At 44.2% G+C, this 71,366-nt stretch overlaps 19 non-coding genes across 19 annotated transcripts; 12 read left to right on the top strand and 7 right to left on the bottom strand.

Moving 5' to 3' along the window:
- Positions 1–38,325: 38,325 nt before the first annotated feature.
- On the top strand, positions 38,326–38,399 carry trnat-agu (transfer RNA threonine (anticodon AGU)). The gene has a single exon. It is a non-coding gene; the product is annotated as a tRNA-Thr (tRNA).
- Positions 38,400–38,793: 394 nt separating this feature from the next.
- Positions 38,794–38,866, top strand: trnat-cgu (transfer RNA threonine (anticodon CGU)). Its single transcript has one exon. It is a non-coding gene; the product is annotated as a tRNA-Thr (tRNA).
- A 426-nt stretch (positions 38,867–39,292) lies between these two features.
- Positions 39,293–39,366, top strand: trnat-ugu (transfer RNA threonine (anticodon UGU)). Its single transcript has one exon. It is a non-coding gene; the product is annotated as a tRNA-Thr (tRNA).
- A 113-nt stretch (positions 39,367–39,479) lies between these two features.
- Positions 39,480–39,569, top strand: trnar-ucu (transfer RNA arginine (anticodon UCU)). Its single transcript is given in 2 exon segments — positions 39,480–39,516; positions 39,534–39,569. It is a non-coding gene; the product is annotated as a tRNA-Arg (tRNA).
- Positions 39,570–40,107: 538 nt separating this feature from the next.
- trnat-ugu (transfer RNA threonine (anticodon UGU)) lies at positions 40,108–40,181 on the top strand. The gene has a single exon. It is a non-coding gene; the product is annotated as a tRNA-Thr (tRNA).
- Positions 40,182–40,543: 362 nt separating this feature from the next.
- On the top strand, positions 40,544–40,617 carry trnat-agu (transfer RNA threonine (anticodon AGU)). Its single transcript has one exon. It is a non-coding gene; the product is annotated as a tRNA-Thr (tRNA).
- Positions 40,618–40,737: 120 nt separating this feature from the next.
- Positions 40,738–40,827, top strand: trnar-ucu (transfer RNA arginine (anticodon UCU)). Its single transcript is given in 2 exon segments — positions 40,738–40,774; positions 40,792–40,827. It is a non-coding gene; the product is annotated as a tRNA-Arg (tRNA).
- A 1,301-nt stretch (positions 40,828–42,128) lies between these two features.
- Positions 42,129–42,202, top strand: trnat-agu (transfer RNA threonine (anticodon AGU)). The gene has a single exon. It is a non-coding gene; the product is annotated as a tRNA-Thr (tRNA).
- A 120-nt stretch (positions 42,203–42,322) lies between these two features.
- trnar-ucu (transfer RNA arginine (anticodon UCU)) lies at positions 42,323–42,412 on the top strand. Its single transcript is given in 2 exon segments — positions 42,323–42,359; positions 42,377–42,412. It is a non-coding gene; the product is annotated as a tRNA-Arg (tRNA).
- A 184-nt stretch (positions 42,413–42,596) lies between these two features.
- On the top strand, positions 42,597–42,670 carry trnat-agu (transfer RNA threonine (anticodon AGU)). The gene has a single exon. It is a non-coding gene; the product is annotated as a tRNA-Thr (tRNA).
- A 2,806-nt stretch (positions 42,671–45,476) lies between these two features.
- Positions 45,477–45,558, top strand: trnal-uaa (transfer RNA leucine (anticodon UAA)). The gene has a single exon. It is a non-coding gene; the product is annotated as a tRNA-Leu (tRNA).
- Positions 45,559–46,407: 849 nt separating this feature from the next.
- Positions 46,408–46,489, top strand: trnal-uag (transfer RNA leucine (anticodon UAG)). The gene has a single exon. It is a non-coding gene; the product is annotated as a tRNA-Leu (tRNA).
- A 4,645-nt stretch (positions 46,490–51,134) lies between these two features.
- On the bottom strand, positions 51,135–51,206 carry trnaq-cug (transfer RNA glutamine (anticodon CUG)). The gene has a single exon. It is a non-coding gene; the product is annotated as a tRNA-Gln (tRNA).
- Positions 51,207–51,314: 108 nt separating this feature from the next.
- trnaf-gaa (transfer RNA phenylalanine (anticodon GAA)) lies at positions 51,315–51,390 on the bottom strand. Its single transcript has one exon. It is a non-coding gene; the product is annotated as a tRNA-Phe (tRNA).
- A 4,625-nt stretch (positions 51,391–56,015) lies between these two features.
- Positions 56,016–56,088, bottom strand: trnar-acg (transfer RNA arginine (anticodon ACG)). Its single transcript has one exon. It is a non-coding gene; the product is annotated as a tRNA-Arg (tRNA).
- Positions 56,089–57,426: 1,338 nt separating this feature from the next.
- On the bottom strand, positions 57,427–57,499 carry trnaf-gaa (transfer RNA phenylalanine (anticodon GAA)). Its single transcript has one exon. It is a non-coding gene; the product is annotated as a tRNA-Phe (tRNA).
- A 1,336-nt stretch (positions 57,500–58,835) lies between these two features.
- On the bottom strand, positions 58,836–58,907 carry trnaq-cug (transfer RNA glutamine (anticodon CUG)). Its single transcript has one exon. It is a non-coding gene; the product is annotated as a tRNA-Gln (tRNA).
- Positions 58,908–59,016: 109 nt separating this feature from the next.
- On the bottom strand, positions 59,017–59,089 carry trnaf-gaa (transfer RNA phenylalanine (anticodon GAA)). Its single transcript has one exon. It is a non-coding gene; the product is annotated as a tRNA-Phe (tRNA).
- A 96-nt stretch (positions 59,090–59,185) lies between these two features.
- On the bottom strand, positions 59,186–59,259 carry trnai-aau (transfer RNA isoleucine (anticodon AAU)). Its single transcript has one exon. It is a non-coding gene; the product is annotated as a tRNA-Ile (tRNA).
- Between the last annotated feature and the right edge of the window lie 12,107 nt (positions 59,260–71,366).

Here is a 71,366-nt window from a genome sequence, read left to right as displayed (position 1 = left end):
AAGAAGTCAGGGAGTCAGGCAAACACCTCTGAACAAACAGCATATTACCCACCCCCAAAACTATATCAAGACTTGCAACTATAGACAAAACCACAACCGTATGACGCAAAACTGCAGCAAGTTATGGTAAAATTAAACCAAGGAAACGTAGTAAAGATTTGCCTGACACAATGTTTGATATAAATGAAATAAGACAGCAATTACACCAACTAACAAGATTAGTCAGTGGAACAGCACAACAGTTAGCCACCGAGGGAGAAGAACAGGGAGAACAAATTCCACAAGGGGAGGGGGAAGAGGAGTGGGGAGAGCTTAAAAATCACCACACACCCCCTGTTTCATTGCATGGCCGACAAAGTTTAGATAGTGCTGAAGGAACAATTGCAAAGTGGAGAGAATGAATCTCACTCTGAAACTAATTGGCTAAAATCTGTGCACAGACCAAATTGTCATGGTTATCAGCTCTTCCGTTGGCATTAATATCTGTACGTTCTTCTGTTAACAGGATTTCAGGCTTTACACCATTTAAATTGCTTACAGGTCGATCATTTCCAGGACCAAGCACACCGCTGAGACCAGACACCATCAAACCGTTGTCACATTGTGCATATTTTGACAGACTAACTGCTCTGATCTAACACTTTTCACAGCAGGTCACACCAGGACCTGAACCAGAACCTATACCACGACCCACTGAGTGGCTGCGACTGAAGACCTTCCGCAGGAGGTGGAGCGAATCACGGTGGTCCACACCATTGCGTGCTACCTCACGAACACCCCATAGTGTCCGCCTTCAAGGCAAAGGTGACACGTGTTGCCATTTGTCTTCTTGTGTTGCTTGTGATCCCCCAGGCAGGTCTCTGGAATAGACGGCTGTGGACCTGAGATCTCAGGTCCAAGAGAGGGAAGGTGTTGAAGGTGAAGTACAAGGGAGCGCAGAAAAAGGAACATTGGTCATATAAAAGAAAAGTGACATTTGAACCTCTAGCGCACTGTGTAAGTGAAGATTGTGCATATGCGGCAGGCATTGCAGTAATATTTAAGAATAAATATGGTGAAAAGTGAAGCATCACATGCATTTCTAACTTTTATGGGTCAAACCTATTTCATTGGTCCACTACCCAGTGCAAAAAAGGGGGGGTATACTTTTTATACTTTTTCATTAACACTATAGATACCATGGCACAAGTGATAGTGACCATCTGTTAAATATCACACAGAAATTCCCTAGTCCTTACAGGCCTCAAAGATCTCAAATGGACAGGTGTGGGTAGTGCCATGAAAAATTAATTGCTAAGCAGACAGCACCACAACATATGGACTGATATTTAACCCACAGATTTGACTGAATTGAGAGAAAAAATGTATCTCTGTCTGTTATCCTAAAGTCTTTATTTTCAGGTTGATCACTATGACTCCTTTAGAGTCCAGATACCAGAGAGGTGTCTTAGAACCTGAAATGGAGGAGATGGGTGAGATAATACTTCAAGGGATCATTCACACTTCACAGTTACATCAAAGAAGTAGTTACACGGCCTCCCGGTGTAGCACCGGATCCAAATTGTGCAACACAGATTGTTGTAGATACCCATCTCCCAGACATGAACATATAGCATTGTGGACAAACTTTCGCCACTACAACCTCATAAAATGATTATCTGGCATAATCTTAAAAGTTATCCAGACTCAAAACACTACACATCGCCTAGGATGATTAGTCTAGATTTCAAATATGATACATAAGAAGGATCTATAGCCTGTCATGCATACACACAACTATATAGCATCTCACACATAGGACAAACTCATGATGCTAATTTAATTATAAGATAAAACCTGTTGTTACAATTCTGTTGATTTGCAATTTACATAGTAAATCTGCATGTTTATAGTTTTATGTATGGTAAATGGTTTGATTTCTGATGAAGAGAGGTGAAATTGAAAATTTGTGCAATTTTCAATTGAAATCATTGGCATTGTTCCAAACCAGATAGCACACTGGTTTTTAACATATGTCTAATGATATGTTTAAAGAGTGGTAAGATCTGAAGTGCTGGCGCTTCTGCAATCGGCCTCGCATGCCTTAGGCCATCAGATGTATTGGGTAACTTAAATGACGCGAAATGGACGGCACCAAATGGACGCTGCGCGCCAGCGCCCCCAGATTTTTCCCAGGTCGCGCGGCGGTCCCGAAACTAAGGGGAAGTTGCCCGAACGCGATCCGCAGTGTCTCGGCGCGCCCACGCCGCCCGGGGACCATGTGAAAAATGCCCGAAAAGCGCCCCGCGGAAACAAGGTTAGGGGCAATACGAGGCGAAGCAACCAGAGGGCGACTGCACGTACGCCTGTAACCTATTTCGCGCGCGTCGATTAGGTGGCGAGTGGGCAGTCAGAATGAAGCCTAAACGTCCCCTTGACGCCTAGGGCCCGGCTCCGCACCCGGCGTACACGAATCACCTACCCATCCCCCTTGCCACCTATTTTGGGCGGGCATCCCAATGGACACGCCTCCGTCCACAAAACGCCTATGCATCCCCCTTGCAGGCTAAACGCATCGGAGGACCCATCCGACGCCCCGGACGCCCCCCGAAGCCCCAAAGAACCCGAGACGTGGCGTTCTCGTTGCCGGCCGCCGACTCCCGCTCCGTATCGGTGCCGACTGGCCATATTCGAGCCGATAGGCCCCGAGCGGCGGTGCGACGCACGCCCAAACACCCAAGAGCCCTTCGCTTTGAATTTCGAGTCATTAAAGGGAAATGTGTATCCAAATCTAGTTTTCTCACACCTGCGATTTATTCGAAAGCGACCCCGACTGGTGCACAGGGCGAGAACCCAGTCCAGTGGTCTTGTCTACTTCGGCAATGAGCTATACAGCCTAAACCAGCTGCAGAGTGCCATAGAGACATGGTCCTTCGTGATGATGTACTTTAAAGCTCATCTTTGTGCTCCAGAAGCATAAAAACGTTGTGTCCATTATTTACCTATGGAGACCCTGTCAAATAAGTTATGTGTGGCATGTACATTCCTAACTTATTTAATGGGGACCTCGTAGGTAAATAATGGACAATGCCTATACGTGTTATTATTCAATGAGTTATTCAGCTCAAAACAACTGTAAAGCACACAGGAGACACTGGGCTTCGTGGTGATGTGCTTTACAGCTCACAGTTGTGCCCCATAAGCCTATACAAGGTGTGTACATTTAAAACCTACGGGTAATGTGTCAAAAGTGTTATGAGTGGGATGCATTTGTCTTATTTGGCCATTACCTGTTAATTAAAGCATTGTAGAACCTTTATTAAGCTTAATATCGGTTTGTCCATTATTTACCTATGGAGACCCTGTCAAATAAGTTATCTGTGGCATGTACATTTGTAACTTATTTAATGGGGACCTCGTAGGTAAACCATGGACAATGCCTATATCTGTTTTACCTGTTAATTACAGTGTTATAAGACGTTTATTAAGCTTAATATCGGTTTGTCCATTATTTACCTATGGAGACCCTGTCAAATAAGTTGTCTGTGGCATGTACATTTGTAACTTATTTAATGGGGACCTCGTAGGTAAATAATGGACAATGCCTAGTTGTGTTAATATTCAATGACTTATTAAACTCAAACCAACTGTAAAGCACACAGGAGACACTGGGCTTCGTGGTGATGTGTTTTACAGCTCACAGTTGTGCCCCATAAGCCTAAACAAGGTGTGTACATTTCAAACTTACGGGTAATGTGTCAAAAGTGTTATGGGTGGGATGCATTTGACTTATTTGGCCACACCTGTTAATTACAGCGTTATAACACCTTTATTAAGCTTAATATCGGTTTGTCCATTATTTACCTATGGAGACCCTGTCAAATAAGTTATCTGTGGCATGTACATTTGTAACTTATTTAATGGGGACCTCGTAGGTAAACCATGGACAATGCCTATATCTGTTTTACCTGTTAATTACAGTGTTATAAGACGTTTATTAAGCTTAATATCGGTTTGTCCATTATTTACCTATGGAGACCCTATCAAATAAGTTGTCTGTGGCATGTACATTTGTAACTTATTTAATGGGGACCTCGTAGGTAAATAATGGACAATGCCTAGTTGTGTTAATATTTAATGACTTATTAAACTCAAACCAACTGTAAGGCACACAGGAGACACTGGGCTTCGTGGTGATGTGCTTTACAGCTCACAGTTGTGCCCCATAAGCCTAAACAAGGTGTGTACATTTCAAACTTACGGGTAATGTGTCAAAAGTGTTATGAGTGGGATGCATTTGACTTATTTGGCCACACCTGTTAATTACAGCGTTATAACACCTTTATTAAGCTTAATATCGGTTTGTCCATTATTTACCTATGGAGACCCTGTCAAATAAGTTATCTGTGGCATGTACATTTGTAACTTATTTAATGGGGACCTCGTAGGTAAACCATGGACAATGCCTATACCTGTTTTACCTGTTAATTACAGTGTTATAAGATGTTTATTAAGCTTAATATCGGTTTGTCCATTATTTACCTATGGAGACCGAGTCAAATAAGTTATCTGTGGCATGTACATTTGTAACTTATTTAATGGGGACCTCGTAGGTACACCATGGACAATGCCTATATCTGTTTTACCTGTTAATTACAGTGTTATAAGACGTTTATGAAGCTTAATATCGGTTTGTCCATTATTTACCTATGGAGACCCTGTCAAATAAGTTATCTGTGGCATGTACATTTGTAACTTATTTAATGGGGACCTCGTAGGTAAACCATGGACAATGCCTATACCTGTTTTACCTGTTAATTACAGTGTTATAAGATGTTTATTAAGCTTAATATCGGTTTGTCCATTATTTACCTATGGAGACCGAGTCAAATAAGTTATCTGTGGCATGTACATTTGTAACTTATTTAATGGGGACCTCGTAGGTACACCATGGACAATGCCTATATCTGTTTTACCTGTTAATTACAGTGTTATAAGACGTTTATGAAGCTTAATATCGGTTTGTCCATTATTTACCTATGGAGACCCTGTCAAATAAGTTGTCTGTGGCATGTACATTTGTAACTTATTTAATGGGGACCTCGTAGGTAAATAATGGACAATGCCTAGTTGTGTTAATATTCAATGACTTATGAAACTCAAACCAACTGTAAAGCACAAAAGAGACACTGGGCTTCGTGGTGATGTGTTTTACAGCTCACAGTTGTGCCCCATAAGCCTAAACAAGGTGTGTACATTTCAAACTTACGGGTAATGTGTCAAAAGTGTTATGAGTGGGATGCATTTGACTTATTTGGCCACACCTGTTAATTACAGCGTTATAACACCTTTATTAAGCTTAATATCGGTTTGTCCATTATTTACCTATGGAGACCCTGTCAAATAAGTTATCTGTGGCATGTACATTTGTAACTTATTTAATGGGGACCTTGTAGGTAAATAATGGACAATGCCTAGTTGTGTTAATATTCAATGACTTATTAAACTCAAACCAACTGTAAAGCACAAAAGAGACACTGGGCTTCGTGGTGATGTGCTTTACAGCTCACAGTTGTGCCCCATAAGCCTAAACAAGGTGTGTACATTTCAAACCTACGGGTAATGTGTCAAAAGTTTTATGAGTGGGATGCATTTGACTTATTTGGCCACACCTGTTAATTACAGCGTTATAACACCTTTATTAAGCTTAATATCGGTTTGTCTATTATTTACCTATGGAGACCCTGTCAAATAAGTTGTCTGTGGCATGTACATTTGTAACTTATTTAATGGGGACCTCGTAGGTAAATAATGGACAATGCCTAGTTGTGTTAATATTCAATGACTTATTAAACTCAAACCAACTGTAGAGCACAAAAGAGACACTGGGCTTCGTGGTGATGTGTTTTACAGCTCACAGTTGTGCCCCATAAGCCTAAACAAGGTGTGTACATTTCAAACTTACGGGTAATGTGTCAAAAGTGTTATGGGTGGGATGCATTTGTCTTATTTGGCCATTACCTGTTAATTACAGCATTGTAGAGCCTTTATTAAGCTTAATATCGGTTTGTCCATTATTTACCTATGGACACCCTGTCAAATAAGTTATCTGTGGCATGTACATTTGTAACTTATTTAATGGGGACCTCGTAGGTACACCATGGGCAATGCCTATATCTGTTTTACCTGTTAATTACAGTATTATAAGACGTTTATTAAGCTTAATATCGGTTTGTCCATTATTTACCTATGGAGACCCTGTCAAATAAGTTATCTGTGTCATGTACATTACTAACTTATTTAATGGGGACCACGTAGGTAAACCATGGACAATGCCTATGTGTTTTTACCTGTTAATTACAGCGTTATAACAACTTTATTAAGCTTAATATCGGTTTGTCCATTATTTACCTATGGAGACCCTGTCAAATAAGTTGTCTGTGGCATGTACATTTGTAACTTATTTAATGGGGACCTCGTAGGTAAATAATGGACAATGCCTAGTTGTGTTAATATTCAATGACTTATTAAACTCAAACCAACTGTAAAGCACAAAAGAGACACTGGGCTTCGTGGTGATGTGTTTTACAGCTCACAGTTGTGCCCCATAAGCCTAAACAAGGTGTGTACATTTCAAACTTACGGGTAATGTGTCAAAAGTGTTATGAGTGGGATGCATTTGACTTATTTGGCCACACCTGTTAATTACAGCGTTATAACACCTTTATTAAGCTTAATATCGGTTTGTCCATTATTTACCTATGGAGACCCTGTCAAATAAGTTATCTGTGGCATGTACATTTGTAACTTATTTAATGGGGACCTCGTAGGTAAACCATGGACAATGCCTATACCTGTTTTACCTGTTAATTACAGTGTTATAAGATGTTTATTAAGCTTAATATCGGTTTGTCCATTATTTACCTATGGAGACCGAGTCAAATAAGTTATCTGTGGCATGTACATTTGTAACTTATTTAATGGGGACCTCGTAGGTACACCATGGACAATGCCTATATCTGTTTTACCTGTTAATTACAGTGTTATAAGACGTTTATGAAGCTTAATATCGGTTTGTCCATTATTTACCTATGGAGACCCTGTCAAATAAGTTGTCTGTGGCATGTACATTTGTAACTTATTTAATGGGGTCCTCGTAGGTAAACCATGGACAATGCCTAGTTGTGTTAATGTTCAATGACTTATTAAACTCAAACCAACTGTAAAGCACACAGGAGACACTAGGCTTCGTGGTGATGTGCTTTACAACTCACAGTTGTGCCCCATAAGCCTAAACAAGGTGTGTACATTTCAAACTTACGGGTAATGTGTCAAAAGTGTTATGGGTGGGATGCATTTGACTTATTTGGCCACACCTGTTAATTACAGCGTTATAACACCTTTATTAAGCTTAATATCGGTTTGTCCATTATTTACCTATGGAGACCCTGTCAAATAAGTTATCTGTGGCATGTACATTTGTAACTTATTTAATGGGGACCTCGTAGGTAAACCATGGACAATGCCTATATCTGTTTTACCTGTTAATTACAGTGTTATAAGACGTTTATTAAGCTTAATATCGGTTTGTCCATTATTTACCTATGGAGACCCTGTCAAATAAGTTGTCTGTGGCATGTACATTTGTAACTTATTTAATGGGGACCTCGTAGGTAAATAATGGACAATGCCTAGTTGTGTTAATATTCAATGACTTATTAAACTCAAACCAACTGTAAAGCACACAGGAGACACTGGGCTTCGTGGTGATGTGCTTTACAGCTCACAGTTGTGCCCCATAAGCCTAAACAAGGTGTGTACATTTGAAACCTACGGGTAATGTGTCAAAAGTGTTATGAGAGGGATGCATTTGTCTTATTTGGCCATTACCTGTTAATTACAGCATTGTAGAACCTTTATTAAGCTTAATATCGGTTTGTCCATTATTTACCTATGGAGACCCTGTCAAATAAGTTATCTGTGGCATGTACATTTGTAACTTATTTAATGGGGACCTCGTAGGTACACCATGGACAATGCCTATATCTGTTTTACCTGTTAATTACAGTGTTATAAGACGTTTATTAAGCTTAATATCGATTTGTCCATTATTTACCTATGGAGACCCTGTCAAATAAGTTATCTGTGGCATGTACATTTGTAACTTATTTAATGGGGACCACGTAGGTAAACCATGGACAATGCCTATGTGTTTTTACCTGTTAATTACAGCGTTATAACAACTTTATTAAGCTTAATATCGGTTTGTCCATTATTTACCTATGGATGCCCTGTCAAATAAGTTATCTGTGGCATGTACATTTGTAACTTATCCAATGATGCCCCTCATAGGTAAATAATGGACAAAGTGTACATTCATAACATAGAAATGGTGTGTACATGAGACACCTACGGGGGCACCGTCAAATAAGTTATGACTGGGACTTCCTGTGACTCATCAAAACACCGGAAGTGACAGTCATAACTTATTTGACAGTGGCCTCGTAAGCTGTCATTGGACAATACTTTAAATGGCTTATTTTAAGATTTTTAACAAATTTCATATGACAATCTAACAGATGTGCATTCTAGAAGCAACCCATAAAGATATATTACACAATTCAGTCTGTTAAAATGCTTATTTTGCATACAAGTGAACTTTTGATAGAATTATGTCTCTGCCCAGCTTTTTATTCTTATTTATGCTTTATTTTTGTGCAAATGATTTGGGGCTTCGAATGCTAGTCCTTCACATCATTAAGTAACACATATTCAAAGGCCATACCCCTCGCAGTAGGGCAAGTGCTATTCCCAAAAAATGAACGTCTCACATTGTCCCCAAAACGGGCAATATAGCACATAACGTGGCCGTACGCACTCGGTACGCTAGGAAACAAATGAGGGGGCTGTGACTAGACATAGAATTTGAATTGGGGTCATTTGAACCTCCAGGGTCAGTTCTTTGGTCATCGTACGATAGCCACCTATGAGCACACCAGAATAGGTTACGCGTGTCAGAGGCTCCCGTACGGCCCGCGCAGGCCCCAGGAGCCCGAAACCTAAAATAAAGTTGCGTCACGTGGCCCTCGACAACATACTGAGAGGGCTAGGTCGGGACGCAGAGTTAAATATTTTTCCTTATTTTTCATACATGCCATTTCCTCTCGTTGATCTCTATGGGCTGTGGGCCTGAAAATGTTTCATTTTAAGAATTTTAACAACTTTCCTGTGACAATCTCACCGATATGCATTCTAGAAGCACATTATAAAGATATATTACACAATTCAGGCTGTTAAAATGCTTATTTTGCCTACAAGTGGACTTTTGACAGAATTATGCCTCTGCCCAGGTTTTTATTCATATTTATGCTTTAATTTTGTGCAAAAGCTTTGGGGCTTCGAATGCTAGTCCTCCACATCATTAAGCAACACATATTCAAAGCACATAGCCCTCACAGTAGGGCAAGTGCTCGAAAAAAAATCACAAAAAATATTCATAAATAATTAACTGGGTCATCGTACGATAGCCACCTATGAGCACACCAGAATAAGTTACGCGTGTCAGAGGCTTCCGTACGGCCCGCGCAGGCCCCAGGAGCCCGAAACCTAACATAAAGTTGCGGCACGAGGCCCTCGTCGATATACCGAGGGGGCTAGGTCGTGACGCAAAGTTAAATATTTTTCCTTATTTTTCATGCATGCCATTTCCTCTCGTCGATCTCTATGGGCTGTGGGCCTGAAAAAAGTTCATTTTAAGACTTTTAACAACTTTCCTGTGACAATCTCACAGATGTGCATTCTAGAAGCACCCCATAAAGATATATTACACAATTCAGTCTGTTAAAATGCTTATTTTGCATACAAGTGGACTTTTGATAGAATTATTTCTCTGCCCAGCTTTTTATTCATATTTATGCTTTAATTTTGTGCAAAAGCTTTGGGGCTTCGAATGCTAGTCCTCCACATTATTAAGCAACACATATTCAAAGCCCATAGCCCTCACAGTAGGGCAAGTGCTCGAAAAAAAATAACAAAAAATATTCATAAATAATTAACTGGGTCATCGTACGATAGCCACCTATGAGCACACCAGAATAAGTTACGCGTGTCAGAGGCTCCCGTATGGCCCGCGCAGGCCCCAGGAGCCCGAAACCTAACATAAAGTTGCGGCACGTGGCCCTCGACGATATACCGAAGGGGCTAGGTCGTGACGCAAAGGTAAATATTTTACCTTATTTTTCATGCATGCCATTTCCTCTCGTCGATCTCTATGGGCTGTGGGCCTGAAAAAAGTTCATTTTAAGACTTTTAACAACTTTCCTGTGACAATCTCACAGATGTGCATTCTAGAAGCACCCCAAAAAGATATATTACACAATTCAGGCTGTTAAAATGCTTATTTTGCATACAAGTGGACTTTTAATATAATTATATCTCTGCCCAGCTTTTTATTTATAATTATGCTTTAAATTTGTGCAAAAGATTTGGGGCTTCGAATACTAGTCCTTCACATCAGTAAGCAACACATATTCAAAGCCCATAGCCCTCACAGTAGGGAAAGAGCTCGAAAAAAAATCACAAAAAATATTCCCAAAAAATTAACGTCTCACATGGAACCCAAAACGAGCAATATAGCAATTAACGTGGCCGTACGCACTCCGTATGCTAGGAAATTAATGAGGGGGCCAGGACTAGATATAGAATTTGAATTGGGGTCATTTGAACCTCCAGGGTCAGTTCTGGGGTCATCGTACGATAGCCACCTATGAGGACAACAGAATAGGTTGTGCGTGTCAGAGGCTCCCGTACGGCCCGCGCAGGCCCCAGGAGTCCAACACTTAGCAGAAAGTTGCGTCTAGTAGCCCTCGACGACATACCTAAAGGGCTAGTTGGTGACATGCTATTAAATATTTTTTCTTTTCATACATCTCTCTTCCTCCCATTGTTCTCTATGGATAAGGGGTTAGGCTAAGGGATTGGCAAATAATTCCAGGAAGATATGGGTCTCGGGAAGTGTCTAGAGACAAGGAACTCGAGATCCCGATAGGGGAGCCCCTGCAGTCAAACTTTTCGCATATCCAGGCCCTGTGACCTTTTGACCCCTGTATTCTTGAGCGTACATTAGTAGTCTATTTATAGGCTGTCGGTGTCTTTTCTGGCAAACAGAGCGGTCAAATAGGTCGGAGGGGCGCGGAACTCCAAGACCCGACCCGGGGGCCTGTGATGGGCCACATACGTGAAAATTAGGCCAATTGGACCATTCTGCGGCAGTGTCCATCATGAGCCTATGAAAATGAATGGGATAGGTTACGAGTGTCAGCGGCCCCCGTAGGGCCCAAGGGGTCTCTAGAGGCCCCCAAAGTTATGTTCTGGTAGTCTATAGGCCCCTGTTTCACATACCAAAAGAGGGGCTTTCTAGAGCCAAAGCAAACATTTTTCAGTGTGATTCACATAAATCTCTCAATCAAGCCTCTTTGACTGAAAGACACAAAGAGGCTCTTTCATTGGCAAAATGAACCAGAGTGAGGTTGAATCTTTTTTTCACAAAAATGGCACCTAGAAGTGACCTAGAATGACCACACTCGCTGTCAAGGTTCTTGGGACCCCCATCGTATACCTTGACGGACATCGAGGCCCTGTGACCTTTTGACCCCTGTATTCTTGAGCGTACATTAGTAGCCTATTTGTAGGCTGTCGGTGTCTTTTCTGGCAAACCGAGCGGTCAAATAGGTCGGAGGGCCGCGGAACTCCAAGACCCGACCCGGGGGCCTGTGACGGTCCACATACGTGAAAATTAGGCCAATTGGACCATTCTGCGGCAGTGTCCATCATGAGGTCTATGAAAATGAATGGGATAGGTTACGAGTGTCAGCGGCCCCCGTAGGGCCCAAGGGGTCTCTAGAGGCCCCCAAAATTATGTTCTGGTAGTCTGTAGGCCCCTGTTTCACATACCAAAAGAGGGGCTATCTAGAGCCAAAGCAAACATTTTTCAGTGTGATTCACATAAATCTCTCAATCAAGCTTCTTTGACTGAAAGACACAAAGAGGCTATTTCATCGGCAAAATGAACCAGAGTGAGGTTGAATCGTTTTCCACAAAAATGGCACCTAGAAGTGACCTAGAATGACCACACTCGCTGTCAAGGTTCTTGGGACCCCCATCGTATACCTTGACGGACATCGAGGCCCTGTGACCTTTTGACCCCTGTATTCTTGAGCGTACATTAGTAGCCTATTTGTAGGCTGTCGGTGTCTTTTCTGGCAAACCGAGCGGTCAAATAGGTCGGAGGGCCGCGGAACTCCAAGACCCGACCCGGGGGCCTGTGACGGTCCACATACGTGAAAATTAGGCCAATTGGACCATTCTGCGGCAGTGTCCATCATGAGCCTATGAAAATGAATGGGATAGGTTACGAGTGTCAGCGGCCCCCGTAGGGCCCAAGGGGTCTCTAGAGGCCCCCAAAATTATGTTCTGGTAGTCTGTAGGCCCCTGTTTCACATACCAAAAGAGGGGCTTTCTAGAGCCAAAGCAAACATTTTTCAGTGTGATTCACATAAATCTCTCAATCAAGCTTCTTTGACTGAAAGACACAAAGAGGCTATTTCATCGGCAAAATGAACCAGAGTGAGGTTGAATCGTTTTCCACAAAAATGGCACCTAGAAGTGACCTAGAATGACCACACTCGCTGTCAAGGTTCTTGGGACCCCCATCGTATACCTTGACGGACATCGAGGCCCTGTGACCTTTTGACCCCTGTATTCTTGAGCGTACATTAGTAGCTTATTTGTAGGCTGTCGGTGTCTTTTCTGGCAAACCGAGCGGTCAAATAGGTCGGAGGGCCGCGGAACTCCAAGACCCGACCCGGGGGCCTGTGACGGTCCACATACGTGAAAATTAGGCCAATCGGACCATTCTGCGGCAGTGTCCATCATGAGCCTATGAAAATGAATGAGATAGGTTGCGCGTGTCAGAGGCTACCGTACGGCCCACGCAGGCCCCAGGAGCCTGAAACCTAACAGAAAGTTGCGCCACGTGGCTCTCGACGACATACCCAGGGAGCTAGGTCGAGACGCGAAGTTACATATTTTTCATTATTTTTCGTATATCTTGATAGCTCGCTTGGACCTCTGAGTGCCCGCGCACGCCTGGCGCGGTCGGCGTGCATATCCGACGACTTTTTGTCAGATACCCCACGAGGGCGCGTTTCGGCACTTTCGCGGTGTTGCGCCATCAATAGGCAGCAAGGGGCGTCAAACTGCCAACTCTAGGTGCGCAACGGACGAGAGGAAGACTGTGGTAGAGTTAGTTGGTTAGGGGACGCGAAAGGCACCTTTTGGACATAATGATGAAGATTAGGCAGTTAGGGGGATGTTTAGGCGTTTTGCGGCCAAGCGCCATCAATAGGCAGCAAGGGGTGTCAAACTACCAACTCTAGGTGCGCAATGGACGGTGAGGAAGACTGCTGTAGAGTTAGGCTGTTAGGGGATGCAAAAGGCACCTTTTGGACGCAGTGATGAAGATTAGGCAGTTAGGGGGATGTTTAGGCGTTTCGCGGCATAATGGTACATTTCGCAGTACTTTACCACCCCTTGTGGTGTCCGCACGATGCCTTTGACGGAAAATGGACCCTAAACTACGATAAGGGAAAAAGTGCCGCTTGCCATCGCAAAGTGCGCGAATTGGGCGTCCAAATGAGGCATACGATCCCTTCGCACCCCTAGTCGTCCAATGGCAATCAATATGAATGGGGTTTTGTCCACCGTTTACCTAACTTCCCTTACAATTCTCAATCAGATTTTGACCATTGAACATGAGATGGCGTACTGTACAAATCAACATTCACAGAATTTTTTGACAACAGCTATATTACAGATTCAGAATATGTCCTAATACTTCTTTGTAATGATAGATCTGCAGGGTTAACTCGTATTTGAGTATTCTGAATTACTATTATGGTTATTAAATAAGTTATATAACAATTCCATATTATGCATAACGTTGTATCTGGATTTTATAAATACATGAAAATACATTTATATGCATACTGTAGATTTGTATTTTGGTTGCAATATATTTAAAAGATATAATTATAAACTAAGGGGGGCACGGTGGCTTAGTGGTTAGCACGTTCGCCTCACACCTCCAGGGTTGGGGGTTCTATTCCCGCATCCATCTTGTGTGTGTGGAGTTTGCATGTTCTCCCCGTGCCTCGGGGGTTTCCTCCGGGTACTCCGGTTTCCTCCCCTGGTCCAAAGACATGCATGGTAGGTTGATTGGCATCTCTGGAAAAATTGTTCGTAGGGTGTGAGTGCGTGAGTGAATGAGTGAATGAGTGAGTGTGTGTGCCCTGCGATGGGTTGGCACTCCATCCTGGGTGTATCCTGCCTTGATGCCCGATGACTCCTGAGATAGGCGCAGGCTCCCCGTGACCCGAGGTAGTTCGGATAAGCGGTAGAAAATGGAATGGAATGGAATTATAAACTATTATTTTATGATGTATACCACTGGAGTATGCCAGTTAAATTGACTTTTGCCACTCTTCCTATAAAATACTCAGAGTATCTAAATTCCACTATAGTAGTGAAGAATCAGGTAATCAAATGGGATCACTTAATGTGGCTTTGGATGAAATTGAGACCTTATTCACCACTCGCACCAGGTGCCATGAATTATTTTGTTTATTGTTGTAACCCTTCATCATATTTTCCCAATTTCTATGTTCATCAGTGTTCAGTTGTTGTATGCTTATGCAGATGTCGTTCAGGCGTCTCATACACAATGGTGTGTTATTAGTGAGATGAATTCCTTAACCTATGGAGCTGCGCTGCAAACCATACCTTCTACTTAGATGTTCCTAAGGATAAATAGGTCAGAAAAATATCATGGGGAGAATACTACTACACACAGATGTTTCTCTTCGGTGGGAAGACACCTTCTACGAACAGAGCACATGGGCTCTGACTGAATGAACTTGTTACAACAAATTATATTGCAGACTATCAGACTGTTGCAAAATAACAGCAAAGATCCACCTGCTCTGCACAGTACCAGATCTACAAAGACTCCTGAGGTAATAATTGATACACAAAGACCAAAAAATGCCTAACTGTGTCCCCTTTGGGACTGCTCTGAGATTGCCCAAAGGGGTCAGGGGAGGAACTGTAAGGCAGCTGGAACAGTGCAAAGAATTAAGGTTGTTTGTAAAGCTGGGACTAAACAATCAAACACCATTTGTTGCTAGATTCTGAGGAATGATATCCTGCCCTCCCCTCAGGTTTTGTTGATGCCCAGGAATTGAACCCCCTCTTCCCCTCTTCCCCCTCTTATGAAGTTTAATGATTCATGTTTGGTATTGTTTTAAAGGTCATGGTGCGATGGGTGAAAGGGTCTAGTTCTTTCAAATCTAACATGGAGTATATTAAAACTGTTTAACTCTAATCCATCACCTGCACTCCTCAAAGAGGTGTGACTTTCTCAGGGAAGCCTGTTTACATGTAGATTGAGATCTCATTTGATGTTATCTTCAGTGACGAGAAAACAAACAAACCAAGTTTCTCGCAAGATTGGCTTTGTTACATCTGGGTATATAAGGTGAATTGGCAAAAGGCTCGAGGAGGCTTCTGTAACCAGAACTTCCAACACTGCAACTGTGTGTCTTGATTTTACCAGGTATGATAAACTTTGTTATTTTTTCATTTTAACCATATACTTGTGTCTATGGCTGTGTTTGTGGGAATTTTGGTCACCTGTGGATGTTGATGTGTTCCATGTATCAGATCATTATGTAAACGTTTAATTGTGGCTGCAATAGAAAAGAAAGATCTCACCCCAACCCTTACAGTATGCCACTGTTGTCTGACAACCAATTTACTGATGAAGATGGTGTGTGACCTCTTTCAGAGGTCAAGAGAGGGATTGAAGGATTTTATATATTTTATCTGTGTTCTATATGTTTTATCTAATGGTTTATATCAATTGCATTTTCTGTGTGTTTTTTCATATGATTATTACTTATTACGGCTTACCTAATATAACATTGCATTATTTTACTATGTTGAGTAGGGTCTCAGAGTTAAGGGAGAATATTAGTGCAAAATGGTATTTTCAACAGGATGTGGGGGTTGTGTGTGTGTGTGTGTGTGTGCAGCATTCCAGGCAGGAAAGGAGGACAGGAGAGTTTGCTACACATAAATGCACATACCCATATAGCGTGGGGTCTAAGAAACAAAGTTTATGTGGAAACTGGGTGGGGGAAGTGTGTTATCTTGCAGGTAGTAAAAGAAGAAGGGAGTAGTCTACGAAAATATCAGATGAAGCATCCCTCCACTGGACACAAAGAAAGCAGCAAATGTGGAGGCACTCAGGGGTTGGCCACGGTCCGAAGCAAGCTGGAAGATACACCCACACATACACATATAAAAATGTTGTAAACCATTGAGGCGGGGCAGAGTGTCTGAAAGACATTGTGTCTGAGATTGTCCAGCGCTGATTTTCTAATTAATAAACTTCAACTTTTGTTCAACCGAAGTCCTTAAGTCCAATTTTTGGACACGCAGGACAGCTGATGTCCATCATCTGTTAGCTCAGTCTGAACATGTTAAACAATGATTGTTAAATGAAACAACAATATTGTCGATTATGAATTCAAAGTTTATTTTTATTTTTTTCAAAATGCTGCAAATCCATGCTTTTTTTCTAAAAAATGTTGGTAAATTTCTTTTTAAAAACAAACAAACAAGAGAACATGCAACATATGACATCAGGGACTCATACTATAAATGAATATAAATCAAATAAATGCAAATGAATGAAATAAATAACAACCAAATAAAATAAATAGTAACAAACTAAATAGTAAAATAAAATAAATATTTTCAATTTCATGTTTCAATATTTTCCACCACATACAACAAATTAAAAAATAACACGCATACAAATACCCCTAACGAGCCAATTCTGATTGGTCGAGAGGACATATCGCAATTAGGCTAAAAACAGGTTCGGCACTTATAGCGTTTTGGAAAGAAACTACATCTTGCAGAATATTTTAAACAAGGAAATATAGCGATTTGGCATGAAACATTGATGGAGCAGCGAATAGGTTTAGTACACAGCAAAATGGCATGACAAACTTTAGATGTAGCGTTAGGGTTAGGTAAGAAATCTTCATATATAGCTATTAAATGTTTTTCAGTTAAGTTTGCTTTTAGGCAGAATATATATCCAGTTTTGTCATTTAAGACTACTGATGATGATGAGGATGTAAAAGTAGTTGGTGAGATTACCAGTGCTGTTTCCACTACAGCCCCAGCTTCTATGCCCATACATACCACTTCAATACAATCTTGTTCTCCTACACCCACCACAAGTTTTGAGGTGAACTGAATAAAAATGCTGTATCGTTAAGGATTTTTTTATATTTGAGAATAGATTTCTTTTGTATTTACTTTTACTGTTAGAATGTGCAAAGCACAACCAAAAAATCCTTTAGAACTGTAAGAATGTAAACTTCTTATGTCACCTTGTCTAAACAATATTCTACGGTTGAAGAGTCTAGTCGACGGAACACACAGAGTTTGCAGATCTGGAGACAAAGTTTGACACAGACACAGGTGTCTAGTTCAATCAGAGTCCAAAGTTTATTGTAGTAAGGACTAATATTTATAAACATCAAACAGGAGGTAACATTTGTCAAGGAAAACCACCAGAGAGGAAAATCACCAGACATTTCTCTTCCTCCTGCGAACAACAGATATGATATCACAAAGTATGTCTTCAATATACGTACTCAACATTACAGTATCAAAACAATTGTCCCTTGACATCATTAGGAACCTTGAGATGGAGACCAACATATACTTAAACAGTTGTGTTCAAAATTATTCAACCCCCACTGAAATTGATTGTTTTGGTCGGTTTGACATTGATTATGATCATTCAGTCATCCTGCTTACAATTAAATCAAAGAGGCACGTGTAGGTCAGACAAATATAACATAACATTTATAATGAAATAACCACAAATGTCTTTTCTGAGCTCACATCAGTATCAGTTTTATTCAACCCCCAGGTGAAATTCAATCTTAGTACTTAGTACAACATCCTTTTACAGTTATAACAGCTTTTAAACGTGAAGCATAGCTTGACACAAGTGTCTTGCAGCGATCTACGGGTATCTTCGCCCATTCATCATGAGCAAAAGCCTCCAGTTCAGTCACATTCTTAGGCTTGCGCACTGCAACTGCTTTCTTTAAGTCCCACCAGAGGTTCTCAATCGGATTTAAGTCTGGTGACTGCGATGGAAACTTCAAAATGTTCCAGCCTTTAATCTGCAACCATGCTCTAGTGGACTTGGAGGTATGCTTGGGATCATTGTCCTGTTGAAAGGTCCAATGTCTTCCAAGCCTCAGGTTTGTGACGGACTGCATCACATTGTCATCCAATATCTCCTGGTACTGAAGAGAATTCATGGTACCTTGCACACGCTGAAGCTTCCCAGTACCTGCAGAAGCAAAACAGCCCCAAAGCATGATTGACCCCCCCGCCATGCTTCACAGTAGGCAAGGTGTTCTTTTCTTCATAGGCCTCCTCCAAACATAGCGTTGATCCATGGGCCCAAACAGTTCTAATTTTGTTTCATCAGTCCACAGAACACTATCCCAAAACTTCTGTGGTTTGTCCACATGACTTGTGGCATACTGCAGTCGACTCTTATTCTTTGGGGACAGCAAGGGGATGCGCCTGGGAGTTCTGGCATGGAGGCCTTCATTACGCAGGGTACGCCATATTGTCTGAGCAGAAACTTCAGTTCCTACATCTGACAAATCTTTTCTCAGTTCCTCAGCAGTCACACAGGGACTTTTCTCCACTCTACGCTTCAGGAAGCGCACAGCAGTCGAAGTCAGCATCTTCTTTCTGCCACGACCAGGTAGCGTTTCAACAGTGCCCTTTGCCTTGAATTTGCGAATGATGCTTCCTATGGTGTCTCTTGGTATGTTTAACATCTTTGCAATCTTCTTATAGCCATTGCCCTTCCTGTGAAGAGTAATCACCTGTTCTCTTGTCTTCCTGGACCATTCTCTTGACCTCACCATGTTTGTAACCACACCAGTAAATGTCTAGAAGGAGCTGAGTATCACAGTCATTTTAAAGCTGCCTAATTGGTGCTTATTAGGCTTTATTGCTGCTCCCTGATATCCACAGGTGTTTTCAATACCTGATTGAAAACACTTAATTGAACCTCTGTTCTTCAGAGTGGTAGTCTTTAAGGGGTTGAATAATTATGTCAATGAAGAATTCACAAAAGAAACATTTACTACTGTATTACAAAACTAATTGATGTCATTTTAGTTGCATATAATTCTTTAAGAAGTCCTTGTAGGATTTCATTCTGAATACAATTACAAATGTACACTAAATTCCCTAAAACCATTTACAGCATTGGGGGTTGAATAATTTTAAACACAACTGTATCAGCATAAAACAGCATAAGACAGAATACAACTTTCAACAAGGTTAAACAACAAGAACAGTAAGGCATATGTTATATGAATAGAACCTAATACTACTATGAATGAACAGATATGATATATGAATATTGTATTGTACACAGATGCAATATTTGTAGAGGACACGGACGAAATCCAGATTCTCACAAGAACTGAATGAGACTGTTTAACAAAAATCTTTAAGACTTAATATTGTTTGTGAAGTGAAAAAAAACTTAAACAGGGAAAGCTTGGTTACGAATTGCTAAATACTTATTCCATCCAGGTGCATGATGAGTGACCAATTAAACAAATGACTTGATTAGAAATAACTACTTGTGTTTTGAACTGGGTTGTTACTGTATATTACTTAATCATTTGTGTTTCTGCCATTATAGGATTAAGGACTGTGTCTAGACATATTTACACAGAGAGAGTTGCCCATGCTTGCAAGTGTATGTGGAGATAGGTATTATTTAATGATATGGAAAGTTATTTAATTGACAGCCGATTAATGTTTATAAGGTTGAAATGATCAAATAATTAACTGTGGTTTCACTGGGGCTATTAAACCTGAGAACAAAGAGGCCATATTAAGGTCAGAATTTTTTTTATAACTTAAACTTCTTCACATTTTAAACCGTGCAAACTGTTTCAATCCATTAGCCACAACATTATGTATGTATTATGCAAGACTTTCCTTGTTCTTTTTCTGATCTATCGTGCTGCATGCAACTCTACGTTTGATCCCTCTGTTGAAACAAAGCCGAAACGGTCTTCAAGTATACAATTTTGTGGACATCCTGGAAAACCATTATGATCTTTGCAGACAGTTCTTTGTCCCCGGTGTGGTGGAAGATGATAAGGTATCATTAACTGGACTAAAAAACATTCACTGAGATGCCTGAGCTATGTCATGTATTTCATTTTAGTAATGGTCTCGTTTTAGGAATTAATATCTACAGGAAAATAATTGTTTACGGAGTAAAACAAATATTTGTCAAACATTTGTTCCTTACAGAACATGTTTGCAGAAAATCTATTGCTCTAAGTACATGAAAATTGATAACTGTTGTTTTATTCCACAGGCTGATACAGACTTCATCATACAGAAGAGCTATTATCAACTTTCTGCAAGACATTCTCCAAGAAATTGAAAGCTGTGGTATGGGTCATGAAACGGAGGGGGAGAACCCAAATGCAGGCAGGCACGGTGGTGAAGGGGTTAACAAAAAGGTTTTATTTAAACAAATAAACACAAAACAAAGACCCATGATGGGGAAAAACAGGAACTGACAAATATATAAAGGCACAGAACGAAGACTACTTAACACTAGACTAAAAAAATACATGACATTAACTAAACTAACAACTTACTAGACATTACAGGATAACAGAGACAGAAGCATGGTCATGGTCATGGTCATGGTCATGGTCATGGTCATGGTCATGGTCATGGTCATGGTCATGGTCATGGTCAACAGGTAATCCAATCGAAAAGGCACAGACAGGAAAACACATGCAATGACCGACACAAGACAATGAAACATGAGGACTATTTAAAGGGAAAAAACACAGGATAATTAATAGGGAACAGGTGCTGGGGATTAAACACTAAGGGAAAGCTAACGAGACGAAAAAGGCGGGAACACAGACGAGACTCGGGGAGAGTATGGAAAGCCGCGAGGCCAAAACGTCTCTCCCCACATAAAACAGGAAGTTCTGCTTTGGTTCTGCCTCAAGACCAAGAATTAGCCAACAATGATAGGCAGAACCTTGACAGAACCCCCGCCTTAAGGAGCGACATCCTGACACTCCTCGAGAAAACTCACAGGACAAGACAGACTGGGATCTTGACAAGACTAAACAAAACATAGAGAACAAAATTAGGGGCAGACAGGCGAGAACAATTAATGGGTTGGGGTGGGACAACAAAAATAACAAACAAGGGAGGGGGGGTGGGTCAAACAAGAGTACATGGGGGGATTTCCAAAAGGGGTGGGACTGGGTGAGGAAGTTTTAGCCTGTGGGGCCGAGCCCCGGGGGGCTTGACTGGGGAAGGGCAGGACTGGGGATGGGCAGGACTGCTGGGCTGGACCCCGCCCAGTCCACCGGAGGGACTACAGGAGGTGAGGAGGACCGTGTGGAATTCCCCAAGGTGAGAGTACCCACCACATGGTCCTCTGGGATGGACCCAAACCCGGGATGAGAGGAGACTGGATAACAGCTGGGAGAGGAATCTTTGTAACCACTTCCCACTAACTGTGGGAACGGCTTATAAACCAACTCCTCCCGCTCAGGAAAAGATGGTGGGTTGTCCATCCCAGCCATTAGGTAGCCACTCACCAGCACCTCAACATCCCGAGCATAGTCCTGCAGAGGCCTATTGCACTGGGCTGGGAACGGCAGAAAGATCTTACTTAACAGTCAGATATCAATATGTCCATTTAAATGGGAAATCGTCAAATCTCACGCAAGTAAATTATGGATTACCTCAGGGATCGGTTTTAGGGCCCTGTTTTTTCCATATACATGCTGCCCCTTGGCAACATCATTAGAAAACATGGAATTAGCTTCCACTGGTTTGCAGATGATACTCAGCTATATATCTCAACAAGACCAGATGATTCCCTCAAACTGGCAGAGTGCATCAAAGACATAAAACATTGGATGACTAGCAATTTCCTTCTTTTAAACTCTAGCAAAACAGAAATATTAGTTATAGCACCAAAAACATTCACAATACATCACATTACAACCCATCACGCTCTCTAAGATCTCAAAACTCAGGACTTTTGGTAACACATGGAATGACTAAATCCACCAAAGGGGGTCGAGCTTTCTCATATGTAGCACATAAACTCTGGAATAGCCATCCTGATACTATTGGAGGTTCAGACACACTCTCCTAATTTATATTAGACTAAAGACACATATTTTCAGCCAAGCTTTCACTTAATGCATAGTTAATGAAAAGCAGCTACGCTAATTATTCTCTTTCTGCCTCCGCATCGGGATGCCCATCCCGAGGTAGGAAGAAATTCCGCCAGGTCCAGATGATCGACATATGCCATCCCCAAGTAGAGATTACGTCAGCTACAGCTGCAGACTGACTGACCATCCTAGCTACATTTTAGGCAAATCCACCACCACCCAAGAGAAATACGACCATCGGACCATCCCAGCTTAGACCACTTCATCCCCAACCAAGAGCAAAGACGGACTACTTGTCACATTAATGCTGAAATTACAAGACCTGCTATTTAATGCTAAACTTACATCACATGTCAACAGTTTGAAGTTATAGCTGCATTCAGTGGCCCTGATTGGAGGTTCCTGGGTGGGTGTTTGTGGGGAGTGAGGGGTCTCGTTGGTTGTGGTTGGGGGGATTCATTTGCTGGGGCTGTGTGGGTCCCGTTTGACCTTGTTTTGTGGTCGATGTTGGACAACAGAGGAATAAAGTTACAACATGCCATTACTATTTTCCCTGGTTGTTCCTCTGTTTTCTGGTGTCGATCGTGGAGTGGGACCGGGTTGCACGGTTTTCGGTGAGTGGGACTTTCTGGGTTGCGAATGGTGGGCTCTCCCTCTTCCTCGTGGATATTTGCTCAGGGCCACTGAGTGCAGCTTTGACACGTCAGAGGGGATCTGGCCCTCCCGGCTGAGCCTGGTTGCTCCCGAGGTTTTTTCTCCATTAATCAATCATTGGAGTCGGGGTTCCTCGTCACAGCAGGGCAGTGTTGGCTTGCTCACCGGGAGACTGCGTTTATTTATTTATTCATTAATTTGATATTATTTATTAGAATGATCTTGCTCGTTCTATAAACACCATGCACTGTGCTATGTTATACCTTTTTTGTGTTTTTCCTGTTTGCCCCTGTAAAGCTGCTTTGGAACAATGCACATTGTGAAAAGCGCTATATAAATAAACTTGAATTGAATTGAATATATTCCACACCCAGAGGGATACAAAAGTGATAGTTTCGAATCTGTTTTGTACAGAATGTTTCACTCCTGCAACCCACCGTCCATTTTCATAATTGCTCATAGGATTACAGGCAACAAAGAACAAAAGGTGAATGACAAACCATGCACACTGCTTTCTATAAGTTAAGGTACACAAAACAAATGCATCGTGTTTTCTCTAAGTGAAAGTAACAGAACACAGGACAATCTTTGTAATCTCTTGTCTCCTGTGAGGCTGGGAACAGTGTTCTGTGCTGCTCAATGCAGCCAAAAACAGAACTGTTAGCATGATTAGTTCTGCTTTTCTTACTTTTGCCATGGTGTCGGAACTAATTCAGGCATGTAGCTTACGAAAACAAAAATGGCGGCAGAATTATGGGTGGACAACTTCAGAAAAAGGGGCGGTAATTTTATAATAAGAATGGCTGCATACGTCAGAAGGAGTGCAAAATCTGATCGGTTCATTTTCTCATAGGCTTTCAAAAATAGGCTTCATTTAAAAGCAGGGGGGGTGATCCTGTCCAGAAACATTTGTCATGTTGTTTGGAAGTCTCTTCACATTCTGATAGCAACAAAGAAGTATAAAGGTCAAATAATATTTTTATAAGTATATATCATATGTGAAAGGCGTAGGACCAAGAAACATTTGCCAATCAAAACGTTCTGGGGGAATGCTGTGAATGGTCCTGTGTACATTTTCAGCCAAACAACTATACATTGAGGAAATCTAATGAAATATATGATTTAAACTATATGCTGTTTTTTGCTTCCATAATATTTTTTGCTTCCATAATATTAGTTGTGATAAAATAAACAGGTAATTTACTGGGCACTCTTTGACATCAACAGTCATCATGAAAACCTCAACAATGGTGACAATCATCAAACTTTGAAAAAAAAGATAAACAGATCAACTCAAATACATGCTGGGAGTCATGAATGAGTTTTGTACTATGATGTTACCCAGCATGCATTGCAGCTGGACGCTTTCTTTTGTTGATTGTCACCATTGTTTTATCCATCTACACAACTTCCTTGGGACCCATCAAACAGGCACATGTCTTCTCGTATCACTGTTATGCTGACGACACCCAGATTTACATCTCGTTTCACCCAGTTGATACTTGCATTACAGCCTGCCTAGAAGACATCTCAGCTTGAATGAAAGGGCATCACCTCCAGCTGAAACCTGCCAAGACAAAACTACTCGTCTTTCTGGCACACCCCATGGTGCATTACAATCTCACAATCAAACTTAAGCAATTCAACAATCATTCCTTCCAAAACAGCCAGGAAACTCGGCGTCATATTTGATCAACAGCTGTCCTTCAATGATCACATTGCAAAGACAACGCGGTCATGCCAACATGCCTTATTTAACAATAGAAAGGTTAGACCCTTTCTCACTGAGCATGCGACGCAACTCCTTGTCCAGGCCCAGGAAATCTCAAGGTTGGTCTACTGCAATTCACTTCTTGCTGGTCTTCCTGCAAAGGCTATAAAACCGCTCCAGCTGGTTCAAAATGCAGCAGCACACCTTATCTTCCAACAGCCAAAACGGGCTCATGTGACACCCATTTTCATTTCTCTGCACTGGCTACCCCTTGATGCTCGTATCAGATTCAAGTCACTTATGCTTGTCTACATGACTATCACTGGATCTGCACCGGCAAACTTTCACACCCTCCCACACACCTACACCCCACCAAGAACCCTGTGTGCAGCAAACAAGCGGCATCTTGTATTTAGGCATGGGCCGATAACCGTTTTCAAGGTATTCCGCGGCTTAAAAAAATTGCGGTGTCAAAACCATAAAAATCCCTTTATACCTGTTAAACTTCAGGTTCCTTTTGAACACGAAGCTTCTTTCTGTGTTTGGATTACCCTTAAATCAAATCAGAAATAGGTTGGATGTTGTGAGAGAATTCTTTTGCAGATCTGGGAGCACAAGAACTAGACACAAAGGCATCCAGCTTTTGAACTCATTTATTTCAGGTAAGACAAATCCTTATATAGTGCACAATAAGACACCTGTTACAACCAAATAAGGTATAGAAACTGCGGTCAGGTCCATAAATATTTGGACATCGACACAACTCCAACACCCTCGGCTCCATACATAGGCTACACTTATTCATTCATTTATGTGGGCTTATTTATCTAAGGGGAAAATAATATCTAAAAATACCGTTCCTGCAGTAGTCGCAGTTTTGGTTACAAACAGCAGCCGAACGTCAAGACTTCATAGGCAGCGTCTGTGCAGGAAGGCAGCCGAGAGAAACGGATAGGGAGCTTAACAGAAGTCTATTTAAATTATAAACAGAGAGCAATAACTAATCACATATTTAAAAACTAATTTCTCGCTAGAAATGCCTTCAAAAGTTGTTGAAAGTGAAAATGAAAGTTATTATGTATAGAAAACGTCTTGGTTACGTATGTAACCTCAGTTCCCTGATGGAGGGAACGAGACGTTGTGTCGAGAACGACAGATGGGGTTCGCCCTTGAGAACCAATCAACTCTGACCACTATAGAAAAGGCCAATGAAATTTGGCGAATGAAATTTGCATGCCGGGCTCCGCCCCCGGATATCCGGTATAAAAGGAAGCCGGCGTGCAGCATTCATTTACCTCTTGTTCTGAAGAGCCTGAGATCCTCTCACGACTGCAGCAGAATACGATACGTGTTTGTGGCATAAGGGACACAACGTCTCGTTCCCTCCATCAGGGAACTGAGGTTACATACGTAACCAAGACGTTCCCTTTCTGTCGGTCTCTCGACGTTGTGTCGAGAACGACAGATGGGGTTATCTATGGAAAACGCCACAAACGCTGTATCGCGTCACAATCTCAGCGAAGCGACGGTAACAAGCCTGGGCGTGTCAGCTCGACGCTTTCGTGAAACTTGTAACCTTCCAGTGTGGTGGTCGGGGGGTTCCAGAGCTTTCTGGGAGAAAGATGGGTACAGCCCTGACCGGTAACCTTTCACGGACGGGGCCTTAGCTCTCTACAGGCGAGAGGCCGTCCGGCTCGGGTTTACACCGGGAAAAGCGCAACTCTTAATCAGAGAAGCGCTGCAGAGGCCACCTCCTACCCGTGGGGAGGAATATGGTGGAGATATGATATGGTCTCGTCCTTGGAGGAGAACGCATGGAACGGGCGGACTGGGTAGTACCGCGAGGTGGAGGTCCACCTGGGGAAGCTCATGGGTTACCATGTGTGGGAACCATTGTCATGAGGGTATAACAGACGGAACAGCCCACGGTGGGGGTGTTACTGCGTCCGATAGCACAGGTCCGGTTAGAACTATCTGTGATAGGTCATAAGGTTTCCCGGCCTAAGGGGGAAGGCTGCTCTGCCCAGCCAACCCCCAGGAGGTGCTTGCTTAGTGATGGATGGAATGCCTGTTCTTAACCAGTGTCTGGGTAAGAAGGAAGGTTGGTGAGGTACCAATTTTCTTAGCCATGTGTTTGGGTAAGAAGAAAAGGGTAGATAGCACACTGACCCAACCTCTTGGAGGGTGGGGAGGTGCTTTCGCAGGCATACGCCCCCCCGGATGCCAGTCCTACATGTCGCCACGCAGGACGTGGGCTGACACCAGGTTTACGCGAAGGTTGTTAACCCTTGCGAAGGTGTTTGGGCGTAGCCCAACCCGTAGCTCTACAGATGTCTGCTAGAGAGGTGCTTCTGCCAGTGCCCAGGAGGTGGCTAAACTCCGGTGGAGTGAGCCCACACTGCCAATGGGCATGGGAGATTCTGAGATCGAAATGCCGTCGTAACGGCATTCACGACCCAGTGCGCCAGACTCTGCTTGGAGACAGCCTTCCCCTTCTGCTGTCCTCCAACACAAACTGCTGGTCAGAGCTACTGAAGCTCTGCGTGCGGTCCAGGACACAACACGGATGGGGTTGGGTCTTCCTCCCCAGTGGGGAGCGCCTGCAAGTCCACCACTTGGTCCCCGAAGGGAGAAGTGGGAACTTTGGGCACGTATCCGGGCCTGGGTCTCAAGATAACGTGAGAATTACCAGGGCCGAATTTAAGGCAATCCGGGGACACAGAGAATGCTTGGAGGTCCCCTACCCTCTTGACGGAAGCGAGCACCAACAGGAGGGCTGTCTTACTCAGGTGAGGAAGATCGGAACCTCTGAGGGGCTCTCAAGAGGGTATGGAGCGGAGATGAGGCGGATTCCGCCCTCTCGCGCCCGTTAGGAACCTGGTGATCAGGTCGAGTTGCCCTAGAAACTTTCCATCAACTGAGTCGTGATGAGTGGCGATAGCGACTACATACACTTCAGTTTGGAGGGGAGATGTTAGTCTCCAGTCTCGTGAGAAGGGGAACACAATCCTGATCAAGCACCTCAGTGGGTCTTTTCTCGTTGAGAGAGAGAGACACCAGGACGAGAAGAGGCGCCGTCTAGAGGCGTGTGACCGCCTAGTAGATGGGGCCCTAGCCTGGGTGATGGTCTCAGCCATAGAGGGGGAGTAGCCATCTCAGGATTTTCTCGTCCTGTCTAGAGACCAGACATGGGTGTTCCAGAGGTCTGATCTGGGATGCCAGAACGTGTCCTTCCCCTGAGAGAGCAGGTCCTCTGTCAGGGGAATGGTTCAGGGGGAGTCGCTGTTCAGAGCATCAACTCTGAAGCCAAGTGCGGTTAGACAAGTGTGGTGTAACCAATACTCTTGGTGCTCCTCTTCCCTGACCTTGCACAGTGTTTGTGCAAGGAGGCTCCTGGGGGGGGGAAGGTGTGCTTCCGCCCGTCCCGTGGTCAGCTGTGCGCCAGGGCATCCGTGCCGAGGGGGGCCTCGGTCAGGGAGTACCAAAGCAGACAATGGGTGGTGTCATGGGAGGCAAAGAGGTCTATCTGTGCCTGTCCGAACAACACCCAAAATGAGCTGGACCGGGGGTGGAGTCGCCACTCTCCGCAAGGCGTATACTGACGAGAGAGCGTGTCGGCTGTCTGGTTCAGTCTGCCTGGGATGTGTGTGGCCCGAAGGGAGCGGATCACCTGCTAACTCCACAGGAGGAGGCGTCGGGCAAGTTGTGTTAGTTACCGTGAGCGTACACCACTCTAGGCAATTGCACAGCGCAGACGGGGGCCCGTCCAGCGCCCCGCGTCTGCGTGCCCGTTGCACACTGCACCCCACCCCTGCAGCGAGGCGTCCGTCGTCACCACGACGTGCCTCGTAACCTGCCCGAGGGGAACCCCCGCCCGGAGGAAGGTCATGGAAGACCAAGGGGTTAGGGTGCGTCGGCAGCAGGGCGTCATCACCATGCGCCTGCTGCCGGTGTGCCACGCTGTCCTCGGAACTTGACTCTGTGGCCAGTGTTGAAGCGGTCTCATGTGCATCAGCCCGAGGGGTCTTACCCCCGCGGAGGATGCCATGTGTCCCAGGAGCCTCCAGTTCCAACACTGACTGGGCACGTGCTGCGGACAGCTGTGCCGTCATGGTGACAGAGTTTGGTTCCATACCGAGAAAGAGGATGCTCTGCACTGGGGAGAGTTTGCTCTTTTCTCGGTTGACCTGAAATCCCAATCGATCTAGATGCCGGAGCACCAGGTCCCTCTGTGTACAGAACAGATCTCACGAGTGTTTGCCAGTCGTCGAGATAGTTCAGGGACAGACCGAAAGGGAGGACTCTGTACTGATATGCCCACCCCTCGAACTCGAACCATGGGAACGGGGCAGTGTCGAGGGGATCGAGACATTAGAGTAAGCGTCCTTCAGGTCGATTGCCACAAACCAATCCTGACACCTGATAGATGTCAGGATGCGCCTCTGCGTGAGCATCTGAACAGCAACTCGTGAAGGTGCTTGTTCAGGGTACACAGACCTATGGCAACCCGCCGTCTTTCTTGGGAATGATGAAGTGCAGGTTGTGACCCACTGAACGTCTTGATTTTGGACGAACTCAATGCCTGTTTTGCCAGAAGTCTCTGGGAAACTGGATCGAGTAACCAAGACGGACCACCCGCATTAGCCAGCGAGACAGTGTGGGCAGCTCTTGAGCTCCCAGGGACTGTACAGGGTGACCAAGGGGGCAGTCTGCTTCATCATTTCCACGGGGGGTGGTTCGTCGGCTGGCGGAGCTAACCATCTGTCGCGGGGGGTCCCCGGAGGGAAGGATGGCTCCGCCTTTTTACCTGCCTGGCGGGACAATGGCACGCACTGTCGGTTTGAGAGTGGTGACAGCTGTCGTATGTGTACGACCTCACACCTCGCCAGGGTGTGAGGTCGGTTCGCCGAGCACAGTCCAGTGGAGTGTGGGATCGGCTGCAAGTACACCCGGGGAGACCGAAAAACTCTGTGAGTAAGTGGGCGCCAGGCCCTGAAAAGGGCCCGGCTTTGGTGACGAGGCAGGAGTCGTCACGTACCGACCGATCAGAGCCGTGGCTGTGATGGTTCGGTCCCGATGTTGTTCTCCCTGGAGTCTTCCCGCCAGGGTCCCTTCTCGTGAGAAGTTTGCTGACGGGGTGGAGGTTTCCCCCTCGACCTCTGCTTCCGGGGTGCCGCCTGTGGGGGCACAGGAACCGGAATCGATGTCGAAGGGGTCCTGGGTTGCAGGGAAGCAGACATCACGCGGGATCTCGGAGGCCTTCAGGCGGCCGAGTCGCGGTGAGAAAAATGTGGTTAATTGCCACTGTCTGCTTCACCGTCAAAAACTGCTGAGCGCAGTCCTCGACGGTCTTTACCAACAACCCACCCTGCGAGATGAGTGCATCAAGAAAGCGGACTTCCTTGGTATCACTCTTCTGCACAAGGTATAGCCGGGGGTGTCTCTCCTGGACCACTACCGTGGACATCGTCCGACCCAGGGCCCGTGCCGCCGCCTTAGTCGCCCGTAGAGCGCTGTCAGCGGCGGCACGGAGATCCTGCATTATACCCAGGTCGGCCTTACCCTCGCGGGGCTCTCTCAACGCCTTGGCCTGGCGGACCTGCAGGATGACCATGGCGAAGAGAGAGGGGGCAGCCTGGTCCGCGGCATCGCAAGCCCTCAACACCAGTGATGCCGAAGTCTTACGTGCTTTGGACCGTAGGCGCGGCCGATTCCCCCCAGGTGGTAGCCGTCCGCGGCACAGGTGCACCGCGGGCGGACGTTCCACTCGGGGGATCTCGACGCAGTCCTTGGCTGCCCCACCATCGAGGGAAGTAAGGGAGGTGGAGCTGGTTTTCACTGGAGCGGTCCGAGAGTGCAGCGCTCCAAGTTTTACACAGCTCCTCATGCACCTCCGGAACCCCGGGTTAGCATGAATGACATTTCTGCTTCCTCCTAACTCGACCGCTGGGGGTGGAGCTCGGATTCGTCAGAGTCGGATGTCAGTCTCCCTCCGATGCTGCGAGCGACATCTCATCTACGTCACACATCGTTCCCGATGTGTGTGCGTGAGAATCCGGACGGTATGCCACCGCCGTTTGGGGAACGTTCAGAAGAGCCAATCGGGGTGCGATCGGCCCGTGAGCACTTAGCTGGCGGGTTTACGTTCGCAGAGTTCCCCATATCACTAACGCTGCTAACGTGGGTGGTCATCGGGGCCGTAGCCACAGATGTCACCGCTCGGGTAGCAGACGAAATGGTGGCTGGTTCCCGTAGGAAGACAGCCACCCGTGACCGCAACTTCTGAATGACAATCTGCCCGCAGTGCGCGCAGATGTGTCAACGAACGCTGCTTCAGTGTGCTGGACGCCCACACACCTAATGCAGCGATCGTGTCAGTCCCCTGCCGCACCCAAGAGAACAGCGGGACATGTCGTTCTCGTTGTGTGTGCGTGAGAATCCGGACGGTATGCCACCGCCGGTTGGGGAACGTTCAGAAAAGCGAATCGGGGTGCGATCGGCCCGTAAGCACTTAGCTGGCGGGTTTACGTTCGCAGAGTTCCCCATATCACTAACGCTGCTAACGTGGGTGGTCATCAGGCCGTAGCCACAGATGTCACAGCCCTGGTAACAGACGAAATGGTGGCTGGTTCCCGTAGGAAGACAGCCACCCGTGACCGCAACTTCTGAATGACAATCTACCCGCAGTGCGGGCAGATGTGTCAACGAACGCTGCTTCAGTGTGCTGGACGCCCACACACCTAATGCAGCGATCGTATCCATTCCTTTCCGCACCAAAGAGAACAGCCGCGCTGGAGAATGCTCAGTCAGTCCTGAAAAGGACTTTTAGATAAATCTCACACCCTCGGAACTGCCGAGACGCCCAGGGGAAGGTCGCTGCAGGTAGGGACAATCCGCTGCTACACGTCGTAGATCCGGCAGTAGAAGAAGACGAAGAATTCATTGAATTCGTTCAGTTCGTAGTCATGAGCGAAGGCTCTGAAGAACAAAAGGTAAATGAATGCTGCACGCCGGCTTCCTTTTATACCGGATATCCGGGGGCAGAGCCCGGCATGCAAATTTCATTCGCCAAATTTCATTGGCCTTTTCTATAGTAGTCAGAGTTGATTGGTTCTCAAGGGCGAACCCCATCTGTCGTTCTCGACACAACGTCGAGAGACCGACAGAAAGGGAACTATGCTCCAACAGGCGTTTCGGCCTCCATTTAATCTTCTCGACCATTCACGTTCCTTGCATGTTGTTCTTGAAACGACTGGTCTCTGTCATTGGTTAGCTGTGAAAAAGAGTGTTTTTTTCTACAGAAACGTTAAACTTTTTTCAACCTCAACAGACGCTCAGAGCTGCAGAAAAAGATGTCGGCGCTGACATTTAAAAAAGCGCTCAGGACATTCACGTATTTGGCAGACGCATCTATCCAAAGCGATTTACAGTGCATTATCCTATACATTTTGTTTCTAAGTATGAACAATCCCCAGGGATCGAACCTGCAATATTGCATCGTTAATGCAATGCTCTCACCACTGAGCTACATGAAAGCATTTACACCATAGGATTATAATGTAAAACAGACGCTAGCACCTTAAAAACGTAATCAAGTCAGAATAAATACTATTTGGCTTTCTACCGAGGCAAATAACATGGCTAATCAACAAGCCCAACGTGAACTAGTTTGAACAAGGTGAACATACTTACATTCCTGCATTATAACTTGGAGTGAAAAATAAATGTGTAGAAAGTGAGCATGTCTCCAAGAACATTGCTCAGCTGCAGGTTCGATGACTGCTTTTTTACAGATTTTTTTTATTTGTTGAGCTGCCCGTGAAGTAACTGGATTTTTTTCTTTTAAAATTATTTTTAAAAGAAACTTTTATGTTCTGCACTTCTGATTATTGTTGAGCTACAGGTTAAGGCTCACTTAACTGACTGCATTTATTTTAATTTAATTAAGAAGAACTCTCAAATTATTTAACCTGACGTTTTACTGTTCCAGAATGTTCTATATGTTTGTTAAAAATAAAACATATTGTGTTTAGCGAGCTAAACTAAGCTTTTTTTTTAAATAACACATTGTAAATATGTAATAGTAATGCCGTGAAAACGTGGTAGTTTTGCTCAAGGTTATCACACCGTCAGAATCTCATACTGGCCCATGCCTACTTGTTTTGCCTTCTCAGCAGTAATGGCAGTAAATCTCTTTTCCGCTCATTCTCCTCCACAACTCCTTCCTGGTGGAACATTCTTCCTAACTCCATTTAATTCCTAAGTACATTAAAAAACGACTTAAAACCCATTTCTTCTGCGAATACTTAGATAACACTAACCTTCTCACTTTCTCTCAACAGGCATTGTTCTTGCTTTTTTGAGTGTCTGCTAAATGACCAAATGTAAATATAAATGTTTTGTTATAAAACGGTCAGTTCTGGTCCATGATTCTGATTGGTTTAGCAGAGTTCTAAGCCGTTATAAAATATCCTGATTCATAACGGCTGACCATATTACATAGGTTAATTATCATTTTATTCACTTTATTTTATAAAACCTTTCCACGCATGTGGAATAACCATTTTATAAAAGCAATAAGCCCCACGAAGCAGGGTTACAGTACATTTTATAACTGCAAAGGGGGTTTTAGACACTCTGTTGTGCTACAACACCCTTAGATGTTATAATGTATAATAAATGTGAGAAACTGTAACCCACTGCCCTTTGGGGCTTATTGCTTTAATATGAGGTGAGGGCCTGTTACAAACATGACTCTAAAACGTGTAGTAATGCCAACGTTTTACTTTAGTACATGTGACAGCCCATATTTTAGTTTAAATTGAGTAAACAAGTTTAATCAGTACTGCAATGTAGTTCAAATGTATTTTAAACATTAGTATCTGTACTTCTACTTGAACGAAGGATATGTGTACTTGGCCATCCCTGGTTACATAACCGGTTAGTGCTGATTTGGGATATTTTGTTTATTCATTATACTTCCTAGACTCCACTTGACATAGATGCTCTGGGTGGATTTCCATCAAGCTCTTGAACACTAGTTTGACTGGTTAGTTGATTAATTACAAGTGTGGCATCAATAAAGAATAATACACACAGAATCTTTCTAAGAAATGTCCAGCAGATTGTTCTCCAATGACTCCTGATGTTATGGTCCCTGTACTCCACATACACTTCTGGAAAATAGTTTTGCATCTTTATAGACAGAAAAACAAGTGCTTTGCATTTCAGGCAAATGCCCAATGTATACTCTTTCATTCTTCTAAACAAAAGTGAAAGTTACCTATTTGTCAATGTTTGGCAACCCATAAATAAAAAGTGTACTGTGCATTTGTTACATTCCCCTCTCTGTCTAGGGGCGGCAGAGAGGTTGTAACAAAGATAAATGAATAAATAAATAAAATAACGTTGACACTTCAGTTCATCTGTCCCAGAGTGAAAACACAACGCTTAACATGGAGGCAAATAAAGAGGCTTATATTTACAATAACCTGGTAAATACAATTATTTCTAGGATGCATCTCTTCAGGAGAAAGTATTGCCAAACTAACAAACAAAAAGTAGCTGACTAAGGTTTAAGAGAGCTCTGGCTCATCTGAAAAATGGACAAAAGAAAGTAAAGAAACAACTGAGGTCCATCAGGTTTCCTGTTGTTTTCTTTAGTTGAACCTCAAGAGCCCCAACAGAGCTGAATGCTCAACATGAACCACACGCACCTGCACTTTCACACTGGACACATATCCCTTTTTTCTACAGTCAACATAGTCTGGGACTGAATCCCCAGAGGAGCCCACAAATTTAGCCGTTTGCCTCCTGAAGCCAAGAGAGGAACACGGGTCACAGCGTACGCTCGCAGAATCTCTTCTGTTGTCAAGTCACCAATGTGGTTCATGTTGGGCATTCAGCTCTGTTGGGGCTCTTGAGGGTCAACTGAAGAAAACAATAGGAAAGCTGATGGACCTCAGTCCTTAGAACTAGGTGGACTGTTCCTCCAAGTATGACAACAAGGGTTGCAATGATGGTTTTATGAGTGCAGCCTTCGAGCATGTCATTGATAATGTTGGCATAGACACGGAGACATCTTATCCAGGGCGAGGCCCCACTTGTTACATTCCCCTCTATGTCTAGGGGCGGCAGATGGGTTATAACAGACATAAATTAATAAAGAAATAAAATAACGTTGACAGACTTCAGTTAATCTGTCCCAGAGTGAAAACACAACGCTCAGGTTAGAGGCAAATAAAGTTTATATTTTCTTTGGAAGCAGTAGGGCGACTGAGCCTTCTCCACCATTTTCACCTGTTTTTGTTTAGAGAGGGAGTCTATGTTGTTTTGCAGAGGCAATTGGACAAAGGCGGATTCTTAAACTCTCTGATTCCTAACACGATCACCAAGGCCTGCTGTGACCGGAGCCGTCCAAATGGTTATGTTGTATGTTGAACTCACAGTGATTTCACTCCACAGTAATCTTTTGGAAAAGGCCGACGTTTTAATGCTTAGATCAAGAGAAACTCGAGCTACACCCACCTGTTCTCAAACCAGCATGCTTCCTTTGTCGCACCGCAATGTTTAAGGGGGAAATCTTTGGTGCGGGCACCTCCCTAAACATTCCATCTGGGAGGGGCTAAAGAGTTGAAGTTCTCGTCCATCAAAAAACCGGTGCAATCGCCAACTTGGAACCACTTGTGGTGGCATCCCAAAAAGGTAAAAAATCTCTCTCTCGTACCTTCTCCAGATCTGTTCCGCCTATGTGGAATGATTTGCCTGCTGCTACAAGATCTGCAGATTCTGTAGTCATCTTCAAGAAACGTCTAAAAACACATCTCTTCCATCAACATCTGACTGATCTTTTCTGACTTCTATTTCTTCTCTACTTAGCGAACTTAAAACTTAAAACTAACTTAGCTCTGTATACTGTGTTAGGTTATATGAGACCAGCCTTCTTTTTGATTGCACTTATGCTTTTGTTGTACTTATGCTGTCCCAATTGCTTCCATTGCCTACCCCACCTGTAAGTCGCTTTGGATAAAAGTGTCTTTTAAATGACTAAATGTGAATGTAAATGTACTCTAATCCACTCAGATACAACTGAGCTAGTGACTTTATTGGGTTACAGTGTGCGTAAATGTGAAGTAAGTGATAGCTGTTCATATCTCTCGTTATTATGCAGAAAGCTCTGTTGATATAATATGCTCGATTCTGTACATTCCTTAATGCTTCCATGCTGTTTGTTGTAAGATGTTTATATTTAAACTGTTAGTATTGCCTATCCGCATTATTATTGGACATGTGGGAGCCCATGTTCAGTCCGGAAAGCTGCCACTATACAACATTTGCGTGCTAGTAGGGCCCTCTTGCAGACATTAAGAGGATAATTACCTCTTATATATATTGAATTAGTAATGTTATGTGGTAATTGTGTTACAGTGTTGCAGTGTTTAAGATATGTTTAATGGGAAAACGTTGTATATTCATGTGATTAAGTTTGTTCTTGGTTTAACTTGTTGCAGAAAACCACATCTGTATATCCACCAAGCTCTTCAGTATATCGGACATCATTCAAACCTTTGTCGAGTGCTTAATTCTGATTTAAGAATCCATCTCACTCAGTTCTTACCGACTGCCTACTGTTTCATATATCCAAATTTAATCATCAACGAACCCCTCATTTCACCACAACATTCTTATGATCCCAGCTTTCAGCCTTGCTCCTGCACACATCCAAAATCCCGAACAGCAATTCATTGGATCCATTTGCCACTTACTTTTGTTTGAATTATTTGAATGTGACCCCAAAGAACCTCAAGTATTTCTTTTCAAATGTGGATGCAACGAGTTATAGGTTGCATTCGGGCACAACGTCGCCACCAGCAGTTCGGCAAAACAGACACCGCTGCATGCCTGTCCTCGTTAGTATAGTGGAAAGTGTCTCCGCCTGTCATGCGGAAGACTGGGTTTCGTACTTTTCATTGTAATATACTTATCATCAAGCACGCTTCCCAATGTTATTCTAGACATCAAATGCATGGAGGGTAATTCTATCTGAATAAATCAATGTACTCTGGTCTCTCCACAGTGTGAAGAGCATTCAGTGCTTGAATGATGAAGTTATTGATCAACTTGATAATGTAAAGGTGTGCTACACTGCCTTGTATGAGATGAACATCGGTGTTCCTCCTCCCTATTCCTAGATGTGCTCCTCTTGTGGTCACACTTACGTTTCATTTCCATGGAGGCAATTTTGGTTGGTTATACCCTCTACTAAATTTTAAAAACATCTTAATATCATTTTTCCCTCCTATATGCACTATATTTGAATTTAAGTTTCTTTTACAGTACACTGTAAAAAATGTTCCGTTATTTTTACAGGAAAATACCAGCAGCTGTGGTAGCCAATAAAATTCCGTAAAAAATACAGGAAAAGAACGTAAACAGCTTTGCAGTTTAAAACTCAGGGCACAAACTTCTAGCCGTGTATGAACTTGATACATTTAAGTCTTTTATATTAACAGCATTTCTTTTTATAACATGAAAACTTGGTACAAATGCATAAAAGTGAAAACATTACTTTTACTTAATTTATTTCTTTGTAATTAATTATTAAAAACATTTTAAACAAAGCAACATGCAGCATGACATCAGCATCTCATTGCCGGACCTTGACTTAAACACAGACTCCACTCTTCAGCATTGTGGTGACCCATAAAACATTTAATATCAGAAAAGAAAAGAGAAGATACAAATTCCGTAGTTATTACGGAAAAATACCGGCAGCTGTGGTTGCCAGCAAACTACCGTAAACTTACGGGAACATCCTCTTTTTATTCATCCCAGCAATTCACAGTGATAAACATGATCTACACCCACTATTCATCTTGGAAATATGTCAGAATACTGAAGATGATTACCACTTCTGCTTCACAGGGACTGCAGCATAACATCCATGACTTGATGTGTTATTGTTGTTTAAAGTCACTGTTATTGTGATCAGTGTTTGCTTTAGTGTATATAGTGTACATATGTGAAATTCCAGTTTTCTTTTGGCTGCTAAAACAGTGTTTAATAACACTGACAAAAAAAGACAAAAAAAGGTGTAGGGGTTCCCCTGAGGATGGTTGAGACTGAGAAGATTAAATGAGGGTGGACAGAAAATTTGACAGGTGTACATAAATCAATCAAACTTTTTGACACACAGTATATGATAACACTACATTTACATTTGTAGTGTTGGGCGCCAGAGTCATGGTTGATTTAGTTTGCAGAAAACTCCCCAAAATCGTGACTAGGGAAGGATATGTTGCTACATGAAGAGGGTACACACATTCAATAACTCTTAAACAATCCCTTTGCATGCGTGTGCAACGTGACGTAGGAATAATGTGTGGCGTGCAGGGGTAAAAGATATTCTCTAAACGTTGAGGAAAATACTGCACACCTTTCAGTTGCTAGAGATGGGGCTTCAACCTGTCAACTGCCTTCTGCATCAACTTGATACTTTGTCATCATGTTTTGGCCCCTTTCGTTTTTTCAGTTACACGTGCTGTGATCATTCCGGGTGATGGCGCCGTGGCTTAGCTGGTCAAAGTGCCTGTCTAGTAAACAGGAGATCCTGGGTTCAAATCCCAGCGGTGCCTAGTGTGTGTGCTCTTTGTTTACTACTCCCTTGTCTTTGTAGACAGATTTATTCCGTTCTCCTGGGAATAGTTTTGTCATGCGCCTTATTCCTGATGAACAGGGACAGGAACAGCATTCAAGGATCTGTGGCATAATGGATAGCGCATTGGACTTCTACATTGAGTAATGTGTGCATTCAAAGGTTGTGGGTTCGAGTCCCACCAGAGTCGTGGTTGATTTAGTTTGAAGAAGACTCCCCAAAATCGTGACTAGGGAAGGATATGTTGCTACATGAAGAGGGTACACAGATTCAATAACCCTTAAACAGTCCTTTTGCATGTTTTCCTCTATTTTACTGTGAGTTTTTGCCCCTTTGATACTTTTCAGTCACATGATCTGCAGGCATTGGGCGTAGGCGCCGTGGCTTAGCTGGCAAAGCACCTGTCTCGTAAACAGGAGATCCTGGGATCAAATCCCAGCGGAGCCTAGTGCCTTGGCGCTTCTTGTAGCACATCTTTTCGTATTTGAAAGAAGGGTTTTGTTATTTTAAATGTTCCAGAAACACCCAAGAAGTGAACTTGCTCATCACATCCTGCTTACCTGCACAGTATTGCAGCACTGAAGTGATGGTGGATGTCAAGCAGTCCACAGAAAAATCGGACTTGTGTGGCAAGTTTCAGTTAAAAAACATTTTGTCAAGTTCACAAACTGTAATTGTTGTTTCAAAAATGAAGACCGTGACGGTTTTGAAATAAACTGATCTATTAATGACTGACTCTGCCCCAGTGTGGACCTCGGTTCCCATACCCCTGTCAAAGGAGACCTCTTCCATGATTCCCATCTCTCCTTAATTGTTTGTTTTCCCCTTTGTAACTGGTCAGTCACAGTCATCATAAAACCGCTTTTTGGAGTTGGCGCCGTGGCTTAGCTGGTCAAAGCGCCTGTCTTGTAAACAGGAGATCCTTGGTTCAAATCCCAGCGGTGCCTAGTGTGTGTGCTCTTTGTTTACTTGTCTTTGTAGACAGATTTATTCCGTTCTCCTGGGAATAGTTTTGTCATGCGCCTGACGCCTGATGAACAGGGACAGGAACAGCATTCAAGGCTCTGTGGCGCAATGGATAGCGCATTGGACTTCTAGATTGAGTAATGTTGGCATTCAAAGGTTGTGGGTTCGAGTCCCACCAGAGTCGTGGTTGATTTAGTTTGCAGAAAACTCCCCATTGGGCGTAGGCGCCATGGCTTAGATGGCAAAGCACCTGTCTCGTAAACAGGAGATCCTGGGTTCAAATCCCAGCGAAGCCTAGTGCCTTTGCGCTTCTTGTTGCACATCTTTTCTTAATTGAAAGAAGGGTTTTGTTATTTTAAATGTTCCAGAAACACCCAAGAAGTGAACTTGCTCATCAGATCCTGCTTACCTGCACAGTATTGCAGCACTGAAGTGATGGTGGATGTCAAGCAGTCCACAGAAAAATCGGACTTGTGTGGCAAGTTTCAGTTAAAAAACATTTTGTCAAGTTCACAAACTGTAATTGTTGTATCAAAAATGAAGACCGTGACGGTTTTGAAATAAACTGATCTATTCATGACTGACTCTGCCCCAGTGTGGACCTTGGTTCCCATACCCCTGTCAAAGGAGACCTCTTCCATGATTCCCATCTCTCCTTAATTGTTTGTTTTCCCCTTTGTAACTGGTCAGTCACAGTCATCACAAAACCGCTTTTTGGAGTTGGCGCCGTGGCTTAGCTGGTCAAAGCGCCTGTCTTGTAAACAGGAGATCCTGGGTTCAAATCCCAGCGGTGCCTGGGAAGTTTGTGTGATTTCTTTGTGATCTTTAGACTAGGGAAACCTAGCCATTGCCCCTCGACATGTAGTTTTACTCATTACCCCGTTTAAACTGCAAAGTTTGGAAATATTTAAGAGATGATGGATGGGCATTAATCCTCGCAAAAGCTGGATGCGTGTGCAGCGTGACGTAGGAATAATGTGTGGCGTGCAGGGGTAAAAGATATACTCTAAACGTTGAGGAAAATACTGCACACCTTTCAGTTGCTAGAGATGGGGCTTCAACCTGTCGACTGCCTTCTGCATCAACTTGATACTTTGTCATCATGTTTTGGCCCCTTTCGTTTTTTCAGTTACACGTGCTGTGATCATTCCGGGTGATGGCGCCGTGGCTTAGCTGGTCAAAGTGCCTGTCTAGTAAACAGGAGATCCTGGGTTCAAATACCAGCGGTGCCTAGTGTGTGTGCTCTTTGTTTACTACTCCCTTGTCTTTGTAGACAGATTTATTCCGTTCTCCTGGGAATAGTTTTGTCTTGCGCGTGATGGCTGATGAACAGGGACAGGAACAGCATTCAAGGCTCTGTGGCGCAATGGATAGCGCATTGGACTTCTAGATTGAGAAATGTGGGTATTCAAAGGTTGTGGGTTCGAGTCTCACCAGAGTCGTGGTTGATTAAGTTTGCAGAAAACTCCCTAAAATCGTGACTAGGGAAGGATATGTTGCTACATGAAGAGGGTACACACATTCAATAACTCTTAAACATCCCTTTGCATGTTTTCCTCCAGTTTACTGTGAGTTTTTGCCCCATTGTTACTTTTCAGTCACATGATCTGCAGGCATTGGGCGTAGTCGCCGTGGCTTAGCTTACAAAGCACCTGTCTCGTAAACAGGAGATCCTGGGTTCAAATCCCAGCGGAGCCTAGTGCCTTGGCGCTTCTTGTTACACATCTTTTCGTATTTGAAAGAAGGGCTTTGTTATTTTAAATATTCCAGAAACACCCAAGAAGTGAACTTGCTCATCACTTCCTGCTTACCTGCACAGTATTGCAGCATAAAAGTGATGGTGGATGTCAAGCAGTCCACAGAAAAATCGGACTTGTGTGGCAAGTTTCAGTTAAAAAATATTTTGTCAAGTTCACAAACTGTAATTGTTGTATCAAAAATGAAGACCGTGACGGTTTTGAAATGAATTGATCTATTCATGACTGACTCTGCCCCAGTGTGGACCTTGGTTCCCATACCCCTGTCAAAGGAGACCTCTTCCATGATTCCCATCTCTCTTTAATTGTTTGTTTTCCCCTTTGTAACTGGTCAGTCACAGTCATCACAAAACCGCTTTTTAGAGTTGGCGCCGTTGCATAGCTGGTCAAAGCGCCTGTCTTGTAAACAGGAGATCCTGGCTTCAAATCCCAGCAGTGCCTGGGAAGTTTGTGTGATTCCTTTGTGATCTTTAGACTAGGGAAACCTAGCCATTGCCCCTCGACATGTAGCTTTACTCATTACCCCGTTAAAACCGCTTTTTGGAGTTGGTGCCGTTGCTTAGCTGGTCAAAGCGCCTGTCTTTTAAACTGGAGATCCTGGCTTCAAATCCCAGCGGTGCCTGGGAAGTTTGTGTGATTCCTTTGTGATCTTTAGACTAGGGAAACCTAGCCATTGCCCCTCGACATGTAGTTTTACTCATTACCCCGTTTAAACTGCAAAGTTTGGAAATATTTAAGAGATGATGGATGGGCATTAATCCTCGCAAAAGCTGGATGCGTGTGCAACGTGACGTAGGAATAATGTGTGGCGTGCAGGGGTAAAATATATTCTCTAAACGTTGAGAAAAAAACACTGCACACCTTGTAGTTGCTAGAGATGGGGCTTCAACCTGTCGACTGCCTTCTGCATCAACATGATACTTTGTCATCATGTTTTGGCCCCTTTCGTTTATTCAGTTACACGTGCTGTGATCGTTCAGGGTGATGGCGCCGTGGCTTAGCTGGTCAAAGTGCCTGTCTAGTAAACAGGAGATCCTGGGTTCAAATCCCAGCGGTGCCTAGTGTGTGTGCTCTTTGTTTACTACTCCCTTGTCTTTGTAGACAGATTTATTCCGTTCTCCTGGGAATAGTTTTTTCTTGCCCCTGATGGCTGATGAACAGGGACAGGAACAGCATTCAAGGCTCTATGGCGCAATGGATAGCGCATTGGACTTCTAGATTGAGAAATGTGGGTATTCAAAGGTTGTGGGTTCGAGTCCCACCAGAGTCGTGGTTGATTAAGTTTGCAGAAAACTCCCTAAAAATCCCTCCTAGGGAAGGATATGTTGCTACATGAAGAGGGTACACACATTCAATAACTCTTAAACATCCCTTTGCATGTTTTCCTCCAGTTTACTGTGAGTTTTTGCCTCTTTGTTACTTTTCAGTCACATGATCTGCAGGCATTGGGCGTAGGCGCCGTGGCTCAGCTGGTCAAAGTGCCTGTCTAGTAAACAAGAGATCCTGGGTTCAAATCCCAGCGGTGCCTAGTGTGTGTGCTCTTTGTTTACTACTCCCTTGTCTTTGTAGACAGATTTATTCCGTTCTCCTGGGAATAGTTTTGTCATGCGCCTGATCATTCATGAACAGGGACAGTAACAGCATTCAAGACTCTTTGGCGCAATGGATAGCGCATTGGACTTCTCTATTGAGTAATGTGGGCATTTGAAGGTTGTGGGTTCGAGTCCCACCAGAGTCGTGATTGATTTAGTTTTCAGAAAAGTCCTAAAAATCGTGACTAGGGAAGGATATGTTGCTACATGAAGAGGGTACACACATTCAATAACTCTTAAACAATTCCTTTGCATGTTTAGCTCCATTTTACTGTGAGTTTTTGCCCCTTTGTTACTTTTCAGTCACATGATCCGCCATCTCTCCCACGCGTCCATCGTGTAGCCAGCTGCGAACGTTCCGTCAGAGCATTCAGGTTCACCCGAACCTTTGTTTCTCGTCGAGAAAATGGTGTCAATTGCGCTAAGTGACGAGTTGATCAGATCCATAATTTCCAAGTTTCGAGAGCAGTGCAGAGAGAGTCTCTCAATAGATGAGACAAGACAAGACAGGAAAGAAAGCAGGGAAGATATGGGCAAGGACGGGGAGAGTGAAAATGCGACCGCCCCCGATGAGAGCCAAACGAGAAGGTTCAGAAATGGGCAATTTGTTATGTTTTTTTTTCGCTTTCCCTTGGGTGTTTTGACCTTTGGCGCATTGTGTACTGTTGGCCTGTTGTCAGTGTGAAAGCAGAAAATGCTACTTTAACTTGAGGTTTACTGAAACCTAGTTGTTAACCTACCATTGTCTTACATTATCATTACAAAGACCCTCCATCTTCTATGTGGTTCCTCTTTCCACAAGGACAACACTTTTCCTGCACGTAAACATAGATGAAATTCACTTGTGTTTGCCTGACAGCTTAAACGTGTTAGGACAAAGAACGATTGAAGTAGGGTATGATTCTCGCACCCAAAGCGAGAATCATACCCCTAGACCAACGAGCCGAGCGTTGTGCAGCGATTGTGATTTCCAGGCGCTTTGGAAAAGTATTTTCCCCCCGTGTGCCCCGTTTCATTGAGCCAAAGCAATGTGCGTCTTTTTCAGATAACGCGCGGGAATTAGCTCAAATTGTAGAGCGCTCGCTTGGCATTCGAGAAGTAGTGGTAATGACGCCCGCATTCTCCATATAAGAGGCTTTTGGAGCTTTGGCTTTTGGAGCTTCTGGATTCAGAGTCCAGAGTGCTAACCATTACACCATGAAACCCAATGTGAAGCTGTTTTCGACATGCCAGATCCCAAAGAAAAGAGCGCACGGTCTTGTGAATGCAAGAGCTCCACTATAACTAGAGCAAAGCATTGGACAGAGGCACGTTTTCTGACACCCGGGATCAAAGCAGGGATCTTTAGATCTTTAGTCTAACGCTATCTCAACTGAGCTATTTCAGCCATATTTGCAGACTTTTTGACTTGCGAATGGTAGTCTGCGAACGACCCCTGGGGCCGCTTTTGGAGCTTCCTTCGTGCGACTTAGCACTCCCTATGCTACCTGTCGAGGCTCACCGCTGCAGGAAAAGGTCTTCGTGTTGATTCCTGTTCATATATTCAGTCACAAAAAGCCTTCAGTGCCCCTTGTCTCTCCTCGCTATGGAACCTGGACACACATGACAAGAATCTCCCATATGGTGTGTGCATTGCTTTTACCCAGAGCAACGTGATGCAGGACATTTCACAATCAGAGACAATCAAGTTGTCACTTAAGATTCCACAAGTTTTTTTTTGCTGTGTAACTTGCATTTTCAATAAACCAGTGTGGATATGTAAGGTGGTTCGTTTCCTTGCCCTTTTCTTGTAGTTTCTTGAAAAGGGTTATCCTCCAGTATTGTTGGGCAATTTTCAAAATAAGGCTAAGCAAGAAAAATTCTCTCTCCCCAAATCTTCTCTTTATAGTACGTGTGTGTGTGCAATCACATTAACGTTTCAGAAATAGGCAATTTGTTATATTTATTTTCCGCTTTGCCTTGGTTGTATTGACCTTTGGCTCATTGTGTACCGTTGGCCAGTTGTCAGTGTGAAAGCAGCAAATGCTACTTTAACTTGAGGTTTACTGAAACCTAGTTGTTAACCTACCATTGTCTTACGTTATCATTACAAAGACCCTCCACCTTCTATGTGGTTCCTCGTTCCACAAGTACAACACTTTTCCTGCACGTAAACAGATGAAATTCACTTGTGTTCGCCTGACAGCTTCAAAGTTTTCGGACAAAGGTCAAAGAGTGGGGCGGTAACAATCCCTGGCATGCCCCAACCCGAGAGCCTACACTTAGAACACGTCGCTGCAACTCAAGAGCCCGGATAGCTCAGTCGGTAGAGCATCAGACTTTTAATCTGAGGGTCCATGTGTTTCCACTTTGTTAGTCTCCTTTACCTTGTGAGCTCTTCTTGGCCCTCCCTCTGTTGATAAAAATTAAATAAACAGTTTGCTCGTGCGTTGTAGGTCTGCACATTGGCTTTGAGCAGGGTTTTCATCGAGCACATGCGTAAGGAATTCCGTGAGACCTCAGCAAAAGCTGCCAATCTTCTCCCTGCAGATCTAGTGACTCAGTCCTGGTAGCGAAACTTTGCCGGAGGCATGTTAGCTAGCCGTGATCGTATAGTGATTAGTACTCTGCGTTGTGGTCGCAGCAACCCTGGTTCGAATCCGGGTCACGGCAGGGCACCACGTCTAATTGAAGTCCTGCCTCTCCCTTTTTGACATCGTCCTCTTGCAGCACGACCGAAACCCAGAGGGCCTGGAACCTGTTGTAGTCGTGGCCGAGTGCTTAAGGCGATGGACTTAAAATCCACTGGGGTCTCCCCGCGCAGGTTCAAATCTTGCCGACTACGGCTGCTTGAGAGAGAGAAGAAGATCAAGCCTTTATAGACTACCACGTTTTTCTTTAGGAGCGACTCTGCAACAGATGGCACGTGTTGTTGATATAACACAAATTGACCGGTACAGGAGTGCTCGATGGGTTGTCGATGCAACTAGGTTCATAACAATGCAGTAAAACAATGTGTAAATACTTTATAGCCTTTTAGTTGATTTTACAAATGTTTAAGAGCGAATCTGCAACAGATGGCACGTGTTGTTGATATAACACAAATTGACCGGTACAAGAGTGCTCGATGGGTTGTCGGTGCAACTAGGTATACAACAATGTAGTAAACATTTAATGTAAAACAATGTCTACATACTTTATAGCCTTTTATGTGATTTTACAAATGTTTAAGAGCGACTCTGAAACAGATGGCACGTGTTGTTGATATAATACAAATTGACCGGTACAGGAGTGCTCGATGGGTTGTCGATGCAACTAGGTATACAACAATGTAGTAAAACAATGTTTACATACTTTATAGCCTTTTATGTGATTTTTAAAAATGTTTTCTTTGCAGGGACCTTAAGGAAAGCACGGCCAGATAAAAGACCAAAGATGAGCTTTCAGGGCAGTGTTTGAAACACGTCTGACTTTCAGCTCCCAGAGCCCGTTACCCGGTTCAAGTGTACTTGATGAACTGCAATCAACAGATGGCATCGCCTCCAGATATAGGACTGAACACCCCTGCATCAGAAAGGTGCACTGAACCCTAAGCCGACAGAACACTGTAAGGTCTTGACTGTCTGCGAAATGTCACAGCGGGCCTACTGTAAAACACAATGGTGGAAACCGGCGGCACAATGTGCCTTTTTGAGGTAGCGTGGCCGAGCGGTCTAAGGCGCTGGATTTAGGCTCCAGTCTCTTTGGAGGCGTGGGTTCAAATCCCACCGCTGCCAGTGGGTCTTTGCTATGCTTGGATCGTTGTGAGTCTAGTTTTCGTCTTACCTCCAGAGCCACTTTAGCTGGTTAGGGTGTGTTTGATGAGGGATGAACCTGCACTCACCTGCTGTACTCAACAAGCCTTAGGCCATCAGATGTATTGGGTAACTTAAATGACGCGAAATGGACGGCACCAAATGGACGCTGCGCGCAAGCGCCCCCAGATTTTTCCCAGGTCGCGCGACGGTCCCGAAACGAAGGGGAAGTTGCCCGAACGCGATTCGCAGTGTCTCGCCGCTCCCACACCGCCCGGGGACCCCGCGAAAAATGCCCAAAAAGCGCCCCACGGAAACAAGGTTAGGGGCAATACGAGGCGAAGCAGCCAGAGGGCGACTGCACGTACGCCTGTAACCTATTTCTCGCGCGTCGATCAGGTGGCGAGTGGGCAGTCAGAATGAAGCCTAAACGTCCCCTTGCAGCCTAGGGCCCGGCTCCGCACCCGGCGTACACGAATCACCTACGCATCCCCCTTGCCACCTATTTTGGGCGGGGCATCCCAATGGACACGCCTCCGTCCACAAAACGTCTATGCATCCGCCTTGCAGCCTAAATGCATCGGAGGCCCACCCGAAGCCCCGGACGCCCCCCGAAGCCCCAAAGAACCCGAGACGTGGCGTTCTCGTTGCCGGCCGCCGACTCCCGTTCCGTATCGGTGCCGACTGGCCATATTCGAGCCGATATGCCCCTAGTGGCGGTGCGACGCACGCCCAAACACCCAAGAGCCCTTCACTTTGAATTTCGAGTCATAAAAGCGAAATGTGTATCCAAACCTAGTTTTCTTACACCTGCGATTTATTCGAAAGCGGCCCCGACTGGTGCACAGGGCGAGAACCCAGTCCAGTGGTCTTGTTTACTTCGGCAATGAGTTATACAGCCTAAACCAGCTGCAGAGAGCCTTAGAGACATGGTCCTTCGTGATGATGTACTTTAAAGCTCATCTTTGTGCTCCAGAAGCATAAAAACGGTGTGTCCATTATTTACCTATGTAGACCCTGTGAAATAAGTTATGTGTGGCATGTACATTACTAACTTATTTAATGGGGACCTCGTAGGTAAACCATGGACAAAGCCTATATCTGTTTTACCTGTTAATTTCAGCGTTATAACACGTTTATTAAGCTTAATATCGGTTTGTCCATCGTTTACCTATTGAAGCCCTGTCAAATAAGTTGTCTGTGGCATGTACATTCCTAACTTATTTAATGGGGACCTCGTAGGTAAATAATGGACAATGCCTATGTGTTTTTACTTGTCAGTTACAGCGTTATAATACCTTTATTAAGATTAATATCGGTGTCCATTTTCTTCCTATGGAGACCCTGTCAAATAAGTTATCTGTGGTATGTACATTCCTAACTTATTTAATGGGGACCTCGTAGGTAAATAATGGACAATGCCTAGTTGTGATAATTTTCAATGAGTTATTAACCTCAAACCAACTGTAAAGCACAAAAGAGACACTGGGCTTCGTAGTGATGTGCTTTACAGCTCACAGTTGTGCCCCATAAGCCTAAACAAGGTGTGTGCATTTCAAACCTACGGGTAATGTGTCAAAAGTGTTATGAGTGGGATGCATTTGTCTTATTTGCCCATACCTGTTAATAACAGCATTATAGAACCTTTAATAAGCTTAATATTGGTTTGTCCATTATTTACCTATGGAGACCCTGTCAAATAAGTTATCTGTGGCATGTACATTTGTAAGTTATTTAATGGGGACCTCCTAGGTAAACCATGGACAATGCCTATATCTGTTTTTACCTGTTAATTACAGCGTTATAACACACTTTTTAAGCTTAATAACAGTGTGTCCATCATTTACCTATTGATGTCCTGTCAAACAAGTTATGTGTGGCATGGGGCTTCGAATGCTGGTCCTCCACATCATTAAGCAACACATATTCAAAGCCCATAGCCCTCACAGTAGGGCAAGTGCTCGAAAAAAAATCCCCAAAAATATTCATAAATAATTCACTGGGTCATCGTACGATAGCCACCTATGAGCACACCAGAATAAGTTACGCGTGTCAGAGGCTCCCGTACGGCCCGCGCAGGCCACAGGAGCCCGAAACCTAACATAAAGTTGCGGCACGTGGCCCTCGTCGATATACCCAGGGGGCTAGGTCGTGACGCAAAGTTAAATATTTTTCCTTATTTTTCATGCATGCCATTTCCTCTCGTTGATCTCTATGGGCTGTGGGCCTGAAAAAGTTCATTTTAAGACTTTTAACAACTTTCGTGTGACAATCTCACAGATATGCATTCTAGAAGCACCCCATAAAGATATATTACACAATTCAGGCTGTTAAAGTGCTTATTTTGCATACAAGTGGACTTTTGATAGAAATATGTCTCTGCCCAGCTTTTTATTCATATTTATGCTTTAATTTTCTGCAAAAGCTTTGGGGCTTCGAATACTAGTCCTTCACATCAGTAAGCAACACATATTCAAAGCCCATAGCCCTCACAGTAGGGAAAGAGCTGGAAAAAAATCACAAAAAATATTCCCAAAAAATGAACGTCTCACATGGAACCCAAAACAGGCAATATAGCAAATAACGTGGCCGTACGCACTCCGTATGCTAGGAAACGAACGAAGGGGCCGTGACTAGATATAGAATGTGAATTGGGGTCATTTGAACCTCCGGGGTCAGTTCTGGGGTCATCGTACGATAGCCACCTATGAGGACACCAGAATAGGTTGTGCATGTCAGAGGCTCCCGTACGGCCCGCGCATGCCCCAGGAGCCCAACACTTAGCAGAAAGTTGCGTCTAGTAGCCCTTGACAACATACCTAAAGGGCTAGTTGGTGACGTGCTATCAAATATTTTTTCTTCCTTTTCATACATCTCTCTTCCTCCCATTGTTCTCTATGGATAAGGGGTTAGGCTAAGGGATTGGCAAATAATTCCAGGAAGAAATGGGTCTCGGGAAGTGTCTAGAGACAAGGAACTCGAGATCCAGATAGGGGAGCCCCTGGCGGTCAAACTTTTCGCATATCCAGGCCCTGTGACCTTTTGACCCCTGAATTCTTGAGCGTACATTAGTAGACTATTTGTAGGCTGTCGGTGTCTTTTCTGGCAAACCGAGCGGTCAAATAGGTCGGAGGGGCGCGGAACTCCAAGACCCGACCCGGGGGCCTGTGACGGGCCACATACGTGAAAATTAGGCCAATCGGACCATTCTGCGGCAGTGTCCATCATGAGCCTATGAAATGAATGGGATAGGTTGCACGTGTCAGAGGCTACCGTACGGCCCACGCAGGCCCCAGGAGCCTGAAACCTAACAGAATGTTGCGTCACGTGGCCCTCGACAACATACTGAGGGAGCTAGGTCGAGAAGCAAAGTTAAATATTTTTCATTATTTTTCATACATCTCTGTTCCTCCCGTTGTTATCATTGGGCCTTTTGCCTGAAAAGGGTTCATTTTCAGACTTTGAACAGTTTTCGTGTGACAATCTCACAGATATGCATTCTAGAAGCACCCCAAAAAGATATATTACACAATTCAGGCTGTTAAAATGCTTATTTTGCATACAAGTGGACTTTTGAAAGAATTATATCTCTGCCCAGCTTTTTATGCATAATTATGCTTTAATTTTCTGCAAAAGCTTTGGGGCTTCGAATACTAGTCCTTGACATCAGTAAGCAACACATATTAAAAGCCCATAGCCCTCACTGTAGGGAAAGTGCTCGAAAAAAATCACAAAAAATATTCCCAAAAAATGAACGTCTCACATGGAACTCAAAACGGGCAATATAGCAAATAACGTGGCCGTACGCACTCCGTATGCTAGGAAATGAACTAGGGGGCTGTGACTAGATATAGAACTTGAATTGGGGTCATTCGAACCTCCACGGTCAGTTCTGGGGTCATCGTACGATGGCCACCTATGAGGACACCAGAATAGGTTGTGCGTGTCAGAGCCTCCCGTACGACCCGCGTAGGCCCCAGGAGCCTGAAACCTAACAGAAAGTTGCGCCACGTGGCTCTCGACGACATACCGAGGGAGCTAGGTCGAGACGCGAAGTAAAATATTTTTCATTATTTTTCGTACATCTCGATAGCTCGCTTGGACCTCTGAGTGCCCGCGCACGCCTGGCGCGGGCGGCATGCATATTCAACGACTTTTTGTCAGATACCCCACGAGGGCGCGTTTCGGCACTTTCGCGGTGTAGCGCCATCAATAGGCAGCAAGGTGCTTCAAACTGCCAACTCTAGGTGCTCAACGGACGAGAGGAAGACTGTGGTAGAGTTAGGTGGTTAGGGGACGCGAAAGGCACCTTTTGGACACAGTGATGAAGATTAGGCAGTTAGGGGGATGTTTAGGTGTTTCACGGCAAAATGGTACATTTTGCAGTACTTTACCACCCCTTGTGGTGTCCGCACGATGCCTTTGACGAAAAATGGACCCTAAACTACGATAAGGGAAAAAGTGCCACTCGCCATCGCAAAGTGCGCGAATTGGGCGTCCAAATGAGGCATACGATCCCTTCGCACCCCTAGTCGTCCAATGGCAATCAATATGAATGGGGTTTTGTCCACCGTTTACCCAACTTCCCTTACTTGTCCCCCTCGAAAAAGTGTAGGCTTCCAATGAGAGGTCTCACTGAGATTTGAACTCGGATCGCTGGATTCAGAGTCCAGAGTGCTATCCATTACACCATGAAACCCAATGTGAAGCTGTTTTCGACATGCCAGATTCCGAAGAAAAGAGCACACGGTCTTGTGAATGCAAGAACTCCACTATAACTAGAGCAAAGCATTGGACAGAGGGATCGAACCGGATCGAACCGGGATCGAACCAGGGACTTTTAGATCTTCAGTCTAACGCTCTCCCAACTGAGCTATTTCGGCCACGTTTGCAGACTTCTTGACTTGCGAATCGTAGTCCGCGGACGACCCCTGGCGCTGAAGCCCTGAATTATGGAAAGAATGCCAGAGAAAAGCCCTTCGCCCGTACAGGGATCGAACACGCGACCTTGGCGTTATTAGCACCACGCTCTAGCCAACTGAGCTACCCGGCCATGGGTCTCCTTCTTTCATGATCTGGATTGCGATAGTGCCATGTGCAGCGATTGTGATTTCAAGGCGCTTTGTGTAAGCATTTTCCCCGTGTGCACAGTTTCATTGAGCCAAAAGCTATTTCAGATAATGCGCGGGAATTTGCTCAAATGGCAGAGCGCTCGCTTGGCATTCGAGAGGTAGAGGGAATGACGGCCTTATTCTCCATATTAGAGGCTTTTGGAGCTTCCTTCGTGTGACTTAGCCCTCCCTATGCTACCTATTGAGGCTCACCGCTGCAGAGAAAGGTCTCCGTGTTGATTCCTGTTCATATATTCAGTCACAAAAAGCCTTCAGTGCCCCTCGTCTCTCCTCGCAATGGCAGTGGTAAGCCCCTGAATCGGTTGCGCCCAAAAACTGCCGGTGGACTGCTAGGTCAATGTTTGTGGGGAAAGACTTTCCATTACTCTGCAGTAAACTAAAGAAAAGGCCACAGTGCACTTATTTTACAGGGACAATCCCCCTGGAGCAATGTGGAGTAAAGTGGCTTGCTCAAGGACACACTGCTAGTGGATGCTGGGATCGAACAAGCAACCTTTGATTTACTAGTTCAGTGGTTTAACAAACTAGACCACCATCTCACACCAGTGGCATCGGTGGCTTCTACTGCCATGCCCCCTCCAAAATGATTCCCCGACGGGGAGTTAAGCCTTTTCTTTGCCGCTGTCCAATTAGTTGGATGAGCTGGGTTTAAACATTCTAAAGAACAGCTGAAGAAGTGCCTGGTATGGCTCTTTTTGAACAAATTGCAGTACGTTTGTCCCTTTTTAAAGGGGCCGGGCAACAGGCATAGTGTCACGGGGTGACGAAAGGGAAGCGGAACTAAGTCCCGCTGGAATTGTGTTCCCACCCGGGACGGTGTCGCTGTAACACCGGTCCACTTCCGGGTTGCGCATTATGTCACCATAACAACGCTAATGACGGATTGACATCTGGTGCGGAGAGTTTGATGTTGGGATCTGTGAGAGGATTGTGGAGGCGGAGTAACCATATAAAAAGGAAGTACAGAGACCATGAAGTTGGTGACCCCTACTGGTTGTTCGTTCTCCTGGTTGTTCTTCCTGGTTGTCCTTTCTTCGGATGTGTTCCCCTGAGAGAAGTGGATTCCTTTGACGGTTGGGCTGGCGTGCGAAGGTATCTGAAGATTGTTGTGGGGTTCGGCTGTTCGGCTGTGTGACAGATATAACGGCCATCGAGTGGAGATATTGAGGACGGAAAGAGAGTGAGTTATGAGGACCAAGTGAAGACCAAGCAGCGCCATCATCATCGGAGGGAAGATAAGTAATATGATCTTGGAATTCGATTGAATGCATGCACCTGCACTGAGACTGATATAAAGTTGTGAAGTGGATTGATCACGAGGGTTGTGTTGTGCGTGGATTAAGTGATCATTTGAACTCCTGTCTTCTCCTTCGAGTGTGGGCGAGAAGCGCTCGGTCCCCGGGTCAGTAAGGAGGCATTCACACTTCCTCGCTATTTGGTGAGACCCGATCCAGCCCGACAGTGGAAGGAGCAAGCGTTGGGTGAGTGCTGGCTCTATTTGCACTGAGAGTGGATATGCAGTGCCTGAAGTGGTGTGTTTGCACAATAATTGCTTGAAGTGAAGTTACAGAGTATGGGGAATATATACAGAGTTAATGCCATACGCTCACCACCTCGAAAGCCTACCACTGTCACCGTAACAAAAACCCAGGCGTTCCGTGTGAAGATTCTCCCTACCTGCTGGAAGATTGTGTGTACGTGTATTAACTTGCTCTGCTGTGCAGCTTGCAGGATCCTCCGGGCCAAGCGCCGTATGTGATGTGGCTGTGAAGGGAGGTGGACATCAGAAATATAGATGCTTTGGTCCAGACGATGCAAGGAATAAGTTCTACTTACCAGGATACTCCCCCACTCAGTGGACGGGTGGCCGACTCCTCTTCTCCCTTACCGGCCACGTACAGGGACGAGCTGCCAAAGAGAACTCCACGCCCTCCCGGCGTCCGATCCCGTTCTGGTTGGGAGACACAGAATTAGCACTGAGACTTTTAATTGATTTTAACTAAATAAACCTTGTCAAACTTTTACTCTCTCGTCTGTCTGGTTTTCCTGGTACGCTCCTCGAGGTGGTCCTGGGTTTCAGGGGTGGGTGCAGTCTGGCTTGACCCCCCGACCTGTGACAATAGTGCTGGGATCTTCATGAGAAAAGTGAAAACTTCCTCACCCTTTTCCGAAGGGGGTTTTCTGAAAATGAGCGTGACGCTCATTAGTTTTGACACGCTTTTGCACTTTAATTCTGAGTTAAACGGACCGATGTGCGCAAGCCACCGGTTGCCGTGTTCGGCTGTTAAGTCAAAGGTTGGTGGTTCAAGCCCACCAAGGGACGAAAGCTGTGTGGCGAGCAGCTACAATTTTCTGACCCCAAAATGTTGAGGCCCGCCAGAGAAGCTCACTCAACAGAGTCTTACTCTACTTACTTGCATAGTAGTAATCCATATTATAAAATGTTCCCATGTTTTTTTAAAACCATAGGCAACCACCAAACTACTTTATATCAAAACCTTAGTTTGAAAAAAAAAACATGATTTGATGGCAACATGACATGATGGTTTTACCACAATAAATCCCAAGTTAACTGTCTTATAGGTTTAGCCATTTTTAAAATGTTTACAATTTCAAAGAAGCTTTACAGAAAATGCATGTACCAATGTTACAATCAATCAGAAGATTGTCAGCCCACTTTGTACTGGTAAAATATCTATAATATTTGTAAATTAACAATATGTGAATGATGCAAAACATTATCTAGCAGAGTTCTGTGGACAAATAGATGGGGATATATCAATATGAGTAACTCTGAAAAGAGTAAACATTGTCTGTTCACATATATTGCCAATATTGTAACAATACAAAGTGGGTTGAAAAATCTGCAAATTTATGCAGTGATTACAATACATCACATTTGGTAGTTTGTATGTCCATGTTTATTTGCCATCATCTGAAGTCCTCATGAGTGTTGGTGTCATCGTAAGTCTACACAGGTTATCCTGGATCCAAACTAGAGCTACTATAATCTCTAGTTACTTTAGGATGTGCATCGCTTGGAGGGAGAAACAGGAAAGCAGAAGGAGAAGGATTAGCATAACTGCTGTTGGTATTATTTCAAGCAAATGATGAACATGTGCAGTTTTTATTTCATTACTGGAGAACAAGGTTACAAGATGTGTTATATGAATGCTTGACTAAAAATGAATAATGACTAATGATGCTGAACATTCAGCCTAACATCACAGTAATACATAAGACTTAGCTCTACATTCAGATAAAAAAACATCTGAAAAGTTTTTCGCGGCAGGGCCCCATTTACTTGCAGGTAACTGTTCATGTACCTTCGGACAGACTGCCTCTATTAAGGATACACATCTTGCTGGCACCCCAAGCTCCCACGGAAAAACATTCACGAGCATGTGCTCCCTGGTGGTCTAGTGGCTAGGATTTGGCAATCTCACCACTGCGGCCTGGGTTATATTCCCGGTCAGGGAATGCGGTTTTGGACGCCCTCTTGCTATTTTTTCATGGGACCTTGAAAACACTGGGCTATGAGGGTCTCCAAGGCTTAAAATGATGCTTCCTTCGAGATGGATGCGAACCAGCGACCTAAGGATAACCAGTTAGATGCCTACAGTCCTCCGCTCTATCAACTGAGCTTTTCGACGGCTACCAAGGTAAAAACGTCAAGACACTGTAAAGACATCTCGTAAAAAAATCCCAGCTGTACCTTCTGTACTTTTCAGTTGTCGGCACCTAGAACGCAGCACTTTGTGTCCAGCACTTGTTGCCTGAGACTCAGGAAGCACAATATAATACAAGGTAACTACTGTTTGCTCACTTGAATTTGGATTGTGCAAAGGAGTTAAAATGTAGAAGGTGCCAAGAAATGCTGATAAACGAGATAAGTGGGTATTTGTTTGACCTCCTACACAGCTGACTCGACAGAGCCACACTGTGAAACAGCAGCTTTTTCATTTGAAAATAGCCAATTGAGAAAATGGAAATTCCCATACCTGGAGTTGAACCTGGGCCACCTGGGTGAAAACCTGGAATCCTAACCGCTAGACCATATAGGACGCCTTAGCTGTTGTCTTCCGACCTGGAGGTGACGTGCACTTCAACTGTTTCCCACCACAGAGGAAGCGAAATAACAATCACACATTTGAAGTGCAACGCAGAAGATTGTCTACTTATCTGAGCAGGTGCTGACAATAATCTCGCAACAAGCAGGGTGAAACCAAGAGACCTAAGGATGACCACTGAGATGCCTTCAGTCCTCCGCTCTACCAACTGAGCTATCGAAGGCCCGGGTACTTGTTATCGTCTGAGTTATTTTTGGGCCTTGTCAGCAGAAGCCCTCGTGGCACGAAAAATGAGCGGAGGGGCAACGAGCCAGCCAGGAGTCGAACCTAGAATCTTCTGATCCGTAGTCAGACGCGTTATCCATTGCGCCACTGGCCCTCCCTGAGGGCATACAGGAAGAATGCAAATCGACAGCGGTCAAAGGGGCTGAGACAACTCACGCTCGCTGGAACAAACCCGTGCCTGGTAATCAAGACCTTCAGAGGTTTACTAGCAACTTCAAAGCAGATGTGGATTGGAACCCTTAACACTGTCTGACATGAATTAGTGCAAGGCCGTTTCCATGTAAAGCCGAGCCTGGAGTGTGCAAAGCAATGTCAGAAGTGGGATTCTAACCCACCAATCCAGAGGAGACTGCGACCTGAACGCAGCGCCTTAGACCGCTCGGCCATCCTTATTGTCGAGGCGTCCGCCGGTACACCTACGACTTTCCGAATGACCCGTGATTGCGGCCGTTCAATGGCACACAGGCCATTTAGAAATAACGTCCTGCCAGGAGCGCAATTCCCAGATAGAGGGGACCTGTCCTCCTCACTTTTTGACACTTCACTCTTCGATTTGATGCTTATTTATAAACCATGAGGTCTGTTTCTAATTTTTGCAAGAATTATATATATATTAATCCAATTGCATTAATGATCAGCCTGTTAAGAGCATTTCCTAATGAACCCTGTTTTAATTGGGAAGATTATTTAGAATCTGTTCTAGTATAATTGGCATGGAATGGCGTCATTTGAGTAGCTTTGTCAGTAATTTGCTCGCGATGAATCCATTTCAATTGTTACACTTTGTTTGTATGTTCAGTAGATTTTACTTCAAAATAAGAATATTGACCAAAATAAGAATATTGACCGTTGTAATCGAACAGCCCTGATTTACGGTAAGGGCTATGTGTATGGCTTCATTATCCCAAGGAGTTTCCGTCCCTTTACCTGTTTCATAAAAAAAGTGAACCTTACAGTCATTTAAACTAAGTCCTGCTCCTTATACGATGCACTAATTGTGCTTTCACACCTCATATGAAATTGATGAATCAGATTTAATGAAAAGTTGTGAATTTTTGTGGTTGTTGTTACTTTTATTTTCATAAAACATTGCATACTGAAATGTCAGGCTATTCTGTTACTGAAATGAAAACGGTCAGACCAGAGTTGCGCCACTGCCAAACAGTTTAGCGCACAGCGATTTCCTATGTTTTCTCAGATTGTATCACATCATGGTCACAAGCAACAAAATACATTCTTAGAACTCCCCGCAGCCTGTTTATATGTGCAGTTCTCTTCCAACACAAACGTTTGGCCGAAACCAAATGGACAGCTTCCCTGTTATTTCAACAAAAGGCCTAGTCTTTTCACTTTTGACTGTTGCTGTTAAATGGTCCGTGCCGTGGCAAGAGCTCCACTATAACTACAGCAAAGCATTGGACAGAGGGACACATGCCGAAACCCGGGATCGAACCAGGGACCTTTAGATCTTCAGTCTAACGCTCTCCCAACTGAGCTATTTCGGTCACGTTTGCAGATTTCTTGACTTGCGAATCGTAGTCCGCGAACGACCCCTGGCGCTGAAGCCCTGGATTATAAAAAGAATGCCAGAGAAAAGCCTTTGGCCCGTACGGGGATCGAACCAACGACCTTAGCGTTGTTAGAACCACGCTCTAGCCAACTGAGCTAACCGGCCATGGGTCTCCTTCTTTCATGATCTGGATTGACATAGTGCCACCTTGAGTGTCCTCACAATACGAGGAACGCTTAAAGCAGGGCTCGTCCGGGATTTGAACGTGGGACCTCTCGCACCCAAAGCGAGAATCATGACCCTAGACCAACGAGCCGAGCGGTGTGCAGCAATTGTGATTTCAAGGCGCTTTGGAAAAGCATTTTCGCCGTGTGCCCCGTTTCATTGAGCCAAAGCAATGCGCGTCTTTTTCAGATAAGGCGCGGGAATTTGCTCAAATGATAAAGCGCTTGCTTGGCATTCGAGAGGTAGAGGGAATGACGGCCTTATTCTCCATATTAGAGGCTTTTGGAGCTTCCTTCGTGCGACTTAGCCCTCCCTATGCTACCTGTCGAGGCTCACCGCCGCAGAAAAAGGTCTTCGTGTTGATTCCTGTTCATATATTCAGTCACAAAAAGCCTTCAGTGCCCCTTGTCTCTCCTCGCTATGGAACCTGGACACACATGACAAGAATCTCCCATATGGTGTGCGCATTGCTTTTACCCAGAGCAACGTGATGCAGGGCATTTCACGATCAGAGACAATCAAGTTGTCACTTAAGATTCCACAAGTTTTTTTTTGCTGTGTAACTTGCATTTTCAATAAACCAGTGTGGATATGTGAGGTGGTTTGTTTCCTTGCCCTTTTCTTGTAGTTTCTTGAAAAGGGTTATCCTCCATTACTGTTGGGTAATTGTCAAAATAAGGCTAAGCAAGAAAAATCTCTCTCCCCAAATCTTCTCTTTATAGTACATGTGTGTGTGCAATCACATTAACGTTTCAGAAATAGGCAATTTGTTATATTTATTTTCCGCTTTGCCTTGGTTGTATTGACCTTTGGCTCATTTTGTACTGTTGGCCTGTTGTCAGTGTGAAAGCAGCAAATGCTACTTTAACTTGAGGTTTACTGAAACCTAGTTGTTAACCTACCATTGTCTTACGTTATCATTACAAAGACCCTCCACCATTCTATGTGCTTCCTCGTTCACATGTACAACACTTTTCCTGCACGTAAACAGATGAAATTCACTTGTGTTTGCCTGACAGCTTAAACGTTTTAGTACAAAGGTCAAAGAGCGGGGCTGTAACAATCCCTGGCATGACCCCCTCGAAAAAGTGTAGGCTTCCAATGAGAGGTCTCACCGAGATTTGAACTCGGATTGCTGGATTCAGAGTCCAGAGTGCTAACCATTACACCAAGAAACCCAATGTGAAGCTGTTTTCGACATGCCAGATTTTGAAGAAAAGAGCACACAGTCTTGTGAATGCAAGAACTCCACTATAACTAGAGCAAAGCATTGGACAGAGGGACACATGCCGAAACCCGGGATTGAACCAGGGACCTTTAGATCTTCAGTCTAACGCTCTCCCAACTGAGCTATTTCGGCCACGTTTGCAGACTTCTTGACTTGAGCATCGTAGTCCGCGGACGACCCCTGGCGCTGAAGCCCTGAATTATGGAAAGAATGCCAGAGAAAAGCCCTTCGCCCAGACGGGGATCGAACACGCGACCTTGGCGTTATTAGCACCACGCTCTAGCCAACTGAGCTACCCGGCCATGGGTCTCCTTCTTTCATGATCTGGATTGCCATAGTGCCATGTACAGCGATTGTGATTCTGGCAACTTCGTAACGAAGTTGCCAGGAGTTGATCAAGCCCTGGCCAATCCCAACCGAGCAGCACGGGTACGGGTAGATCATCCACAATCCCTACATCCAGAGGCCAGGACCCCTGGGTGCCGGTCACGGTGACGTGACGGGCGTGGAATTCCCCGGTGGTGCTTGTCTATGTATCGCACAACCGGCCATCCAGCCTCGGGGAGCCTCTGGTCCCGGCTCCGTGGGCATGGGCTCATCCATGGGTGAGGGGGCCGCAGGTCTGTTACTTGGTCGGGAGGTGCCTTCCGTTGGTCGCAAGGACGGGTTTCACCTCCGGGGCATCAGCACCGCTCTCTCTCCTGCGTCGCGGGCTGCAGACGTCGCTGCCAATTCCACTGCCTGTATCAGTTCTCTCAGCGTGGTAGGACCCCTCATGCTGACCGTCACCGGCGCGGTTGTGCCTGTAGGAGGCGGTCCACCACCACCCTATCTGCCACTTGGGATGCGGAGGGTCCATCCGAAAGAAGCCATAGATTGTATGCCTCTTGTTTTGTTCACCTTGTCTGTCTGGTTTTTGTCTGTTTCCCAGTCGGTCTTGTCTTGTTATTTCCCCTTGATGAACACCTGGAGGTTTTCATTTGGGGGGGGGCTTATGTCATGATTCCACTATCATGTCATGTTTATTTGTGTTATTTGAGTGGAGTCATGGCATAACCTATGGTTTTATGTGGGAAAGACATAGTTCTTTCTCGTGTCTCGTCATTGTTCCCTACATCATGTTCCTCGTCAGCCTCTCCTCAGTGCTAATCCCCAGCACCTGTTTCTCGTTAACGATCCTTTGTCTGTTCCCTTTAAAGAGTCCTCATGTTTCATTGTCTTGTGTCGGTCATTGTCGATGTTGTGCCCGTCTGTATTCTCTGGTCGTGCATGTTATGCTGTTGCTGTCTATAGTTACACCCCTTCCCTTTCTTTTAGTTTGCCCATACAAAGGTCCCAAATGATGTCAATGAAAGGGATATGCATTATGTGGTTTCTTTCTTCCTTTCTTTCTTGCTACTATCACCACCATATACAGGCCAAGACCAGGGAGTGTTCCAGAGCAAGTTTACAGATTCTGAGCAAGGTGGCGTCCGTGCTAAAGTTCATAGAACGACAGGAGATTAGGATACCATGGAAACGATGTCTTCAGCTGCAGGAAGAAGAGAATTCACGAAACCGACACCAACACTGGAATGAGAGAATAGTGCTACAACATTCACGACCATGGTATGCCAGACGACAACAAGGACCAGCAGCACGGCAAATACTGGAACAGGATCCAGCGGTTCTGGCTGTAGGAAATTCAGTCGCTGTCCCAACCTATTACGACATCCATTGTGGAATAACTGCTGTCTTTTTCTTCACACAACAGGGACAACGACCAGTTTTAAACCAAGCACAGACAATCTTGATAACTACACGTCATACTCTACCAATCACGGAGTGGGTTTACCATTGTGCACATTACCCAAGGAACTAGAACAGTGAGTAGGAGTACAAGGGCAAAGTGCCAGTGGAAAAAACACCTCTTTTAGTGAAGGTGGGGGCCACCCACTGGAGAAACATAGGCATCTTAAAAATTTAAGTGACCCTTAATAGAACTCCTTTAGTTACCTCACCCATTCACGACCAATGTAAACAAATTATTTTCCAATGCAAAAAGAGGAATACATGATTCATGTCATCTGTCTTTAAACAGTTTACTGAGAAGTTGAGGCCTTATCATATGAACAATTCCCCACACCGACAACTACCTGCAGACCGAATAAGAGGGACATCGCTCTATTTTCCATCCAGAGATGAATGTACTGAGAGACAGTGTTATTATGACTTGGTGATCTCCGGTTATGTATCTGCATTTCAGGACAAAGACAACCAGAGCTACAGATAGAAACTTTGAGATTGCTAACACTTGATAGTGCTATACTGGCTGTAAGATTCACTTCAACACAAGATGACACATGGACTGAGAGAAGACCAAGTTGGACTTTAACTGTGTTCACGACCAATGTAAACGCATTCTTTTCCAATGCAAAAAGAGGAATACATGATTCATGTCATTTGTCTTTAAACAGTTTACTGAGAAGTTGAGGCCTTATCATACGAACGATTCCCCACACCGACAACTACCTGCAGACCGAATAAGAGGGACATCGCTCTATTTTCCATCCAGAGATGAATGTACTGAGAGACAGTGTTATTATGACTTGGTGATCTCCGGTTATGTATCTGCAATTTCAGGACAAAGACAACCAGAGCTACAGATAGAAACTTTGAGATAGCTAACACTTGATAGTGCTATACTGGCTGTAGGATTCACTTCAACACAAGATGACACATGGACTGAGAGAAGACCAAGTTGGACTTTAACTGTATATACTCAATATTTGCTTTGGCCCTCAATAAACCTACATACAGGGGCTTTGAAATTAAAACCTCATAATTGTCAAACTCGATTTAAGGCGGGATCCAGATTAAGACCAGGTCAGTGGATGGTTTTTAATTATCACACTGAAGGATACAAGTTGAATTGAACTTTAGCAACTATCATAATGGAAGGTAGAAGACATCCATGGCATCCCAGGAGGCTTCGGGGACTGTGTGGAGAGTGAGACATTGCTTCTATGCTGTTCATTTTAACATGTGTAATCATAATACCAATCCTTATGAGAAACAACATGGATATGGATTCAAATGACACGGACTTCTTGAACACTACCTTGGGACTGGTGGACTTTGAAGTAAATCATACATCATCTGGACATTTGTTCCGGGGTCTACTAGTTCCAGAGTCTGAATCAAAGCAACGACAGAAAAGACAGAGTGTCAACAGAAAGAAGAGTGAACTCTCTGACTCATGGATGGATCACCCCAATCCCCCTCATCCTTATGCTATTAACATGTTCAGGAGATTGACAAATCATACCATTAGAATGTATGCTGCCAGACACTGTTATGTTTGTGCTCACTTTCCTCACAGCACTACCGGAGGAGACTGGTGGCCACATCAGAATCCCAACAACACATTTGAAGCAGCCAAATCTGCGGTAGCAGCTGCTGGACTAAAAAAGGACCTTGATGTTAAATTTGCGGAATCCATAGATGCGATATTAGCTGATAGACTAAAGATATCCCAAATGAGAAGACTATTATGCATGATACTTGGATTCCACACACTCTTCCTAACAGACTCTTTGCTCAGATAGCAACTGTTAAACATGTACCTAGCAATCTTGTCTATTATGAAAGAAAGTCAGGACATCATTTTTTGGGAACAACACCAGAGTGAAAATGTACAGAAATGTATAAACCCTTAAATGATTCAGCGCGACAAAGTTGTATGGCCTGTCTTTGTTATGCAGACTACCTAAATCCTCCATCTACGACTGTCAGCACTACTCATGAAGTACCACAGCCAGTTGTTACCTACCAGTACATTCTTATTTCCGAAAGAAGACAAGTAAAATGCCCATCGTGCTCAACTGTGCATGTTCCTGATCACGAGGGAACGGGAGTCGTTGAGGGATACTACTGGCTGTGTGGCTATCAATTTTATTTATTATTACCAAAGAACTGGACAGGACTGTTTGCTTTAGTCCAGCTACATGGAGGAGCTATTATCTTGCCTCATCGATCAATGGACAGTCAACGGCGTGTGAGAAGAGGATTATTCAACTTCCTACAGGACAGCCCAGTGCCAGAAAATCATTATATATATATAGACAATTGCAGAAAAACTTGCGGTTGCTTTTGCTCCAGCACTGGGAGTAGAATCACTGATGACTGGCGTAAAGATCACTAGATATGAGTTGTCTTCATTTATCAACACAACGAAACTCATGATGGAAGAAATCAAAGAAAAACTATAAGGATTACGTTTTACTGCTCTTCAGAATCGTTTGGTACTGGATCAATTTACTACAGCACAAGGAGGTGTTTGCGCTACGGTTGGAGAGACTCGTTGCACATACATAAAAGACAAAGACGCGGATGGACATCTCATCAAACAAGTAATACACAATATCTCATTGCTATCTACCATGATAGCAAAGGATGAAGTAGATTCAGATAATCCAATTTGGAACTGGATTGACAACATATTTCCTAATTTGCATAACATATTGATGTTGATAATCTGCATTTTGGCTCCAATTCTGATATTACTGTGTTTTTGGCCTTGCATAATGCAGGCAGTTAAGAGGATTACTAGATCTGCTCCTCACCATCAGATGGTGGTGTACTCGGTCAGTGACGATCAACTATTTGCAATCTAATGTAGAAGTCATTTTTATAAAGTAATTGGTTACAAACAGGAGTTGTCCGTGTTACGAGATAACCTAGCCGGGTCAGATGGATTTTTATAGATTATACGCATACACATAAAATAATGAGTATTATCATTGATATTGATTAATTTTATTCACGCTGATATATTCACTTTAAAGTAATTATTCCTTTATGTTAGTCTTAATCAGATGTGGGACTCTTATGAAGCCCCAAAGGGGGGAATATATTGAGTATAATTTTTATCATATTATGTATATTATGGGGCTCTTATATTCACCCCGGTTATGAAGAAGTATTCATAGGAATGTTTGTAACATAGTTGTGTAAGTAGTATACTCTGAAATCACACTAACCCAGAGGAGTATATACAAATAACGATAGAATCAACATACTTATGCAATGATTGTTTTCATAAAAATATTATAATGATTTTCATCAAGTATAGCACAACTTATTTCAGCAATACAAAATCCAGCGATGTTTTATAGAGTAAGTTATTTTAAAAAAACTGAGTAAAGGTTAAAATTCCACCATAAGATACAAACCTTGTTGCCTAGAAATAATGTTGGCAGACAAGAACAATTGGATAACAAAAAATAAGAGATAGCGGGAATTTTACCTTGGTTTCGAAAGGAAACAACTTTGAGAAGTTTAACTGTAGCTAGATGTTGGAAAACACCCGGTTTTCAGATGTTTTCAGAATGACTTGGGACATCTCACTTTGTTTCACTTGAACAAATAAAGTCAAATCTTTGACACCTGGACCTTCTTTGTCTGAGCAATTTTTGAACTGTAAGATCAACTTTTTCCACATCAAAGGCCACACGTATGAACTTGGTGGACACATTGCTCATTCATAAACTATAACTTTGACTGCGTTTGTGTGCTTTAAAAAACACGTTATTTCTTTATTACACTTTATTAGACATATATATGTTAGCATCAACTCGCAGAAGGCGGAATTCTGCCCTGAAAGTGGATGTCCACCAACTTAATAGACGTGGCCCATTCCTACAAACTGCATGTTGTAACTTCCTGTATGACTTAGAGAAAAACAGAGTAAAAGTCCCCCTGCAGTTATAAGAATAGGCCACACGTATGAACTTGGTGGACACATTGCTCTTTCATAAACTGTAACTTTAAATGCATCTTAATACATGTGGCCCCTTAATTTAAACACCAGGTGGACCAATCTGTTCATTAAGACTATAAAATGTAGTAAACATTTAATGTAAAACAATGTGTACATACTTTATAGCCTTTTATGTGATTTTACAAATGTTTTCTTACCAGGGACCTTTAAGAAAAGCATGGACAGATAAAAGACTAAAGATGAGCTGTCAGGGCAGTGTTTAAAACACGTCTGACTTTCACTTATCTTTCAGCTCCCAGAGCCCTTTACCCGGTTCAAGTGTATTTGATGAACTGCAATCAACAGATGGCATTGCCTCCAGATATAGGTCTTTGTCATTGTTGTCATCCACCTAACAATCCTCAATTTGGTGGCCTTCCTCCCTCAAGAGGAAAATGTCTAGGACACATGCAGCTGTTATAACCACTGGCACTTTTTTAAGGTCTTCCATGGGCAAGTACTTCAGACCTCTCCATTTCCGCAAATGCCCTTTCAAACACAACTGTAGTTGAGCTGTGGAGTGTGTTAATTTTTCATTTGCCTTAGGGATAAGGGCCCATTATCTTTGTATGGTGTAATGAGAGATGTGCTTAGCGGATATGCGTAGTCTCCAAGCAGGTGATAGTCCCTTTTCCGGAGTTCCGTGCACAGACCCCTGCCAACCAGTGTACACATCCTGGAACATCATCCTGGATGTACACACTGCTTGGAGTTGAATACTTGCATGTCCTTTCCTGTTTATGTAACTGTTTCTATGGATTGTGGGTGCTGGGATGGGAATGTGTGTACCATGTATTCCTCCAATGACTCCAGGGAAGCAAGTTTTGACCAGAAAGCCATTTGCCAGGTTTGGGAACTCATGCTCTCTAGGCCATTGAATGTATTTATTTCTAAGTGTACAAATGCAAATGTCAGAGAAAATATAACGAAGGGTTCTGTAAACCGGTTCAAATAATGGGAGGGAAGAAAGGAGTCGGGGTCGGCGTGGCTGGGAAAACTGTAAGAATCTCTTTATTTCAAAAGTAATTCCGGGTATTCACTTCCGGCTTCAACATACAAATTTCTACACAATCTTTCTGGATCGTAGATTCCTTCTGGTCAGCCCTTTGGACGCAACGTCTCTTGGCTCCGGCTCACACACACACACGTTTTCCCAGCCTCTCTCTATCTGCTGCCTCTGGATCTGTCGATCTCTCTTCCCGCAGACCGTGCTGAACCACGCCCACTTCTCCACAGGTTCCTTTTGACATATAAAACCGGTCTGCAACACTCCTGAAGCTCTCTTGGTTCGCCAACAACCAAATAGAGCACAGCAATTTTATCGGGGTGTCCAAGGTTAGGTTTACCAAGAAAGGACCAACTTTCTCACAGAGAACCTGTGAAAAAGTATTCTGCGTAATTTATAGTACAAGTATCTACATCCATTTAATTCTGTAAACAAGCTGACACAAAATTGGCTAATCCAATATACAGCAGGAATTTGGTAAGTGAATGTTTAATCAAAATAAATCCACAAGAGAAAGTATATTGTTTGCACATGTTTATTTAAATCACAGAATAAGCTCAGAAGTATAGATCTGGACCTTTCTTAAGGCTGTTTCAATATAATTTAGTAATTGCAATGTCTTCTGGTCCATATCCTTTCCTTAGGAAGGTGTGCTAGACACAGATTAATTGAATAATAAAAATACTATACAAATGTAAATATTTTACTATTGTATTGTGGAGTGTCACTTTAATAAACTTTTATATTATCCTATGATCGTAAATATTATAATATCAAATCACAACAGCAATGATCAGCAGCAGTGACAAGCCTAAAACTTACACAAAACAAATAAGGTCATAGATCATAAGAATTATCCTTCACCTGAAATGTTTGTCTTTTCATCCTGAAATGCGAGGCAAATGTTGGAACACAGTAATTAGGAACCATAGCTTTCACAAATCCTCTAACTCGATTGGGATGTTTTCTTTTATTCTGGACGGCAAGGGCAGTGACTGTAACATCAAGCATATTTTGCAGTATTAAACAATTATTAAACGATTTCATCAGGCTTAGCAAATTCTTCAAAACGAACGCACATAATGTCCTTCTCAGCTGCCATAGTTCAACGATTGCTTCATCACAACAGGGTGTTCAATCACACCACTGTTTCCTTTTAAAAACGTTTTGCAACGTTTTGTCCGGGTTGAACCCAGCCCAGGTTAAAACTGTACTGAACCTAGAGAAAACAGTGTGTCAGGTTTAGATTTGCATGTGTCAGAGGTCAGTCGTCATCCTTTAATACACACAGAAAGGCCCTTTAATGAAAATGTGCATTACGTGACACTCAATAGCTGAATAGGACTTTACATGTGAAGCAAAATAGTTTAAACCTGTAACTTGGTGAGAAATGCAGAAAAGTCAGAGATCATAATGACTTTCTTTACAATTAACCATGCATGTATCATAAGTTTAAAAACTTTTTATACTTTTAAATACTTTTAATACTTTAACCTACTTTGAAACGAATAAACTTATCAATATAATGAAATTAAATGCAATAAAAACATACTGGTAGATGTGTGCAGCAATTTTTGTCGGACTAATCCATACAATCATAGACGTTTTGATTTCAAAATAATAATATCACAATTACAGCCCACATAATCAACAGTGAATGGTAAAGTTTGTAATGAAGACTCGCCCACTTTTTGAGTCCCATACAGGGGCAGGCAAACATAGTTGAAGTTTTACAAGCCATGTCATAGACTGGGAGATTTTTAAAAACAAACAATGGCATCGGAATTGTGACTCATAATGCTCGTAATATGGAAGTGGCTGTGCCCGAGGCAGAACTGGAGCCGCACAGCAAGTGCTTTGTACACACTTTAAACCTTGCTACCGGGGCTGGCCTCAGTGTTGCGTGTGTCGCCATAGGCTTGGGCAAGTGAGACGAGTAACTGCTTTTTTTCACTGGAGTTCAACGGCTGCCAAGTTATTCTTGTCCAAGCAGAATTTGCTACAACTACCACCACAAAAATTAATCATGGACATTACCACCCGATGGAATAGCACTTTAGATATGCTGTTTCGTTACTTGGAACATCAAGCTGTCACATCAGCAGCTCTCACCAGCCCTGAGATGAGACAAAACGCTTGTAACATTGATAGGCAAGGCAAGGCAAGGCAAGTTTATTTATATAGCACATTTCGTCTCGGGTTACTTGGCTGTAACCCTGTTCCCTGAAAAAGCGGGACCGAGATGCTGCGTTTCAAACGCTATGGGAGAACAGTCTTTGTTCGACCGGTTGTGAAGCACGTGTGTCAAACACGCCAAAAATTATTTTGGCTTTAAATAACCTCGGCAGGTGACGTGGCTAATTACACCCGCACCTGCCGGTTATAAATACGCGTGAATGTGGACGCGTCATCAGGTTCCAACTTTGTCTGAAAGGACGTCCGGGCACGCCTACAGTGCGGCATTGAGGCGCAGCATCTCGTTCCCGCTTTTTCAGGGAACAGGGTTACAGCCGAGTAACCCGAGACGTTCCCTATCAAAAGCTACACTCGATGCTGCGTTTCAAACGCTATGGGAACGAGAATACCAACGCCGCCGCACTGGAAGTGTCTGGACCCCCCAGGTTGTGTGACGTGTGTGCACAATCCGAGAGGAGGTCTCAGATACGACTCTGGGATGTAGATTCCAGGACACGTGATCCAGGCATGGACATCCAGACTATAAAATCTAACAAATGTGTGCGGAGAGGACCAGCCCGCCGCATCACACACTTGCTGCAAGGGGACACCTCTTGCTAAGGCCATAGAAGATGAAACCCCCTTTGTGGAATGAGCTCTGACTCCTAGAGGTGAAGCTTGACTGCGCGCCTCATAGGATAGAGCAATAGCATCCCTCACCCAATGTAATATTGTTTGCTTGGTTGCAGCCGCCCCTTTGTTGCGGCCCCCATAGCATATAAAAAGTTGCTCTGATTTACGCCACTAGCTAGTGCGGTGGACGTAAGTCTGAAGAGCACGTACTGGACACAGTAGGTGTAATTGTTCCTGCTCCGACGTCGTGAACGGCGGAGGGCAAAAAGGCCTCAAGCATAACCGGATGCACGGTGGAGAACGGAAATTTAGGTAAATAACTCGGGTGAGGATGCAGAATAGCTTTGACCATCCCAGGGGCTAAATTTAAACAGGACGGCGAGATAGCCTGCAAATCTCCGATTCTCTTAAGAGAGGTGATTGCCATTAGAAAAACCCTTTTAAAGGTCAGAAGCCTGACAGGCGCTGACTCCAAAGGTTCGAAGGGGGCGCTAACTAGACCCTCGAGCACTGTCGTTAAGTCCCATGGAAGGAATGTCCCTCTAGAAGGAGGCATGAGCCACCTTGCTCCACAAATAAAGCGGGTGACTAAAGGGTGTTTACCACAGAAACCCCCTCAATCAGGGCGTGGCAGGCCGAAATGGCGGCCACATAAACCTTGAGTACCGGGGCTTGTCCCTGAGGACAGTTTATCTTGCAGGAACTCCAACACTGAAATGATCTGGCAGTAATTGGGTCTGCATGGTTTGCCAATCACCATTTGTCAACATCGGTCCGTGTTGGGGCGTAGCTCCTTCTAGTGGAGGAAGGCCTAGCACTTAGAATAGTCTCTACTACATCAGGCTGAAACTCGACATCTCTCAGCTGGTGCCCTTCAGGGGCCAGGCATGGAGGGTCCAGAGCTCAGGATGGGGATCAAACACTGTCCCCTTCGCCTGAGAGAATATGTCTCTCCTGACTGGCATCGCCCATGGCGAGTTGTCAAGGAGGGATACTAGGTCTGAGAACCAGATTCTGGTTCGCCAACGGGGAGCCAACAATAAGAGGTGCGAGCCCTGTTGACAGACCTTTGCCAGGACTCCAGGGAGCAGAGCTATCGGAGGAAATGCGTAAAGACGCAGTCTGGGCAATGTATTGGCCATCGCGTCCAGACCCAGGGGAGCTGGATGAGTCATAGAAGTAGAGGGAACTGTGTTACGTCTCCTGCATAGCAAAGAGTTCCATATCCGCTTCATAAAATATTTCCGGATTTGTTTGACTATTTCGGGGTGGAGTTTCCATTCCCCATTTGTCACAGCTTGTCTGGACAGCAAGTCTGCTCCCTCATTCCTATGCCCCAGGATGTGAATCGCTCTGAGAGACAAGAATTTGCCCTCTTCCCAGGGCAGGATTTGCGGGCCAAGTTTGTTCAGGTGGCGCAACCGCAGCCTGCCCTGTTGATTTATGTACGAGACTACTGAAGGGTTGTCCCCCCCGCACTAGGACATGGTAGCCTCGTAACTACCGGAGGAAGTATTTCAGGGCCAGAAATACAGCCATCATTTCGAGGCAATTGATGTGCCAATCGAGAAGATGACCTCTCCAGATCCCTTGGGCTGGACAGTCATTTAAGACCGCACCCCAACCCATAAGGGATGCGTCTGTCGTTAGCACCTTGCGACGACAACACGGACTGAGAGTGGGACCTAAAGTCTGAAACCGAGGTCTGTACCACATAGTAAGGGTGAGAAGCCCCTGGCGCATCACCCTTGTCTGCCTCTGGGGGTTGGCCCTTGAATAAAACCCCCTGGCTTTGAGCCACAACTGAAACGGTCTCTTGTGCAGGCATCCCAGAGGTATCACCGTGGAAGCCGCCACCATGAGACCTAAAACTCTTTGAAAGTGATGAGTAGCTTTCTGGCCTAGCCTGATGCTTCTCGGGGTGCTCAGGATGGATTCAACACGTGCAGGAGATAGTTGTGCCTGCATCGCGGTCAAGTCCCATATTGTCCCTAAATACATTGTATTTTACGTAGGGGAGAGAACGCTCTTTGTGGCGTTGAGTCTTAACCCGAGAGTTTTGAGATGAGATAGGACGACATCCTGATGTCGAAGCGCTAACTCGCAAGACTGAGCTAAAATTCAGCCAGTCGTCTATGTAATTCAAATGCAGATGCCCTGGAGTTGCAGGGTGCATTTTGTGTATGTGCGGGGTGACAAGGCAAGGCCGAATGGAAGAACCCGATATTGGTAAGCTTCGCCCCCGAAAGCGAACCTCAGGAATTTCCTGTGTTGTGGCAGGATCTCTTTATGAAAGTATGCATCTTTCAGATCGTTCTTCACGGACCAGTCGTGGGACTGAATGTAAGACATAATCATCTTGATTGTCAACATTTTGAACATGTGCGTCTTCGGACGCAATCCCCCATCCCTTTTTGGGATCTAAAATATACCAGCTTTAGTAGCCTAATTCTGCCTAGTAGGGGAACACATTCTGTGGCCCCTTTAACCAGCAGAGTTTGTAATTCTTGTGCCAACAGATTTGTTCGCTCCGGTTGCATGGACGTGAAGACCACGCCGTTCGCGGAGGGCGATATGCAAATTTTATCCTGTAGCCCTGGTCTACAGAACTTTCAACCCATGGAGAGATACCTGGCAGTGGTTTCCACGCTGCCAGCTTTTCTCTGAAAGGGGTATCAATTCTGGCACTTCTCATTGGGGGGGATGCCAGATGTATGGCGGCCTGAGATATGGCAGGAGACAACCAAACATCTAGCATTCTTTTTGAGCCCGCTAATCCCCGAAACGCCCGATGG

Source organism: Triplophysa dalaica, chromosome 5 (assembly GCF_015846415.1).
Source record: "Triplophysa dalaica isolate WHDGS20190420 chromosome 5, ASM1584641v1, whole genome shotgun sequence".
In the NCBI taxonomy this organism is placed as follows: domain Eukaryota; kingdom Metazoa; phylum Chordata; class Actinopteri; order Cypriniformes; family Nemacheilidae; genus Triplophysa; species Triplophysa dalaica.
The sequence above is the reverse complement of the archived record's forward strand: the minus strand, read 5'-3'. Positions and strand labels throughout refer to the sequence as shown.